Source organism: Copadichromis virginalis, linkage group LG17 (genome assembly GCF_057382275.1).
Source record: "Copadichromis virginalis isolate Kocher_CV1m ecotype Utaka linkage group LG17, C_Virginalis_male_GT1.1, whole genome shotgun sequence".
In the NCBI taxonomy this organism is placed as follows: Eukaryota; Metazoa; Chordata; class Actinopteri; order Cichliformes; family Cichlidae; genus Copadichromis; species Copadichromis virginalis.
The window spans coordinates 35,467,057-35,539,145 of NC_140634.1; the positions used below are offsets into that span (position 1 = coordinate 35,467,057).

The window sequence follows — 72,089 nt, forward strand, 5'->3', positions numbered from 1 at the left end:
CTGTAGTAGTTTTTTGTTTGTTTTGTTTTTTTTAATCAGATGATGCAAAAAATATTGCTGGGACTGTTTTTTGTTTTTGTTTTTTGTAGTAAAGCAAAAAATAAAACATACAAATAAGAACTCATTTAGCCTTTTTTTTCTTTTTTTAGGTATACTGTCAAGCTAGTGCACATTTATTTTATTTTTTTAAAGCCTCATTCAGTTTTTTCTAATTGATCTGCAACTGAAAAAAAATCCGTTGCTGTACAAAATTGCATTCAAGAAGTTTTATCAATTTAATTTTTATGCAGCTTCTGGATGTATATTAGTACATACTGTACAGTCATATAGGTAATAAACCTGTTTAATAATCTAAAGCTACTTGAACAAGCCTTTTATTATGCTCTCTCTAGTAAAATTAATTATTTGTTACACTTAAAGTGCTTGTGAAAAATGTTGCCCATCGTGGATATGGTTATTAGATTGTTGCTAATACATCAGTGTGTAAGTGGTGTTTTACTGCTGGTCCACATGAAGCTCTCAGCTCTCTTGGAGTGCATTTATACTGTTAGATCCATAATTTGCTGAATAAAGACACAATCTTTGTAGTTTTGCCTCTGTGAATCACCGTAGTAGATTTTAAATCAAAGATTGATGTGCAGACTTTAAAGACTTGAATTCAAGGGATTAAGAATAATTTGTATTGACTGTCAACTAATTACAACCTTTTAATACATCAGAGGCTTAGACTAGCATAATTTCATAATGGCTGTTTTCAATTGTTGAATGAAATCCTTTTGCATTTTCTGATCTTGAACCTCACCAAATGTTGCGTTTCTTCCTTTGAATTCTTTAAGGCCTTTACTGCGTCAGGTGGATTGAAATTGTGGCTTAACTTGGGCATTGAAAAATATCCCATTTCTTTGCCATGAGAAACTGGGACTACTTCTGCTTCCACCAGCAGTCAAATCATTAATAAACACTAGTGACCCGATTTCACTGGCAGACATACATGCCCATGGCATAATAATGCCCCGCACAATGTTAGCTGTTGTGTTTTTCTTAACCATAGAAATAATTTCCACATCAATAATTGCCGTGTGTAAGTGGGGTGGACTGGAAGCTGCCTCTTCTGCCAGTGCAAAGAATTTTAACTAATGTATTATCCCTGAGATGTCTTAATATAAGAAACAGAAGATTGTGCAGACTGTCCTGTATTTATAAAGCAAAAGATTTTCATTAATCCACAACAAAGGTCCTTTTTTGGAAGCTTTCTGTCATTTAATTGTTTACTTTGGTGTACTACAAACGGCCACAAATGAAACCTACAAAAATACAGATGAAATTTCAAAATCCATTTTCCACATGCCGTCAGATTTGGCAAACCTGTCCAGTAGGCCAGCTTGGAATCGATTCGGGGGCCAGGGGCCAATTGGGCCTTATGTTTGATATACCTGTCCTAAGCAGTTAATTTAAATATACAAATTAAAGCTTAAAGTCTGCACTTCACTCACGCCTTAACTGATTTAAAATACATTGTGGTGATATACAAAGGAAAAAACGACAAAAACTGCTTCGCCTTCTAACAAATTATGGCCCCAACAGTTAAAAATCAAGCGCACTTATGTACTCGTCCTTAATGTGTCACAATTCTCTATCCTAAGCTACCTGTTTTAGCTTCTGTCTCTTTTAAAGTCCCACACTGTATCTCCTCTCCTTGGTGGAGTTAAACATGGGACTTAAAAATAACATAAAAGTAACGCTCAAGATAAATAAATGTAATAAAAGTTATATAATTACCTATGAAACGTACTAAAGTACTATTTACAAAAAGTTAAATTACAGTCGGAGTCCCTAGCAGTTAAGCTAACTAGTGGATACAAGTTTTGCATCTGTTCTGATTAAGGCAGCCACTTTCCACAGGGAGGCGCTGTTGCTCCACATACACACACATCCGAACACCCTCCGCCGTGACAACACCCGGCGTAGCCGAGTGTCCACCTGCTTTGCTCAGCTCCGGTCGTTTCTCCTCTCGGGTAGGCATCTGTATTCAGCATACAAACAGTTTTTTATTACTGTGTTCAAATGGTGAATGCGGCCGATTAGAAGACTGTCAATTAACGCTAAATCACTTCGAAGACATGGGTTTGGCGCTTCTCTCCAACAGCTCAGATAAAAAGTCTGCTAATGCCAATCCTTGTCCATCTCTACCATTAACTCCATTCTCCTTTTTTTTCCACAGCGAGTGGGCAGACAATTTCTATCTTAAGTGTTTTATTTGTTCATATGCTAATAGTGCGATGAAGTTAGCTCACAGAGAGGGGGGCATGTAAACTGCTTTGTGTGGGCTGGAGTTGAACCTGCACCGTCACGCTTGTGGAGTTTTGCTCTGTGGGTTCTTTTTTCCTAAGTGCATCTTAAAAGGCCAAAGCGAGGCACGTCTTCGATGCAAATTTAGCAGAAAAACTGTTGAAATATGCATTTTACTTAAGCCAATACAGTTTCTGATATTTCAGGCTCCTGACATTCAGAGAGGTAAAGCAGTTTTATGGGGATTAAATGAGCTAGTAATGGCCCTGTGATATAGAAGGCCACCTTCAAGCCGCTGTTGAAAGACATCTCCCATCTTCATAAACAATTGGAGCTAATGCAGTCGCACAGCAGAGTCTGACTCCATCCCTCGCTCCTCTCTTTTGTCTGTCTGTCTTCACCAGATACTAATTGCGCGGGGAGGTAAACACGGCAGTCAAGTGGAGAGGACGGCGAGTCAAGCGTGAATATCAATCTCCCCACATCAGTGTCATCAGATGACTTTGACTGAGTTGAAGGCAGGCCTCATTAGAGATGTGGTTCAGGCAGGGGTGCTGCGGGTGGCAATAACATCCAGGCGTAGGGCTCTGATGTTCTGGAAGTCTGCAGAGCTCACCAGGTAACAGGCCTGCGGATGTATAATCCAAGCTCCACTCCCCAAACCCAGCCCTCACAGAAGTGTCAACAGGGTTCAGGGAGGAAATGTCACATTCCCCACATAGGCGTGCTCCTCTGCATGAAGGCGTGAGGAACAGCACAAGTTCGTAGGTGTAAATGTGCATCCCGTAGTCATGCAGCCGATTGTTATGAGCTTGTGCCACCAGCTTTATTTATTTTTTTCTTTTGCCCTTTTTTCCTGGCTCCATGTCAGCAAGTGACAGCAAGAATTGCCTGCGTTGCACACAGGTGTCAGACCTGGCAACTAACTTTTCCCACCCTGCCGCCAAGATTTTCTTGGGGAGGGGGGGTAGAATATGGCGCCTGGCATTTTTGACTTCTTTCACCAGATCAAGAAGGAAGAATGTCAAGCAGATGCATCTTGTATCTGAGCTGGTGTCGCACGTTCTCTGTCAGCAAACCCACAGCAGAGATGTTGTTATTTGGCATTTGCCTTTTTATGGCTTTGAAGATATTTTTATTGTTTTTTGTTCATGAAGTTAAGGTAAAGCAAGCAGAGGAAAAAGAAAAAAACAACGGCTAATTGATAATTGGCTAATCATATCAGATTTTACCCCTTGGCTGTAAAGCTTTAAGTCTGCACTTCACTCACACTTTAATTGTTTTAAAAAAAGCCGATGAGGCATTGTGATCACCCAGGTGTGCGGCGCGGATACAAAGAGCAGTGAACACGGTAACTGGAGAAAGAGGCAACGTAGGATTTTCAAATTCATACCGTAGGCCCATCTGCAAAAATTTTGGATGACTTAAAATCCCGGTGACCATGATCTCAAGGTTAAGGTCAAAGGTCAAGCTTTCTGAAAATCTTGTGAACATGATAACTTGGGAAAGATGTTACCTGGGATTTTCAGATTGGCATCTACTAAAAACTAGGGGTGGGGGAAAAAATCGATACTGCGTAGTATCGTGATATTTTATTTGCTAATAATGTATCGATACAGGGACAGCAGAAATTGATATTTTGTTACAAAAAAAGTTTTTGTGGACTGGAACATGCTCTGACTTCAGAGGATGTTGATCCTTTTTCTGAGCAAGAATCCTGACATTCCTTCACTGTCCAAATGTGTTTAACTTTTTTTTGGCAGCAATAAACATGACAGTTTACTTATTTTAATTTAAGACATGTTTTATTTTAATTAACTTTAAAACTTTTTTATTTAATGTAAAATTATATTTTGTTTTAATTTACTTTCAAATTCTTCAGTTGCTGAATGGGCTGCATAGTTTTCATAAATTTCATAGTTCAGAATAGCTATAATTGTACCAGATGGTTGCATTCAGTTAAGTTGGACTAGACTGTAATACAAACCGTTCAGTTTGTCAACAATAAAACTGACTGAAATGAGAGAAAGACTGAGTGTGAGACTTTGATATTAGATAAAATGAATACTGATAAAGTTTACCTTTATGTACAGAATCTGAATATTGCAAAATATTTTAAAAAATTGCAATAATATCGTATCGTGCGTTAAGTATTGTGATAATATCGTATCGTGGGATGTATGGTGATTCCCACCTCTACTAAAAACCTCTGACAAGTTCAAACCTCAGTGACCTTGACCTCAAAGTCCTAGGTGATTTTCAGAAAACTTGACCTGTGACCTTGATTGTGACCTCAAGAAGGAAGTCAACGAGGACTTACAAATTAGCTGCATCTGCTAGAATGCTGAGGGGTATCACTGGCAGCCATGAGTATTTTTATAACAGTAAAGAACATAACACAGAGGCCCCTGATCAACTTGATCTGTGAGGAGTTGTTGTTTGTTTGTTGTTTATATTTTATATTCTAAACGATGGGAGAAATGGTGAATGTTTGCCTATAAAGTAAAAGCTGCTGAAACCAACATAGTTCATTTGGCACCACTGGCACAAGCACAATGGAATGATCTAGTTTAGCAAAGGTGAGGCACGGCAGACACATAGAAGCTACAGCTGCTAATGTTAGGACACCGGTCAATCAGTGCAGCCATGCCTTCCATGCCAGAATCCAGGTGTTGAGGTATTAAAAAAGAATTCAACTTACTCAGAGTTGTTATGAAAACGTAAACTATCTATAGATGCCCATACTGTTTTTGCCCCAGGATGCTAACATACTTTTCAGTTCTGTGAATTCAAGACATGGGGGTACATAACATGGGAGTCTATGGAGATTGAGTCTGTACTTTATCATTAATTCTTCTCCAAAGAAAGTTCACTATAATGAAAACAAAAACAATCCTGCATTATCATGAGCTCTGTGGGGAATTTGAACCACGGGGACAGTGCTGCATTACTCACTGCTAACTACCAGATGTGGCGTGTTAAAGCATGTGTGATGAGGTTAGATGCTACTTAGTAAAAGGAGAAGCACAGCCATGACTACTGTGACTCCTCTAAAAACTAAGCAAAGATGAAGTCCAGTGTAAATTCTACTAGTTAAGCTTTTTTGAAATTGATATTTGGTGACTTAAAAATCCTTTTTCCTTTCATACAAATGAAACAAAAAACCTCTAATATTTGTTATGTGTAGCTAACATTTGTTATGTGTATGTACAGTCAGCTGGTTGTTGTTTGGGACGTTTCAAACGTGTTGCAGTCGCAGATGTTCCCCCTAGTGAATAAAGTGCAATGTCAACACTCTTAACATTGTGTAGGGTGTTTTGCCCATTTCTTATTTGCTTTTCAGGTTTTCATTTAACAGCAGTTATGAATGCTGATAAAAATGGCTAATATCAGGCAATACCATCAGTCTGCCAAGAAATTGGTTAGGTTCCAGCCAGCATGCCACATGTCACACAGTTCTTTGAGTGCAGTTTTTGAAGAGTAGCTGATTAATTTTCAGCAAAAGTAGTAATAATTGTATTTTTGCATGAAATTTTAATTTCGAGTTTAATAGCTTTTGTTCATTTTCATCACATTTGTGTAGCTGTGAAACTAAGCAGGAGTGACTTTCTTTTGAGATGTTTTCATGTCACTCTGACCGCTTCCTAAAATGTTATAGCGTTTATGCACTGCCCAACATAGTGCTCCCATCACAAGCTGATTTCCAATCCTCTGCTGGGATTTTAGTTTCCAAATCTTCATTCCATGCGTATTTACCCTTTAAAGGAATCTTTGATAATATTCCTTTTCTTAAACGGCGCTTTGTGATTGTTCTTTAAACAGAAGATGTTTAATAAGTGCTCTGGTCTGCTCTTAAATACCTGGCAAAATGGATATGTCAGCACGGGCATGCTTCAGTGTTGGCTCAAAATGACATTCGATTCAAAAGTCACGCTTTAAAGTTCTTTTGAATCACATTGCCAGACATGCCGGAGAGGTTAAAAATCTTGGGTTTTACTGTGAATTTGTGGCAAAAATATTTCTCCAACCAGCACAAAAGCCTCAAAAATGCAGATGAGAATCATCTTGTTTGTGACTGAAAGTTCAGAGGTGTGTGAGGTGACTCGTAAAGGAAACACTATGAACTGTGCCCCGATCCTCCTGCATTAAACATTGCGCAAACTATCCACTTTCCATTTTGGAACACACACAAATATTATCCTCCACCGCTCCCTCCCTGCTTCTTTCCTTCTCTCTCTCTCGGTCTCTCTCAGCAGGCCCCTGATAGGCCCAGTCTCCAGTGGCTATGTTCAAAACACTGGGCCAGAATAGCACGGGCCCTAGGTAGATAAATATTTATGGGGTGCGTTTACTTCTTACCACAGAGGACAAGTAGAAATAGTGTTTCCAAGGTGAGCAAAACAAACAACTTCAAAGGAATTTAAATGCAGTTCATGTAAATTTTCTCCCACAGTCACATGTTTCTGCAAAGATTATCGTTATATTGTTAATGAAGGATTTTGCGCCTGATGCCAGATGACCTGATTATTGTCTGTTTGCTGGAGCTGGAGCCCAGAGGCACTGGCGAAGATGAAGCTAATGAAAGCATGCACACACAAACATGCGCCGTACATTCCTAGCCATAAGGTTATGTCATTAAGTCATGGCTTCTGGGCAGCAGTCAAACCAGCAGCTGCATTATTCATTGATCAGAGTGGACTGTGATCAGAAACAACAGTGCTAATGGATGAGATGAAAGAGATGCTCAGCACGGAATAAACCAAAGAGAGTAAAAAAAAAGAAAAGAAGAAAAAAATCAACGATCCTCTGGGATGTCATTTATTTACTGCTAATCTGTAAAATGCTATGCAGGCTTTTCACTGAGGCTGCAGCTTAACACCTGAGATCTAATAGCTACGGTTAAATCTGGGGGATAATATCTCTCTGGAATCCCGTTCAATAATTCAGCTCGCAGACGGCTGCTCGTCACATGTGCCCCCATCAAACGCAGTCAGGCGATCGTCTAATTATCTGCTAATGTCATGATTCAGCTGGCTCCGGAAACGTGCCGATGATGGCGCGCGTCTGGGGCGGGCTGGCTGGTTGGTGAGTTGCGGGGGAGGGAAGGTGGGAGGTGGGGGATCAGCAGGCCTCGGAGCACAGCCCTTTGATGTGAAAGATAATTACTTGTGTAGTTAAGATAATTAGCACAAGTCCAGAATAAAAGTAAATAGGCTAACTGTCGCTTCCACTCTAGCCTGAATGAACTCAAGCTGCGAGGCAAACAGCGTGTGATTTTCCTCACAGCTGAAAGTGAAATAAGATTCGGAACGAGCACTCGGACTTTGTGCGGTGTGTATTGTGTGCATTTGCATTTTGGATGCGTGCTTTGAAACTGCATAAAAGTTGTAGAAGGTGATGTTATTTAGAGTCACCTCAGCTGGGGCAGAATCTGTAAATTCAACAAATTGATTGTTGGCCATTATTGGCACATCTGATGGTTATATGGGGAATAGGGTTGCAGGGTGGGTCATGCATTATCCGTGTTTTAACATTTGAGGGATAAACAACAAAAAAAGAAGACGCCATGTCAGGATTAGGATCGAGAACAGTTTTCAGATCATCCAATCCATTGAAATTCTATGCCCTCCAGGCTCCTGAGCTACTTTATCAATGCTGTTACTCCTTTATGACACTTGCTCATCGCAAAGCAGCTTTTCCCTAATCTATCAGTGGAGCCTTTGCACCCAGGATTTATGTGCATATGTTTTTTCAACCGTATTCCTACCCTGTGTGCGAACTTTGAGATGATTAAAAAAAAAGTTGCCTTTTTTTCTCCTCTGCTCCCAAACAGAAAAATTGATTGGGAATCAACAAGGGAATCGACTATGAATCTGACCTTTAAGTCGACTCGATAATCTCACTGGTATCAATACACGAGCTGCATCACAGGCTCTGCTCTTTTTGGGTGTTGTTCCTTAGCTTTCCATCCTATGCAAAGTATGGACAGCAACGCTGAGTTTTTGTCTGTGAAATTTTCATCCATTTTTAGGGAGTAAAACAAAAGCGGTATTGATTTATGGGCCAATATTCACACGACCTTCTCGGCTGCGATTTTGTGCCTGCTGCATATGAAGCAGTACGTGCTGAAGGTATTGTAAAATTCAGAGTCGAAGCCCGCTGCTGGACGAGCTACGTGCTGTAGCCATTTGTAAATTACCAGCAGGCAGGATTACAGTGTTAGTGTCACTGCTCGTGCTGTGGATGAGGTAAAGCCTGTTATACTTTCCTGCTGTCAAAACATTACTTTCTGCTAAAATTAGGCTGCTACCTACTCAGCTCTATTGATGCTTTTAAAGGAGCCAGTTGACTATTGTCGCCACTGTATTAAGAGTCTAAATAGAGCATTTGGTTTTCTTTATCCATCAGAAGAAATGTTAAGGTCACAAACTTTGTTTCACAGAGTGTTACAAACCCTTTAGAAACAAGAACCCTTACAAGGTGATGCAGGATCTTGGATGTGCCTGCACACATTTAAGCAGGTTCATCCTGGCTCTTATGGAAAACAGAGCCCCCCACTGCTGGGATCACCATCCTGCCACATTCCAAGGACACTGTTGTGATAGACAGGGCTTAATGTGTATCTTGCCAGAATTGGATTTGATCCTGGGGACTCTGCCACGAGGCCCCCCTATGTTAGATTTACTCCCCACTCTCACCCCCAACACACTTCTATCTCCCCCCTCTCTTTTTCCGTGTCAAACAAACAGAAGCAGAATTGCCTCTTCTGGAGCTCCCGCCTGTTCGATTGCTGCATTGTGACAAGATCATGTACGGATCTGTGTCGCCGAGTGCTTTGTGTGTTTTTCCCAACAATGGAGGAGAAGGGGAGGATTTGTGTGTGGAAACAGGCAAGCAAGAAAACAAAGAGCAGGTGTGACTCTGTGAGCTTGTTTTGACGCCTGCGTATATATTTTATGTACAGGTGTGTGTTGTAGAATATGTGCCTCCCTGTACTCGTTTGCATGCCTGTTTACACTTGGGGACAAGAGTGGGGGGAATCGTAGATGCACCTGCTGCCACAAAGCTGTAATTTCCCTCGCAGAATTTAGCCGAATAATCGTGCTTTCCCTGCTGGCGCATCGTGCTTCAAAGCACCGATGAAATGGAAAAAAGCGTCGATTTGGGGCGTGATTGTCGGAAACGCCACACCTTCCCACTCTGTCTAGGGTGAGTTGGCATGGCAACTGGTTGCATAACCAGCCAAAAACTTTTCCCTACTCTTTATACCTAAAGGCCTAATCATATCCATAAAAGGCAGCACGTATGTGAAATAAAGCCATGCTTGAGTCTGAGGCATCTGAACTGTCTCCACATTCACATTAGCTGTCAGCATATGTGTAAATAATCTACATTTTATACCAAGCTATCATTAATCCAGAAGACGGCGAGAATAAAGATACCTCGGGCTTGTTGTCACTGTGATACCGCTTAGATACACAATAGTAGCATCAGTTCATGAGTCTCCATGTTGTGAAGCTGTGAGCAAACCAGCGGGGCCCCATTCTCCCCGGCTTTTAGATAGCTGACTCTTGTCTCCCGCAGATCTGTGGTGGTAACATCCTTATCTGCAGCAAAAAGCCTGCCATCCAGGTTTATCCATTTGGCTGAAGACTGACATTACTGCAATAGTGTCCCTTCTTATCTGTTTCTGAGGCTGAGGAAGAAAATGCAGAACAAGACAGACTACTATTTCATCTGGGGGAAAAAAAGAAAAGAAACAATGGTTTCATGTGTAGGCACTGCTGAAGCGCCATCTTTTATCCATTCTCATGTATGAAGGCACAGTGTGATGAGCTGTTTTTAATCTGTGTTTGCGTCCTAGCATAGCAAACACACACACACATACATACATACATTGATTGGTCTTTTGGAATTTCCATGTAAACAATGTAACTAGAAAGTTCTAGGAGCCTGGATGTTTTTTAAATACCTGCAATTTGGCACAAAAAAAGGTCAAACTAGGTATAGCCCCACATTTCTCTGCATTAGCCTAAAGCTCATATTAAGGGAGGCAAAATCCAATCACCACCTCCTCGCGGTGCCTCCTGGATAACCAACCAATGGTGATGGTCTTCGATGTCAGGCGGTGTGACAAGTTGATCAAAGCTTCAAATTGTCGCATCAAATGGCAATGGAATGTCAAAATTCGGGAAATGCTAGGGCGTCCCCCACAGGCGTCGCCCAAACGACATGGGAAATCAGCGAGGGCTACCCACTCATTGACGGAGTGGGCTAAAGAGACGAGTCCATCTTCGTTTTGGAACAATCAATATCGGAACCATGACTGGAAGAAGTCGTGAATTGACTGCTGCCCTGAAGACCCGCTGCATCGACATTGCCTGTGTCCAAGAGACAAAATGGAGCAGAGCAAAAGCCAAGGAAACTGGTGAAGGGTACAAGCTTTATTACAATGGAGAAACAAAAATCCAAAATGGTGTGGGTATCGCGATTGCTGCAAAACTCAAAGGCAGCGTCGTGACCGTCAACCGATTGTGTGATCGTCTCATGTCTCATTGAAATAGACTCTGGAAAGACAACTCTGCGAGTGGTCTGCTGCTACGCCCCACAAGTGCGGTGCTCAGATGAGTCCAAAGATGAATTTTGGGTACAACTTAAAGATCATCTTTGCTCAGTCCGGCCAGAAGAATGCTTGGTCATAGGCGGTGACCTGAATGGTCATGTGGGACCAGAAGAGATGGTTATGAACAACACCATGGTGGACAAGGACACGGTATGCGAAACGAAGAAGGCTGCAGAATCCTGGATTTTGCCAAAGCCCACAACCTCATCGTAGCGAACACCTACTTCAAAAAGCGGCTATCTCACCTGATAACTTACGCCAGTGGAGGACGGTTCACACAGATTGATTATTGAAAATCTACAAAACGGTGGTCTACCCAGTAGCCCTATATGGCTCCGCATGTTTTCCCGCATTGACCACACATGAACAGGCCCTAAACACCATGGAGATGCACATGCTCAGATGGAGCCTGGGAATTACAAGACGGGACCGTGTTACAATCAAAGACATACAGAAGCGACTAGGTGTAGCTCCAATTAAGGAAAATATACTCGAGTCCCGTCTGAGGTGGTATGGACACGTAATTCGAAGCTATGAGAACTCTGTAGCAAAAACGGCTATGGTGATCGACCCAGAAGGATGCCAGCCTCGAGGCAGACCACAGAAACGGTGGATGGACAAAATTAAGGAAGACATTAAGACTGTCAACGCATCACCTGAGGACGCCTTGGACAGAACCAAATGGAGAAACCTTTGCGGAAGAGCGGACCCTGTATCAGCGAGAACAACGGCAGGATGAAGAAGAAGCCTAAAGCTCATATTAAAACTGAACCTGGCATTCTTTGAAGAATTTGGTTGGACTTTGTTTTTTATTACTCACCAAGATCTTGTTTTCTTTTTTCTATGTTATTACATTAAATCTGCTGCTACTGTGTATATTAGCTTTTAAGATATTATTATTTTGAATTATTTAACTAAGAAAATAATTGGATTGTTCATAACACTACACAGTGTGGTCTAAGGACCAAGGTTGACTTAGACCACAGCCACGCAGGCCTAGAGCCTGGTCAACAACTATCTAGCAACTAGCTGTGAGAGAAAAAATGTCTGATTGGTGAGTCTTACTGGCATTTGCTACATGCAAACAGCAATTTGCTAACAACCAAAGCAATCAAAAGGAGGTTCTTGGTGCAGCATCCCCCTTGTGACTGATTTCACCAAACAACCTCCAGCAACCACTTACCAACTAGTTTGAGAATACAAACCTTTCCCTAGAAACCAACGGTTGTTAGCGGTTGCTGAGTGTTCTCTAGGTTTGTGTGATGCAAATACACCTGTTGGAACATGCTAATAGTAAGTTGTGTTTCTTCCTTTAGCTGGAACAGTTTTTTTGCACTTTTTACTGAATCATCATCAGAGACTTGTTTGTACAATTGAGGAAACGCAATGATATAAAATTTTTGAACAATATTATCACTTTTCGTATTATGATTTGTAATGCAACGGGCCTAGTTAATGGCTACTAAGAACTTTGACCCAAAAGTATTATTGAGACAATCTAACAGTAGACAAAAAAAAATTGGTTTTCTTTTTTAATAAAAGCTACTGCAGGACTTGGGCCATGAAAATCAGAAAACAACTCTGCATTCTACATGGAAGGCATTTAGAGAGGGCTACGCTGTGAGGTTTTATACTTTGGATAGGCTATAAGTTGAATGTCCACTGGTTTTCAATCCTCAGGGTGCCGCTTCAGGGGAATGCAGTGCTCAGGTCAGAGATTGTTAAAAAATAAAGGATGGTCTGTCGGACACGTTAGAGAAGGACCAGCGATGTGCTTTCTTTCATGCTCTGCTTGTTGTTTTTTTATCACTGGATCTGGCACCGTTCTCCTGTCAAATAAGCGCACTAAGTTATCTTGCTAGATGGTAACAATAAAGCCACTGCGGTTTCTTTTCCCACAGATTGCTGGATTAAGTCAAAGTGATTCATTCTCTTTTTGTAGCCCTCTTCAGCTCTTTTATTGTACCCCTCCTCCAGCCAATCCTTTTGCAGAGTGTACTACCTGTTTTTCCTGTAGGGACCTGTTAACGCCACTAGATATTTCCCCGTTGCACCTGACTCCTTAAGTGTTTGTGTACTACTGTGTTTTAACACTCCCAGCAGCCCACACTCATACTGTTAAATGATTAATACTTAATATAAGGACCTACCAACTTTCTCAGTCAACACGTTCCCCACCTCTTCCTCCCTGTCCACGTTCCTTGCTTGCCACCCTCCTTCGTGGCTATTGATTGTAGAACAAAGGGGAGGGACTTGGGCTGACCCCCGCATTACAAGTGTGCAGAGTATAATTACCTGCAGTGCTTTGTCCTCACTCTTTACTCACATCCTTTCACCAGCCCTCTCTCCACAAGCCAAACAGATGATGCGGGGGGGCTGGGTTAAATGAAACATGCCAGGTTTTTAATGGAGTTTATTTACTTTGTTGTGTTTACATATTAATGTCAGTTATGATTCCATCTGCATACTGGGCCGCTGTGTCTATACATCTGTGGTGGAGGCTTAATCCTACTCTATATAATGCATTAGGAGCTGAAAGTGAAGCCCTTGTCACTAGAACCCACATGTGAAACAGGTTGTACTCTCCAGCAAGGAAGTTGTTTGGGCGTAAGATTTTGTCTTTAAAAAACCCCAAAAATAATAAAGGCTCATTAAACTGTTGCAAGTAATTTACACAGAAAGGAATAAAAGAACTTTTGGCTTAGAGGTATCTTTGCCTGAGCATTTAAAGCATTTTGTGTTGTATGAATTGGCTTGGAAGGTTTTTAAGGTAGCGTGGAGGAGGATGCTATTGGGCTTAACATCAATGTCCAGTTGCTTAGCTGAAGGAAGGCCATCTCACTGAGGTAATAAGAATATATGATCACAGCCTGCAATTTCAGATTGATTTACCAAAGCGTCAAAATGGATTTTGTGTACTTTCAGACATTTGTGAGGTATTTGCACTACACTATTTTTCTTTTTCATGGAGCACATAATTGCAATTTGTCCGCTCTGATGTCTGATTCAGATTCTCCGAAGGGAAACTTTTGATTTGATATTACAGTCATTCGCAGCAACTCGCTCTACAGGGGGTGGCTCTTTAGTTGTTAGAGGGTGCTTGGAAACATTGCAGAACTGCCCTGCAATAGAGGATTTAGAATTTCATTCAGCAAATCCAAATATTTTCAGGAGAAAACTAAACTCAAATAGAACATTCCAAATATATGTGCTGTAGACAGTGCTGAGAGTACTGATAACAAAAGACAAACTCTGTAACGGCACTGTTTTAGGTTTTTAAGAAAAGATATTGACATGACAAAGCTTCATCCTGGACTCCTCCACTGTGCCCCTTCCTAAAAAAAATGTAACTGATGATTCCCCAATTAAGTGGAATGTTTGCTATGGTAATCCCTCCTCACCACCTACTTGGTGAGGAGGCTGTTGGAGAGGGAATAGGCGGGCATTTGCATCCACACTGATCATTAGTTTATGGAAATGTTAAAATACAGGCTTAGCAAATGACTTGAGCTTAATTATTACTCTTGGTGTTTGTTTCGCTCAATTACTCTGTGCTGCGTGTTAAATGTATTTCAGAAATGGAACTATCCGAATCACGGCGGTGGTATCACACATACAGACCAGGAAGCACTGACAGTATGAAAAGGTCTGTCAGCAGATCCCAGATGTTCATTTCTGCTACACACTGTTCCTCTACTAACACGGACGCTACCGCAGATTTTACACTGGAAAATCCAAAGTCTGAACATTTTGTTCTATGCCAGCTCTCAGGGCAGAGGTCATTTGGGTGATGTGTACTATGACAAGCCACTGTTCGTGCAGGTCAAACATTCCAGGCTCAGAGGCTGTACAGATATTTAATAATGAAAATACAAGACCGTATTTGGAGATACATTCAGATTTGCCCTGTATACAAAAAAAAAGAGTTTAAGTCAATAGAAGCAGTACATGTTTAACGAGACACTGAACCGGAGAGTTAAAGGCACATGATTGGACCTGCATGTACGTCAGTGCTTACAAGACTACACAAAGGACTTCAGTGTTTCACAGTAAGTTTGCTGTTCATCACTCTATCTATTAACTTATATCTTATGTACATTAGTGTACTGCTTAGGCAAGCTTGATTAATTAGGTAAGTGATGAACAGCTATTGCAAGGGCACAAAACTGAATTTTTAGCTGCATCAGTAGTTGGTAGATTCATTAATTCGCCAGACACTTTAATTAGTCTACCAGCTAAATTGCATTTTAAGAGAGTGGTTGTTTACCTGCCAAAGTGTGAAAATAGAGTATATAAACAGCCCCGGAGAAGCTTAACAGCGTATGTCTGGTAATGGCTCCCACACTATAGCTATCGAAAGCTGCAATTCTTGTTTCCTTATAACATAAGTTGATCGTGTTGCTTTATGTGTGTGATGGCATTTATTTAAGTCTAACATTAATTTGAGGTAGAATGTCAGAGCTGAGATGTGTTGACTGTATGACTAATGTCTGAATCTTTTTTTAATACCAGGAATGTCTGCAGTTACTTGACCTGAGAAATATGAGTTTAGTCTCAAAAGACAGACCCAGTGTTAGCTGGAAGTTTTTGAGTTGCTCCAGCAGGAACATGCAGAGGCGTTCGGAGGTGCTCAGCTGTATGTGTGTGCTCGAGAGCTGTGGGCTGCATGTGCTCCACATAGCTGGAGAAAGTGCTCAAAGCATTGCGTGCAATCTTCCTTAATACCCCTGCTAGTGGACAAGATTTTGTGCACTTTGTTCAAGAAATTTTTGATTCTTCAACTGCTTTTTGAGAATAACTGAATAGAAAACGTGGCCCTTATCAGCAAGGAAGTAGATCATGCTTTTGCCTGCCATGTCGATGTACAGTGCAAGAGTCTTGACCACTTTTATCTTTCAGCAAAGCCTAAAGTCTCTTGCGCAAGTTTTCTTATCATTTCTTTAAATATTGTTCTCAAAGGTTGTTCAAAGCTTCTCTTTGGATTTTGGCTTTCTTTTATTTTTTTCTCTGATCCCACACTGCTTTAGTGATGTTCAGGTCCAAGCTCTAGGGAGGTCAATCCCAGACTGTTAGTGTTCCACTGTGTGTTTTTAATGATTTGGCAGTGTGCTTAGGGTCATTGTCATGCTGAAAATAGCGCAGAGAACTATTGCACAACTTAAAAAAAGTACAAGAAAGTCTTGCACCTTGGAAGCAAAATATTTAGCAGCAAACGAGGGTTGGCTGAAGACTTTTACAGAGTGCTGTACAAATCCTAGAACATATTGCTTGAAGAGGCATGAGTTGGCCCTCTTCTTTATGGCATCTCCAGGACAGATGAGCCTGTAATGATATTCATCAGTAAAGACCTGTCTCTGCTCAAGAAGGTAATGAATAACTCACCATGGATATAAAGTACATTTCCATTTCAATAACTGTCAACGGTGATTTCGGGGGAAATATCCAACTGCAGTTTTTTTCAGACAGGTAATGCAAAGTCACAGTTCGGTAATCACAGCGAAGTTGATTTAAAATGTGATGAAACATTGCAACATGAGAAACCATTATAATATTAATAGATTTACATTCAAATGTAGATGATCAAGCTGGACAAAAACGAGTAAAAGCCAAATGTTCACCTGAAATATTTAAAATCCTTAAAGGGATTGTGGAGAAAGATCACACAATTGCTTGTGTACAGAAAATCCAAGCTTTTTTTCTTGTGTTTGAGTTTAGAAGAGACTGTGTGGACTGTTTCGCTAACATCGTCCAGAAAATGCAAGACAAGCACCATGAGCACACCATTGTCAGGCAGATGGCATGTTTGGACCCAGCAAACATGTCCTCAGACCCAGACTTGTGCCAGGAAAGAATGAAATGACTTGTGGAGCTCTCTGCAATCTGTCAGGAGGTGTTTCTGCTGGTACTCATGTTTTCAGAAGTCTCGCCGAGAATGTACATTGCACTTACCTGAAGGCTATTCATTGTCACACACAATACAGCAGTGACAGGATTCTCATCCTAGTAAATGCTTTCATTACATTTGATGGATTGTCTCAGTAGAAAAAAGCTGAATCATTTTCTTTTTTCCCCCATTGATTTGGAAAGCATGGGCTTTCTGCAGGAATCTTCTGCTCCCGTCGGGCAACCAAACAAAGGTTTGCGAACGGACACGTGGAGATTTATGCATATGCATCGGGACACAGCTGTAGCTCCGTGTTTGATGTGTCTGTGGAAGAGCTCTCAAAGTAACTTGACAAAGGAGCCTATAGCAGCTCCATCTTCAGAAAGTCCTCCGTCTGTTCTACAACTGCGTCAGGAAAAAAAGACAGAGCAATGCACAGAAAAAAAGAAATTGCTTTGAGCCATCTTGAGATTCTCAGAAATGGGCCTGGGGGGTGACCTGAAAACACAAAACCGGAAGAGGTGGCTGAATGTAAATCACACCCTTATGGCCCTGCTAATCAACAGGCCCAGCAGATGGGAGATGTTACAGTCATATCCAGGGGTGGCTTTGTTAGCCTTTTGTTAGCTTCAGTGTTCAACTCTTTCTGGCTTTATCTGACGATCTACTGTCGGTTGGCTCTTCTAAAATATCTGTCTAAAAAGTTTGGACCTCATCTTCCAAACAAACTTTGATTTGTGATACAAGCCATCAGGCCCAGAGTCTGGTGGTTAGTATCATATGACTGTTTATGTAAATATGTGAGTTAAATTTAGTGGGAACTATGTGTAGTAAATCTTTTTACTGGGATTGTTTTCAGAGGTTGAAGCTCCAGCCACAATTACAGTATATAGAACAGTTTTATCATAAGACCAGCATGTCTCGGTCTTCATCAGGTTCATTGAGAATTAAATTGCATTATATACAGGACTTTCATTAACATAAAGGGGGAAAAAATCCTAATAGGAAAGATTTGAATAAACCCATCATGTGTGTGCAGTTTACCTGTCCACCAATCCACCCAGTCTAATTCCACAGTTGTCTACATCCAGTAAATTTACCAATGGACCAGTGTAACACCAGCATGGATTGGCTGGGCATGTCGTCATCTGATACAAGGCCTACTAGGGAGTGTCTAGTGGTAACCCTAAGTAAGTTAGGCACCTAAACAAGAAGAGTATACAATTTATTTTTTTCTCCTCCCATTATACAGACATCCACTATAAAGGACAACGAACTGCTTAATGAAGAATTTGTCAAACAAATAAATTTGTCGTAAATTATTGAAAATTGGTTTAAAGCCATAAAAAGAGGAAACAGGCAAAATATATACTATAAAAAGTAGCGATGTTTCTGTTCCTGGCTAGTCTAAAAGTAAGAAAGACTCAGATATTAAGTTACATTTGAGAACCGTTTAGTGGAAAATGTCAAAAACTAATAACAAAGGCTTTTTAAACCATTTATCACATTCTTCAGTAAATCATAGTAAACCGTGGCACTTCACTCTGTGGCACCTCACATCTTGTGTATTAAAATTCCTCGTTATGCTCTAGACAGACAAAGACGAAAAACACTTCAAAAGATATATGATGTTACGTATGATAGGAAAACCCGCTACTACAAAGATGTTCAGGTATTACTTCACAAATTACCATCAGAAAAACTTGCGACTGAAAAGTGTGGTGCTGTTCGCAATTTCACAACAACCACTTCAGTAGAAGTTAAAACCTAAAATAACAAAACAATAAATTATCCATCCATTTTCTTCCGCTTAACTGAAGTTGGGCAGCAGCAGCAGGGAAACCTAGACCTGCCGCTCGTCACAGCTTCAGCTTATCTGGGGAATCATCGAGCCTTTTCCTGTCCACCCGACAGATGTAATCTGTCCCAGTCTACACCGGGGCCTGCTCCCGATAAGACATACATGGCCGGAAAACCTTGCCCAGGAGATGAAAGCCTGAACCATCTCCTTTCGGAGGAGTGGCGGCTCTAGTCTGAGCCCCTCCCGAAGGACTGAACTCCTCACCCTGTCGCTAAGAGAGAACCCATCCGCTTTTTGGAGAAAGTTCATTTGAGCCTGCAGTGTCTGTGATCTCATCTAATAATGTTAACAAAAAGATGGGGCCTACATTAAAGGCGTTTCTCAACAATGATGCACCACCCACCACCTGGTGGCATAACATGTAGGACACAATAATTTGCCAACATTGGGCTTAATTTAAAATTTTAACAGTGACAACAGCGACGAATTGTTGGCTAGTGGGCTAGTCGCACATATCCCTAATAAAAATGCATGGATTTAGAACTGTTTGTCAGCAGTTTTTTTTTGTTTTTGTTTGTTTGTTTTAGCTTTGGTTAATCCCGAAGTCGATGTGATATCCAAGTCCATGTATGGATACATTTTCCTGCTTTATTAATTTGGATGATTCAGTTGGAAATACCACTATGACAATGCGATGAAGAAATATGTAAATAAACCTGACAAACCTACACCTGCCTACAGTATATTTCCATTAAACCTTGTCTTTGCAGTGAAATTAACAGAAAGTGGCTCAAGACAGAGTTCAGGAGTTCAGGAGCAGAGCAGCTATGGAAACATCATCCGGCTCAAAAGGTAAGATTGAGGCCTTTACAGTAAAATAACACAATTAAACTTTTACTTCCATCATATGATGCTTGTTTTTTTAGTTTCAAGATTCAAAACTTGTTGCAAACTGTTGGCAGTCGGCTTTGATATCCAGTCCAACAAACACGTCTGCCGTGTCACACACTTTTGAAAAGCCACCGCTCGCCATGTTTTGAAACTCTGCAAACCCGTGAAACTCATCACAGCCAGGGACAGCTTTATTGTTCAGTGTGCAATTCTATAAATGCCACTTACAAAAAAAATGAGGAAAAACACCAACAATTCATTTAGCGGGCTCTCCAAAGCAATCACAATTACAGAATTGTTTTCCTTCCCTTATCAGCGCTTCTCACAAACAACAGCATGGGATTTAGCACAGTGGTTAGCACTACATAATGCCATACACGTCACCGGTGATGAAATATATTTGGAAATATAATTAGAGCCGTGTGATATTAAGACCACAGTCCTGTTATTGAGCCGCGTCACCCAATTTTAACAAATTATGTCTCGGTTGTCTCGGAGCCTGAAACCTTTGTTCCTTCTCCCTCCTGCTTCATACTTCATGTTAGTGTGTGTATTTAGTGGAAACACCAGGAGGCTCCAACAGTTTCTACTCTCTTTTTTCCACATTGATTATTGTTTTGCAATCATGAAAGCAACAATATGAATGCTCATGAGCATCTCAAGATTGCAGCCTGAAATTACTTCTTTTTCAATTCATTAACACCTATTCATGGCTTATTAATTAATATAGGGCACTAAGTATTCCCCACCACAGCAGAGGGGCACATTTTTCCCTTGGAGTGATTTTAATCTTATGATATTAGCATCTCACTTTACTCATGGGCCTGTTTGCCCCACTTAGCCTCGCTGCTGCTCCCAAATAGGCCAGTCCAGTCTAGACCAGGGCAGGAACCCTGTGTGTGTGTGCAGGTGCAGCTGGTGAATCCATCCAGCTGCTATTTGTCACGCACTGGCTCACTCCCAACCCTTTTAGCACCAACCACCAACACGATGCCGCATATATGCCTTGTCGAGATGCCGTTGCATGTCTGTGTGTGGCGAGGGCGCAGGCCCAAGTGTAATGGGTTGATAAATCACCCACTAGCTGCAAATTAATGAACAGCATATGAGAGCGAGTGCAAATACACCGCCAAAACGAAACAGTCGCACCAGATTGCTTTATCTATGGAATAACCCCCACCTCCAACCAAGGAAAATGAAAAAAATCAATTAAAGCACCGATATACACCTCATGCTGCTACAGTGCTCGTGTTGCTAAGGAGAACTGAGCAAAGCATGTATTTTTTGTTTATTTGCATTAGAAGAAGGGGAGGGTCTGCTGAAGGTCAGCGTAAATGGAGAAAAGGATGGGGGGAAAAAACTTTGTGTTTGCCTAGAAAACAACTTAAATCAACAAGCTGGAGTGGATAGAAATTGGATAAAACCTTCAGGGCTGCCCCTCAAGAGTATGAATTCCATATTCATTATGCTTGAATGTTGTAATTTCAAGCCCTTACCACCTTTAAAAACAGAAAAAAAAGGAGAAAAGTTAGAGTGGTGCTGTTTCTCATTTTTCAGCAGAGGACACCTTCAGTGTGACAGCAGTGCGTATGTGTTGAGATGGGAAGGGACAGGCGAGCGGAGGAGGGACGGCCAAGAATAAAGCGAAAAGAGTTAGGTGGTCAAGTCGCCACCTGTGATCCGCAGTAAAACTAAACCCTCTCATTCCCCATCCTCTCCTCCTTCGCCTCATCCCTTTGTTTTTTCTGTTTTTTTTTAAAGGTCCTCAGAGGATATTGCCGCCATATTCTTTCAGTGGTAAAACGTCCCGAGGCACAAAGCTATTTCAGATGCTTTACCGGCGGGCCTGCGGTGATAGAAAAGGCGTAATTTGTTTTGACTTTGCCTCTCACACAAACCAATCTCCCAGTGTTATTTAAGTCCCAGCTCTTCTCTCGCTCTCAGCAGCATGTGACGGCAAACAACAAATCTCAGGTTGCCATGGATCTCTGCTATTTATAGATTGTTTGCGTGTCTTTGTGTGGGTTTGTTTCTTGTAAGCGTGTGTGCGTGTGTTTAATTGTTGGAAGTTGTGTACGTGTTTGCATACACGCCTTTTTTTTGTTCCCCCCTCTCTTGTTTGTTTCCGTCGCGCAGTCGAAATACTGTCAAAGCCAAACTATTGCAGTGCGGATTCAGTCACAATGCATTGTCGCCAGACAGGAAAAAAAATATCTCTCTAACTTTGAATTAGAGTTTAAAAAAAAAAAGAGTATTCATGCTGTATTCCCAGTGCAGTCATATCTGGGCTGGTGTTATCTGAGGATACAGAGAAGAGGAAAGTGAGCCTAGATGTAGCGACAAGAAGCCTAAAAAAGAAAAAAAAAGAAAAACACCTGATATTCCTGAAATAGAGCGCTTCATTATGCCGGAGCAGAGAAGGATCCAGCCCCTGCCTGTTGATAATCAATTCCCTCTGGTGACTTCTGAACTGCAGTCTAAAGCCACGATGCAGGAAAACAGAGGATAAAAGAACATCCTCCAACTTTCCGGAGTGAGCTGCAGTCACAGCTCGCTTTGCATAAACAGATGTCAGATTTTTAGTTTGGTTGTTTTTCGTTGCCTCCCTTCTTCTCCTTTAACTGTACTTGACGGCCTCGACTAGAAGAGCCTTTTCTTGTCGAGAAGTAATTCCGTATCCACCCTAAAACAAACAGCCAAAAAAGACATTTGATTTGATACCACTTCCCACATTACCGCATCCCTGTCACACTCGCTTTTTTCCCTGCCACCAAGAACAACTTTCATCAGTTTCCCCTGTATCATGTAAAACAGTGGTTCCTATTTTTTGTATTTAACATATCCCTATAGCGGTATCAGATGCACTTGGGTGCCCACTTATCCATCACCTACCACACTTCAAGTATGTTAAAAATAAATTTTCAAAAATGTTAAAACAATTGTAATCTTTTATCAAGAACTTTTAGAACACACTCCATATTAGGCATGTCACCAGAACCGATACTTACATTTTCTTAAACTACCGCAGGTGTTGCAAGCAATGCATGGAAACTTTATGAAACTTAAAGCATGCAGCCAGGACAGCACATCAAGGCACAGAAGCCAGGAGGGGATCAGTCAACATGACTTTGACAGGGACTTCTCCACTATATCAGCAGATGACTGCCCCTCCCTATACCTGCTTCTGTCAGAGGTTTCTTCCTGTTAAAAGTGAGTTTGTTCTCTGTGTTACTGTGGAGTCTTTAGCTTCCAATGTAAAGTGCCTTCAGGTGACTGCTGTTGTGAAAAATTGAATTGATTTATATGTTTAAGTCTTGGTTCTATTTTCTGAACCAAAACCTAGTTTTTTATGCAGTAGATATATATTTTACTTGGTCATTTTCGACTCCATTGATTAAAATAGGCACCTTTTCTGAAAAGTTTTGATGATGTAGGGGCATGCTGGGAAATATATTACTTATACTTTCTGACCTGGCTCCTTCTTTCTTGCAAGGTTCAATCTGTTCTGGGCTTGTGGGGCCTAGCTTAAGAAGATAACATGAATTTGTAGCATAGGCTTATTCAAATGTGTCCATGCTCCCAGTCTCAGACTGCAGTTGCTGTCCATGGTGCTGATCAAAAGCTGGATACTTTCGATATTACTGATTTCTGCTGTGTGCTATTTTTGCATTTACAGTGTTTGTGTGTGTGTGTGTGTGTGTGTGTGTGTGTGTGCGCGTGTGTGTGTGTGTGTGTGTGTGTGTGTGTGTGTGTGTGTGTGTGTGTGAGAGAGAGAGATGCTGCTGGTACACCGTGGCAATAACGGCCCAAAGAGTTGTCTGCCCCGGAGCCTATCACAGAGTTGTTGCGCCTGTGCTTCCTAATGAGGCTTCTTCAAAACAGATCATCGCAGCGAGCGCGTCATCACACTGATGCCAAAGAACACCTTTTGTGTGATGCCTGCAGCTTCTGTCAACATGCCAGTATTTGATGTCCTAATCAGAGAGTGCACTGAAAAAAACATGAAGTAAAACAAATTCATCAGTTTGCGATTGTAGCTTTGGTTTGAAATCGCACGCATTTGCAAATTTGTGATTTGCCGCCCCATCTCAGCGTGTATTCTGGGATATGAGGTGCCACAGAGAAAAAAGGGAGGTGATGATGTACATAGAACCCATCATATATCCAGGGCTCTAATTATGTCCATGCCCCTCCCCCTGTGTCTTAGATGGAGGAAGTGGAGGATCAGCACTTTCCATCCCTCCTACCTGCTCTATGTTCTTTTTCTCCTTTGCCACAGCAGGGCTCGTGTTATTAACCTTCTGTCTGCTCAAGCACATAGGACGCTATGGTCCTTTCTCTCTTGCTGGAAGTTAATTTTAGACAGTTGAGCTTCCTTTTGAAAATTTCCATGTCTCTCCTGCAGCATTCCCTGCCAGGATCCAGATCAGGAGATGAGGCAAATGGAAGAGGAACACATCAAAAGAGACAGATTGACTGGACAGTGTGAAACGGTTCTTGTTACATTCAAGTTGATAGTAAAGAAGAAATATGAAGAGAAGAGGAAGATGGAGTGTTGAGAGGACAGATTGAGGAAAAATTAAATGGCCTTCTTGATGAAGAGCAAGTTTGACATTGAGTGCTTGCACGTCCATGCATGTATGCACGTTTGACTGAAAGCGTGCTGCACAACACCAAGGGGCTGGGGGTCTACTTAGATTTGATGGCTAGAGTCCTTCACTCCCACGGCCTGCTCTCTGTCCTCTTATTGCGGCACTCTGTCAGCCTCGTCGTTAGAGCCGCTAAGCACCTCTCAAGGTGGTTATTGTACCTCTCATTAGCGCAGTGTGCCGACTACGCAGCGACTGTGGACGAGAGCCAGGCAGAGACGGGAATACTCATTAGATGTGAATCATGCGTGAACACAGAGGACCCTCCCTGCTGATAAACTGACAGTTTCCCCTATACGACAGGCTCAGATACCACCCCTGTGATGACCAGCAACTGGAACTCATGGTGTAGCACATATAAAAGCTGAATTCATGCTCTATTCTTTAAGGGGATGTGAAAATGATTGCTGCGTTTTAAAGTGTTGCTGTGTAGCTTTTAATTGCAGCCACAACGAGATACACAGTACTTAAATACTTCTAATCTGGCAGTTATGAGAATAGGAATGCCACATAAGTGGATTGTGAATGTGTCTGCTGATTCTCTGACCAAATGTCAATTTTTCTGTCTGCAAACCTTCTCTGCATTTCCTGTCAATAGTTTGGTATTTCAGTCTGTTAGCAGTGCGGCCTCTCTGTTGGTCACTGTATTGGCCTTCTGCTTGTAATCTTTGGAATACTTCTAAACTTAAATGACCACACTGGTGCGTTTGCATGTTTTATCCAGATTTGAAACATGCAGTAAACAGTGTTTTCTTTACAGTCGCAGTATTAAATGTGAATACGTTTGTTCTGCTGTTGGTTCTGTGATTTTCATGCTGAGGACTGGGCTTTGTGCTCCATGTGGTTCCAGTATTTTTCTGTTTCCACATTAACCCACAGAGTGATACGGTGGTTAGCACCTCAAAACAAGAAAGACCTGGGTTTGAATCCAAGATGGGGCTTATCTGAGCGGGCTCTCTCCAGGTACTCTGGCTTGCTGCATACAGATGATAAAATTATTAGCACTAAACATGGCAGCTTTCTTTAGAAAATTTTTCTAAATACTAGTTTTGTGTGGTCATTTTGTCTCCGTGTGCAAAGTAAATAACGCAAACATCCAAAATAAAATTAGGATGTTTAGAAAACCTTTTTTTTTTTTTTTTTTTTCAAATTCCTCATTCTGTTTAACAGCGATTTAATAAATGCTTAAATGAAATGTTCATGGGGGGCTAATAATTTTACTTTCATCTGTATATGTTATATTATAAATTGATTGGAAGTTCTTTGTCTCTATGTGTGCCGTAGCTCCCACTTCATGACAGCTGTGATAGGCTCCTGCTTCTCTTGCTGGAATGGGCAAAATTAATAAATATGATAATAATAATATTTATTATTATTCATAAATACAAATTGATGGGTATTAACACCTTATTACAAAGCTTCACATTCTGTTCCCACTTGGGGTCTGAAGCCGACCCAATCATTCCTGCTGAAAACAGAGTACTTTGTTTATGCGTGTTTGGTTTAGCGCGAGGTAAATGGAAGTCACGGTTGTACTTGTGTAGTTAGAACATTGTGCATTGTGAGAACGCAGCAAAGAAAATGAAAGTGGCAACATGACACAGCTGTAATAAGATGTTTTCTTCAAAACTTTCCGCCATTGTTGCGTCGATTCAAAACTGCTCTCTCTCTCTGTTCACCTCATCGATATGTTAATTGCTTGTTTTGGGGACATGACAATGATTTCATGCGATCCTGGGCTCCCAGGGAACATTGCAACATTGTTAAAAGTGTATTAGAAGCCTTAAACCGATTACCTCTTGGTTTGGACTATTTTAAGTTGAGAAATTTCAAGACATCGCTTTAGTCTTTGATGCTTCTAAATGACAGCGATCTGTTAAAAGAAAAAAGGAATTTCTCAGTTCAAACATTAAAAAATGATCCACATGCACATATTGCATGTCTGTGGGGATGTGACTTCCTCATCCACAGGACACTTTTGGCTGGTTTGATGAAGATGTAAACAAAACACATTCAGTGCAGCGGTTATCTTTCTCACCAGACCTCCACTCATTTGAACACGAGTTGCTTTATTAGTGTTTTTGTATGATCAACAAAGCAAAATCCTTTCTTCCTTTCATACACACTCCTTCTCCAAATCTCTCTCTCTCTCTCTCTCTCTCTCTCTCTCTCTCTCTCTCTCTCTCACTCACTCACTCACACACACACACACACACGCACACACACACACACACACACACACACAGTGAGTTTAGCCATTTTTACAGGAAACAACAGAATCCATCACATGTTCCATGAAATTGCCCTTGACTAAGACGCTTACATCTCACTTCCTCCTGCACTCTTATCAGTCTGGATGGGAATGTTGGTGAAAGACAAGATGCTAAAGAGTTGATTTTTAGAGAGTGCTACAGTATCATAGCCTTTCAAATGCAAGTTGACACATCTGTTTCTGTACTAAGCAATGCTGAAATAGCTGTTGTGATCCGGTACTCCATTAGGGAAATCTGCCCTGTTAATTTACAGTCTGGCCTTTTTCAGTGAGCTGATTAAGCCCAGATACTTATGTCAGACCTAAAAGACTTAAATTAGTGTTTCATATTTGTGAAAATTAGAAATTTTCTGTGTCAAACTTGATGTGCTTTTTTTTCATAATTCTGTGGTGAAAAATATAGAAGATTTGAACATTGGTAATTGTGCGTTGAATTTTGGGATGATACTGGAGAATGAGCTGCTTGCCCTCAAACTGCTGATTAAAAAAACCCATCTTGGACACAAAGGCGGTCAGTCAAAAAAGGTGGAACGGAAAGGTCTAGTCGTGAGGACTCGGGAGATATTTGTTTCATAAACCAGTTCAAAAGAGTTCAACAAAAATTTCAACTGTACCTACTTGAAAACGATACAAAAAGAGAACCTCAAATTCTGAAACTGAGAAATAATACAGTTTCCCAACAGAAGGATTAAAGTATCCATTGCAGTTTCTCTGGACATCCCAGAAAATTTATCTTACAGGGAGTGCAGAATTATTAGGCAAGTTGTATTTTTGAGGAATAATTTTATTATTGAACAACAACCATGTTCTCAATGAACCCAAAAAACTCATTAATATCAAAGCTGAATGTTTTTGGAAGTAGTTTTCAGTTTGTTTTTAGTTTTAGCTATTTTAGGGGGATATCTGTGTGTGCAGGTGACTATTACTGTGCATAATTATTAGGCAACTTAACAAAAAACAAATATATACCCATTTCAATTATTTATTTTTACCAGTGAAACCAATATAACATCTCCACATTCACAAATATACATTTCTGACATTCAAAAACAAAACAAAAACAAATCAGCGACCAATATAGCCACCTTTCTTTGCAAGGACACTCAAAAGCCTGCCATCCATGGATTCTGTCAGTGTTTTGATCTGTTCACCATCAACATTGCGTGCAGCAGCAACCACAGCCTCCCAGACACTGTTCAGAGAGGTGTACTGTTTTCCCTCCTTGTAAATCTCACATTTGATGATGGACCACAGGTTCTCAATGGGGTTCAGATCAGGTGAACAAGGTGGCCATGTCATTAGTTTTTCTTCTTTTATACCCTTTCTTGCCAGCCACGCTGTGGAGTACTTGGACGCGTGTGATGGAGCATTGTCCTGCATGAAAATCATGTTTTTCTTGAAGGATGCAGACTTCTTCCTGTACCACTGCTTGAAGAAGGTGTCTTCCAGAAACTGGCAGTAGGACTGGGAGTTGAGCTTGACTCCATCCTCAACCCGAAAAGGCCCCACAAGCTCATCTTTGATGATACCAGCCCAAACCAGTACTCCACCTCCACCTTGCTGGCGTCTGAGTCGGACTGGAGCTCTCTGCCCTTTACCAATCCAGCCACGGGCCCATCCATCTGGCCCATCAAGACTCACTCTCATTTCATCAGTCCATAAAACCTTAGAAAAACCAGTCTTGAGATATTTCTTGGCCCAGTCTTGACGTTTCAGCTTGTGTATCTTGTTCAGTGGTGGTCGTCTTTCAGCCTTTCTTACCTTGGCCATGTCTCTGAGTATTGCACACCTTGTGCTTTTGGGCACTCCAGTGATGTTGCAGCTCTGAAATATGGCCAAACTGGTGGCAAGTGGCATCTTGGCAGCTGCATGCTTGACTTTTCTCAGTTCATGGGCAGTTATTTTGCGCCTTGGTTTTTCCACACGCTTCTTGCGACCCTGTTGACTATTTTGAATGAAACGCTTGATTGTTCGATGATCACGCTTCAGAAGCTTTGCAATTTTGAGACTGCTGCATCCCTCTGCAAGATATCTCACTATTTTTGACTTTTCTGAGCCTGTCAAGTCCTTCTTTTGACCCATTTTGCCAAAGGAAAGGAAGTTGCCTAATAATTATGCACACCTGATATAGGGTGTTGATGTCATTAGACCACACCCCTTCTCATTACAGAGATTCACATCACCTAATATGCTTAATTGGTAGTAGGCTTTCGAGCCTATACAGCTTGGAGTAAGACAACATGCATGAAGAGGATGATGTGGACAAAATACTCATTTGCCTAACAATTCTGCACTCCCTGTATAGTGGATTTTCTGGGATTTCAACTCCTGGGAGAGTTTGGCATTGTGTTAACACACTCCTAGTTTAAAGAAGTTTAAAAAAAACACCATCTGTGCAGATGGGCAGCTTGGACACATCATCAGTGAAGATCCCAGGGTTATCAGGTGTTTTAGGTCTTTGATCTTCAGACACCCTCACCTGGGTGACCCAACCAGAGTCGATCAGGTCCCGGCTTGAGTCCAAGTAGCGTTCTACACCATGGTTCCCCTCTCTTTTGATCCACAGCTACCTGGAAGCTCTCTCTGCAGCTTTGATGTTTTTGGCTTTCATGCAACCCTCTGGTACCAAGTGTGCAGCGTAGAAACTGCCCGGGAACACCCTGCAGCCTAACTCAGTGGGTTCACAGTGGGCCGTCCACTCATTCCCCCTGCAGATCTCAACAAGCTCCTGGTATTTTGCCTTCTTTCTTATTCATGGGCTTCCTGAAACCAGTCTTCCAAGAGCATTGTGAGTCCCAAGAGCAACACTTGCTTGGGAGAGACAGATGATAAAAACAAGACTGATCTAAGTGTTGCTGTGGTGATATACTCCAAAAACTTTTGTTGGTTCCCCAGGTCCACTTGTAGCTTCCAATCACCAGCCAAGGCTAGTAAGCCTGTTCAGCACTTGAGCTGATATGGAGGTTTGGACCCTGCCTCGATAAAGGCATCACCCAGCTGTGATCTCATCTGGTGCTTGGCCTGTTGGATCCCTGTGCAGATGACGTTAGCTACTGCATTCAAGACCAGGTTGTAGGGACGTGTAGCCGTGTGTACTGTGGTAGATTAGGGCTGCGGCTCCAAGGAACTTCTTGGCTGTAATAATGGACATGCTAGGGTTTCTGCAAGACCTACAAACTGCAGATACCTCTCCTTTTATAGAGGTGCTCACACTTCCTGTTGATCAGTTAATCAAGTGCATTTGATTAGCAATATATTTCTGCTACCTCTTAATTCCTATGGCAACAGTAAGGGTGAACTTCCTGTAGAAACTTTCTTTTTCACGTATGGCATGGCTTCATCTGTTTTAGGTAAGAAAAACATGACTTTTGTGACCACATGACATGTTAAGGTGAATAAGTGTAGTTTGTTTTTTATCTTCACTTCAAAGTAGAAGTTATGTGCCGGATGGCTTTCAAGATCTGTTTTTGTTTTGCACCACAGAAACCTGGACAGCCTGAAGCTACCCAAACATGAAATACAAAATGAAATTGAACTCCTTTTGTGTGCTGTTTCTTTCTTTCCTTTTTTAAGCTCTGACTTAGCAGTCCTGTAATCACACTTTTATTGTTTACCCTGTTTCTTTTGTTTTGTTTTTTACCCCCCCCCTCCGGAAAACACCACTTAGAGGCATTTCTCTGCACATGTACAGGGAGACAGCAGAGTTTCGGTAGGTTTGAACATTTTCATGCAGATAATAAGTGTGGTTTTGTTTCCCTTGTTGCTTAAGCATTGTTGCTATGGTTTCAGCCCTGACTTGTGTTTTAAAATATATGGCAGCGAGCAATGCAGCAAAGCTTGCGATTAGCCAACAGATCTTTCTTGTAGCTGGCAGTAGTTCGCACAAAGTGGATGTTCTTTTTCCTCATTGTTTGATGCTTATTTTCTTATTATGTGTACTTGTTTTGGGGAAAATAATCAAAATCGGGACACTGCAAATGTGAGTGCACATCCAGAGGCGAGCGGGCATGTGGGCAGCAGACACACATAGTGGATTATAGCTGTCCCCAGGGGCTGAGTAAGGAGATGAATACACACAACTGGAGCAAAGGATACTGAGCTCTCCCTTTGTCCCATACCAGTGAAGAGTACAGTAGACAAAGGTTCACTATAGAATCTTATACACCCCGAGGTGCTGTCAGCTCCCGATGGGCAGATTGATGGGTTGTCATAGGAACATACTCTGTTGAATGTATGTGTGTGTAAATTGCTATGGGAGAAAAAGAGAGGCAGAAAGAGAGAATGTTAACCACTCAATAGAGTAAGTGAGCCCTTCATGGTTAAATACAACTTTTTTTTTCTTCTCGCCTTTCAAAGCGATCAATATCCCATTTGTGGGTTTTAGGGCCTGTGTGTTCCCCAGGCTTTGGGCTCCTCGGCCCCACACTGCATCAATAAATTACATTTGGTTTCTGTGTCCAATTGCTCTCATAGCTTTAGCAACCATAACAGAGGATTTCTCTATTTCTTGTACTCCAAAGGCATTGATGCCAACTCAATAGCATCCTCTTGTTGAGATTTAATTCAAACAACGCGTTATTTCATCAGCTGTAAAAGTAAAGAAAATATCTCCATGTATAGTGATGCATCAGTATACCAGAAACCACTGTAAGGCAAAAGAAACCAATGTATGAATCCAGAATTATGACAGATTGATAATTCAACAAAAAATTTAACATTGTTAGTACACTTTGCTATCAGACAGGGCAGCTGGATGTTTTACTAAAACTGAAGCATTTCAGACCAGAAACAAGCTAGCATACCAGTCAAACCAACTCATATTCAGATATTTTGGCGTGATTTTCAGATACACCATGTATGTGTCCCCACATACACAGTATAACAGTTCTTGGGAACCTTCAAATCAAATTCAAATTCAAATTTTATTTGTCACACACACACAACCATACACAGTATGACATGGGGGTGAAATGCTTGTAGCTGTACAATGCCCGACCATTAAATGACAGAAGAAAAAGCTTTACAAGTTTTACAATATTTACAATTTACAGTTTACTACAGAATTTACAAATTAACTTAGGAATTTACAGTAAAGAATGTGCAAATAGCAGAAGAGATTATAAAGATTATAAATTATAGGAATTATAGGATTATAGGAAATGTGTGGTGGTGCGTGTGGTGACGTGTGTGAGAGTCCAGTCTTATAGTGACGTGTTTGGGAGAGTCCAGTCCTACACCTGGTTCAGGGCCCGAATAGCCTGGGGGAAGAAGCTCCTCCTCATTCTCTCTGTTTTGGCCTTAAGGGAGCGGAAGTGCTTCCCAGACCTCAACAGTGAGAAGAGTCCATTGTTGGGATGGGAGAGGTCCATCATAATCTTCCTAGCTTTGGACTTGCACCGCTTGGTGTAGATGGACAGCAGGTCAGGGAGCTCTGATTGAATGATGCGTTCGGCTGAGCGCACCACTCTTTGCTAATCCCGTCTGTCCTGCTTGGTGCTGTTCCCAAACCAGGTGCAGATGTTTGCCGTCAGGACGCTCTCGATGGTGCAGGAGCAGAAGTTCTTGAGCACCTTCAGTGGCAGATGGAAGTCTCTAAGTCTTCTGAGGAAGAAGAGACGCTGACGGGCTTTCTTAACCAGGGTGTTGATGTGGCAGGACCATGACAGGTCCTGAGTGATGTGGACACCCAGGTATCGGAAACTGTCCACTCTCTCCACTGGCGGGCCACTGATGATGAGGGGTTTGTAATTCCTCGCCTGCTTTGTAGTGAAGTCCACGATTAGCTCCTCAGTCTTGCTGATGTTTAGGAGGAGGTTATTCTCCTGGCACCAGGTCTTTTAGTGCTCTTACTGGGTTGCTTTCACCTTTTGTCCACTTCATCTGTGTGCATCTTTTATCTCCATGATACATTCATTGCAGAGCAGTAGAGAGGTGTGGTGCAATAGGGAGCAGAGGCAAATAGGCAAAAACTTTCAAATTGAACTGAAATGAACCAAAAGCAGATAAAATTAGTTTAAAAAAATTCTTATATTTTTAACACTTTAGATTTTATGGGCAACTGGTTAAAAAAACTGTATAGGTCTTCTTTTCACTACATAAATGCAGGGAGTGATACAGTGATACCTGAATTATGCTTCAGTGGTAAACCGACATCATAACTTACGACGTAAGAATTAACTCCTTTTAACACTACGCGTAACCTTTCACGTAACCTGACGTGCATCTCAAGAGAAATGTAACTACACGTCAGGTCAATGCAGCCCACGATTTGAAGAAAAAGAGCGAACATGTGTAGATTGAGTCCAGGCGGTTCTCATATGTCGTCATTTTCCCGAGGTCGTCATTTAGGAACGTGGTGGGTAGCCGAAAACGTAATATGTTGACAATTTGTCACCTAGCGTAAAATGTTACGCTTTGGGAGTGAGAACGTGTTGTGTGTAACTGATGGCACCACTAAAGCTGCAGCAGTGAATAGACCTGCTTTTACAGTTTGCATGCTGATGCTGGTGCATGACTTTCCAAGGGGTAAATAATATCCCTCTTCGAAGTACATAAAAGCACATGTAAGCAGATGATAACTGGTGTTGAGTGAACCAAAGAAGAATAATTGCCATATCATGCAGCAAATGTGAGGGTGGCTCACCCAGCGGTAAACTGAGTGGGCAAGAAATAAACAGTTTTCCCTGTTCATGGGGAAGTGCGTGTGATTGGTGGTTTATAGTAGTCATGATGCAGAGGGGCTAATGGACTGCAGCCAGCTAGTTTCCGTCTTGAACTTTCACGGATCATCACAGATGTGTACAACTATGTTATGATTACCAGTGGCAGTGACATTACCAGCAGTGCTACACAGACTTCTTACTCTGCATCACTTGATTCATCAGTAAGAAGCTTTAGCAAGTAAGGCAGATGTGTTCTATAAACATTTTCAGTGTCTTAAAGATTATATATCTGAAAAGAAATATATGTTCTTGTGCACTTGTTCTTCTCTGACCTTACACAGGCACACATGTTGTTATTCTGTAACACTCTCAGCTTCAGCAGCAGCAGTCAAGATGTATCAGATATCATTTGGATCAGACGGTGCATCCATTTCTACCATGGCCATTGAGAACAAACAGCTCGTCTCCTTGACAAACACTGGTCCTCCCTGCCACATGCACCCCTATTACCAGAAAGATGCAGCATAGAGCCAGGCCTATTATTTCCAATTTCTCCTGGAGAAAGTTAATCTAATGAGCATTATCGGCAGCTAATGGGAATTATAATTAGTCAGATGCAGCAGATTATCTGCGCATAATTAGCTGTGTCTGTCAGCTCCAATTAGCATGACAGGAATTAGGAGACTTTGGAGTTCATAGCAGGAAGGGAGGAGAGGGGGAGAGTGAAGGAGGAGGGCAAGGAGACGGAGAGATAGTAGAGGTGGGGAAGGAGAGAGGGAGACGAGAACAGCAGGGCGAGGGGAGGTGGGGGTCTTTTTGGGAGAGGCAGGTTTTTGGCTCTGAACTCAGCCATGTGTTAACTAGAGGAAATCTGTACAGAAAGTAGGATGAAAAAATAATAATTTTTGCGTGCATAAAGGAATGGTGTTGATGGGTTTCAGACAGAGAGGGGACTGCGGCAAAGACAAGGAAGACATGGACATGCGGAAGGGCGTTGTGGTAGTTAAAAACTATCCTGTTACGCAGTACGTATCCATCAGCAGCCATGGATGTTGTCAGATTGCCCTTGAGCAACACATTGAACCTCAATCAATAAAAATCTTTCAGGATGACTATGACAGTTAATGAAAATTAAAAATAGTGCAAACTAAACGAATCACTACATGTATAGAGGTTACTTTAGAAAACTGCTCTACAGAACCACTACCACTTAGGGTTAAAGCCGTATCATCACGATCAAATGTTTATTGAATAAAAACACCAAATCCATAACAGCTATGAGCAATATGTTAAAAACGGAATAGCTTTTCATTGACTTTAGCTGATTAAATCACACGCTGTTGTTAATGAAAATATCACAAGGCATGAGGCAGCTTTATTATGCATTAGTCCAGCAGTATTCATATGCCATATGGGACTAAACAGTGATCTTTTTCTAATTTAGGTCCAGCGTAAGAGATGACGGACAGGCCTAATATCCCAAGTCAGTTGTATGTATTTAAAAATTCTTTTTAAATCCAGAGTTCCTCTTCATTTTTCATTTGGAAGAGAGAAAACACTACTAACAGGCCTATATGCTATTTCTGTGAAAAGGATACCTAAGGTAGTCTTTCTATGTTACATATTAACCAATTATAATCTTTACTATATCCTCCATTGTACCTGACAAGGGTTCCTTCATGGCCAGCACTGAAAACAGGGACAGCTACTATGTCTTTCAACCTGCACATTGCATGTAAGAGTGAAATACAAATTTGTCCTCTTCAAAATGCATCTGTTGATTTGTGGAGACCCATGAGCAATTAAACAAGCTGTAAAGCTGCTCTATAGCACTGAACACCTTTTAAAGCGGTGCTTTTACAGCTAATGTGTTACCAGACAGCCATCTACTGAAGTGCATGGGCATTTTATCATTTATTTGTCATTGTGGTCCAGGTGGTTTGATAAATATGTCTAAAGCCATTACTCTTTTTACTCTGTTTTGGTCTCACGTAATCCATAGGAAAATGATCTGGCACTTTAGGAGCTAAATGCTTCAATGTGTTCATCGTCTACTTGCTGACTTACTTATTGGGATTATTAGACCTGCTTACACTTGGAAGTAAAAAACCAAAATCAAGCTCAGAGCCCGTCTGTAACACTGTGTAACTTTAAGACCAGTTTGAATGCCTGCTTTCAAAGCTGCTGGAAACATTCCTCAGAATTCCCCAAAGGTTCAAGACACCAGTTTGAGATGATTCGAGTTTTGTGACATCCTCCTGTGTTCATAAAAGGATGGGCATCGTCAGCAACAATACTCAGGTAGGCTGTGGTGTTTCAACATTGCTCAGTTGGTACTAAAAGGCCTAAAATGTGTCTAGAAATTACACCACGTGCAACAACCTAAACCAAGAAAGCAGTCTGGATTCATGCTTTTTATTTTGTTTATGCCAAATGATGAATATGAAATCTACCATGTGAATGTCCCCAGCAGAAATTAAACTCCAGATCAGACGCTGTTTTTCCGGTCTTCTATTGTCCAATTTTAGCGAGGCAATGTGAACTATAGCCTCAGCTTCCTGCTCATAGGTGATAGGGGTGGCACCAGTGTGGTCTTCTGCTGCTGTAGCCCATCTGCTACAAGGTTTGATGTGTTCATCATTCAGAAATTCTCTTACTGTGTGCATACCTTAGTTGTAACGAGTGGTTTACTATTAGGTTCTTAAAAGCAGGAAGCTCATCTGATCTCTGAACACCAGCAACGCATTTTCACCCAGAGAGATGGTTGTGTGGGGAAATCCCTTAAGATCAGCAGTTTCTGAAGTACTTTTTTACACATTCAGTTTTAACTTCAGCAGGTTGGCTGATTAAATATTTGCGTTAATGAGAAACAAACATAATAAGGTGGCTGATAAGTGTTTTTGACAGTTTTTTTTTTTTTTTTTTTTTTTTTGCCTGTCCCGTTTGGCTCTTTTGCCATCAGAATTGTTGTCTAAAGGCAAAGAAAGATGCCCAACGGATTTACTTTACCAAATTGACCATCCCAGCCTTGCCATAATGGTCCATTTGATTCACCTTTTATTGTTTATTTTATTTTCACTTACTGAATACGGGACAGACTTGACTGGGGGAAAGAAGGGGAGAAAGAAAGAGGGAAAGAGAAACAGCTGAGAAGAGGGACGGGGGAGAAGGGCAAAAAACAAAAACCAACAGAACGGGCAGAGAAAAAAAAAATGCATATATCAATCACCTGGATCACCTGCTGAGAAAAAAAAGAAAACAAGCAGAAGAGAACAAGAGTAATAGAATAAACAGCATCACAATGATATATGGGAATATGACAGTAAATACTAAATATTAAACATTATTGTGCAGCACATAAGATCAACAGAACACAGTGTGCTTTGAGGTAGGAGCCAAAAAGGGTGTAGTTTGTGGGTGTGATCACCCGTGTGTACACCTCTGAGCATGGACGCGCTTGTTTTTTTAAAAGGTTCCTTCATGTAATGATCTGCTAGAGGGTGTGGGGGGGGGCACAGCCCCGTCCTCCAGGGCATGAAGCAGGTATGGAGGAGATCAAAACTCCAGACATCCAGAGGCCCCCAGAACACAAGAGACCAAGGAAGACCAACAGAGGGGCAGCCGCGCCACTGTCCCAGAAAGAGCTGAGGAGAGTCCCAGATGAGGGGTCACTCAGCAGCCGCGGAGCAGAAGCCAGGGGGAGTTGCAGTGACGCGCCCGTGAGCTCCGCCGGCAGCCAGCCGTGCCTGAGTGACCGAGCCCCAGGCCGAGAGGCCGGGGGCACCCCACCTCCGAAGTGGCCCGAGCGAGCCCCAGGCTCCAGGCCCCGATAAGCGGCCGCCAAGGAGTGAGCCGGTGTGTACCTGGACGCCCACCCCCGGACACAAAGAACCACCAACGCACCGATGTCTGAGGGAGTCCGCCACTGGCAGGGGAAGTGGTGGTAGGGGGAGATAGGCCTCCAAACCTTGGAGGGCCTAAGATGTCCCCAGAGAGGTGGCGCCTGACACCCAACCTGACATATAGACACAGAAATACAGGCACACACATATACAAACATCCATTCCCACCCTCATGCTCTCATATGCACTTACTCCACACTCAACCAACGTGGAGACAGACATAAAGAGACGCTGTACACACGATCACACTCTCCAAGCGTACTCTACAAACCGGGTCTAGGTACCCTTGCCCCTGGAGGGGGAACTGCACCCAGACCCAGGTGGTGTTACCCTTTTCCCTGCGGTGGGGGGAGGCAGACCACCCCGACTCCGCAGCAGCAGGGAGGCCCCACACTCCAGACCGCAGTCGGACGGCCAACTCCTCCTCTGTCAAAAGTGTTTTCGACAGTTAACAAGGTGTTTCTATAAAAGAGCAGGTATGCAAAGCAAGCCTGCTGGTTAAAATGGGCTGCAAAGCTGTCGAATTATCTATGGATTTGTCACTTTAAGCAACACTTTTTGCCTTACACAAAGTCCCCCATACAGAACTGTTGACTACAGCATCTATTTGACTGTTTTACTCTGCCTACCTGGGATCCTTTTTGCTTTTGCAGGTACACATTCTGTGACTCACAACAACAACATGAAAAAAAAAACAGCTTGTGACATTAAAAGAACACCAATTTGTCTGGCGTTCCTGCAACTAAACAAACCAATTTGTAATGTTTTTAATCAGCCTCATATTACCAAACCAGCTTCACTAGAAGCCCTCTGGGAACTGTTCTCAATGAACACGTACAGGAAGATACACAGGCAGCTAAATAGCTTTTGATTGAGAAAAGACTGTGTTACATTTGCATAGATTATCTCCATCTATTTGACCAGGCTGTATGTGTCAGTAAAGTGCAGTCTGTAAATAGCTGTATTCAACAGCAGGGAGCGGGCGAAAGCCTGAAACGCACACAGCCTCACCCAACGCGTGTTAAACAACGTAAACAACGGCGCACACAAACACAGTTAAGCTAACACGCCTTGCCTGTAAGCAAACATGCCTGCACACATCCTCACACAGACATGTTTGCGGACATAAAATATGCGAGCAGGCACACCGGAACACAAGGGAGGCACAGGATTTCAACTGGGCAAAGTTAATAAAGTAAAGCCTTAAGCTTTTCTTCGGTTGAGGTTATTGATCAGACACGGCTCATATTTACTGATGGATACACAACACTGTGAACTGTAGGTGATATATGTGCTCGCACAGATAAATACCCCCTACAGCCAGTCCGGCACAACTGAAACCACATCAATGCTTGCACACGAGCTCCTTTAATACACAAACACACACGCTTCTCCAATCGTCGCTCAAGGCTACTTCCCTCCCCATTGACTCATACTGTGTCAGTGTGTTTCCTGTCGTCCCCGTCTGGCTGTGTTGATGTCTTGCTTCTTTGACAGGCGCACTGAAACTGACAGCATGATTTGTACTCCAGCACAAACATGCCTGGCAACATCAATTCCCGTGATATGACTGGGAAGCGCATGGGATTGCCCGTGACTGTGTGTTTTACATTTTTAGGTTAAACTGTAGCACAATGCGCAGCTGGTGAGCCGCTGCGAGTTCAACGCCTCACTCAAGTGCACTTTGTTTAGTGCTGATTATGACTGTCATCCATTCCCCTGTGGATTATATAAGTTCCTGGTACTTTAATGTGGTTTGTGTTTGCCTAGGTAACCACAAATCAAAGTCTTTGCAAAAGTTTTCTCTAATTTTCAGTCCAGAGGTTCTATCTGACCATTTTCAATAAAATGTTTGTGTTGTTTTTCTAAGCGAATTAGCAATAACCTTTGTATCATTAAAGCATTAAAAAGGAATCTAAGTCACGGGATAAATCAGTGTTGTATCTAACATAACAGAGAACTTAGCAAAAAAGCTGTTTAAAGTTGTATCTTAAGGGATTGAGAGTAAAAATGAATCGCTTAATTTGTTCCCATTCTTTAAAAAAATGCCAACTACCACACAGTTTGGCATAAAATTGTATTTTTACAACTGAAAAGGGATTTCCAGAGAGCTATCTCGAAACGGTGTGCAGTGTGTACTTAAAAAAATTTGAGGAAACTGGACAAGTGGAAGACCAAAGAAGTGACAGGTCTAAAAAACTATCTATAGCAGATAAATGATATTTTTAAGTAATATGCTTAAGAAATAGGAAAGAAATCAGCAAAGACATGGCACAGGAACTAAGAGATGAATCTGACCCTCCAGCTGATCCATCTACTGTTCACTGACGCCTAATCAGAAATGGACTCATTGGTCGCTGTCAAGAAGCCATTCTTAAGGAAGGGAAACTGTATCGTTTCTGGGATGCTTAGGACTCAAATTGCACTGCTGGAAATAGTTTATTTTGATGCATATGCTGCTTTTTTGCAAATTTGCATTATAATATTTATTTTCGTTTTTCCTGCAGTATATAAAAATTGGTGTATTTCAAAAATAAAAATATGAAGACACTCAAAATTAATTTCCTGTGGTGGGAAACTATTTTGTGCAACTTTTTTGTATTTACAGTTTTGAGGGATAAGCCTCTTAAATTTCTCTAATTAGAAATATATGTTAAAAAAACAAAAACGATTTTCAATTTTTTGGTAGTTTATTGCACTTTTTTGCAATTTATGTAATTACTATACACTTAATGCATACATATTATTACAATTTGGGCTATAATGGTTGTATTGATGTATATCAACTTGAAATGCTCCCAAAAATGGCTCCACAACATGTAAAAATATAATATAAGCTCTGGCGGACTTGGTTCTATGGTAGGTCTTAAAGGGTTAATACCACTTCTAAAAGTGTCTGATTGAAACATCAATTTTTTAGCATGACAATGATCACACATATCTTCCCAGTGCTTGCTGAAAAATACACAGTGGAACACTATCAGTCTATCAGAGCCTGGAACTTATCATTATTGAAGCAGTGTGGGATCATCTCGACAGAAAATGCAACAAAAGGCAGCCAACATCCAAATAAGAGTTTTCAATGTCTTTGCAGAAGCCTGGAGAACTACTGCTGAAGACAAATTAAAGAAATGAAAAGAAAGCTTGTCTTGGAATGTTGAAGAATAAAGGTGGTGGTTCAAAAAATGTACATTTACCCTTGTTAGAACTGAACAAACTCTGTTTTGACTTATACACTGTATTTCCATGTTTCAATAAATTGCTGCATCTGTCTCCCATTTTTTCAGCAAAGTAAGTAAAGAAATGACTCGAGACTTTTGGGCAGTACTGTATTCTTGTTTAAATTGGTTTTGCGCATCATTGTTGTACAGTAAGCAGTACTCTACTACTGGTTTTGTCTGGCACGCCTGTGTAAGCAGAGATTAGCTCTAGCACTGGACATCAGTACAATGTAATTTCAGTTGATTTTTAACATGCGTTGCATTTAACCTCACAAAGATGGATATTTGTACAAAGAATTATGTTGTGTGATTGAGATTGGAGGTAGAAAAAACTGGAAAAACATTTGATAAAACTGAATGAAAAGAGCATAACAAAGGCTGTGTGCAGGCAGTAAATTCTAAAGAAAAATTAAAGCCCCAATTTTAGTGGCCCAAACAGGGAAAGTAAACTTGGGGAATTCAAAGGGGCAAGCAGGGAGTGGTGAAAGACAGTGTGACAGACAACAAGGAGAAAGACTAAATGTATGCAATGAATTAATCAAACACAGCAAGGAGAGGTAGGAGGTAAATCAAGCTAAATGATAAATGAAATAGGAAACAACACAAGAGATAACTGAAAGTTAACTTAAAAGTATTTACTGAAAATATTTGAGGATGCTCATTTTGTATTAATTAACATTAAAAGATGTATGTGTGCGGTTTTTGCACAGTCTGCAATAATATATTTGAATGTTACATAAGGACTTCAAAGTCTTTTAGCCTTTGTAACAGATTTTCTAAATGAGCCTCCAGACACCATAAGGGGGGAATTTACATCTCCAGTCACAATGTTTGGTCATTTTGATTGGAAGGCAGGAGAAGCCTCGCCGCAAATCGATTCGTGCCTGCGAGGGTGGGCATGGTTCAAGCTGCACTGAGCCTCCCAGAGTTGAGTGTGTGTCTTCTGGGCAAAATCTGTGGATTAAGGGAGGCCTGAACTTGAAACAGGAAAGGACAGAGCAGTCAATAACACACTGATTAATGATAATGGCATTCAAGCCAGGGGGATAATCTTTCTAAGCTCTTTTTATCTAAAGACCGATTGACTGAAAACATGGAGGACAGAAAGAAAATGCACCAATTCCCAAGCAAACCAGGGGCTTCCAAAGAGGGTAAATGTTTGTTTGTGTCTTCAGTTTTTATAAGAGGGATTAAAAATGCATCAGCTGTCATTGCAAGCCACAATTATGAGTTGGCTAAAAACGATGTGGATTTTGTGCTCAAGTTATTTGCGTGCCTTAGATTTTTTTTAGCTTGGATATTTTTTTTCTCTTTGGGGAATATTTAAACGAAAACAATCATTGTATTGCCTTTTTTTGCCAGCAGAAATTCTTGGAACTTTCCGGATGTGAATATATGCTTGATGCCTTCACACAGCACTTCGGGATACCATTTATTTTGATAAGCGCCAATATTTTCTTCCACCGAGTGTCCGTATTACCCCACAAATGCATCATCTATCTGTGCATCCATCAGTGCAATCTTCTGTCACCTTGCTACAAGATATGATCATAAAAGCCTCACTCATTATAATAACAAATACCCTCCTCCTGTTTTACCCCCTTTATCAAATGCTTATTGACAGGGATGAAATGGAAATGATTGCTTATCCTGGTATTTAGTGTCAATCTGGCATATCTGAGCCTTGAAGGCTCAGAAATTTGTGGTCCTCGTGGTCAGGCCTTTTCCACTCACCTATGGTGGTGCCTAATTTATGCAGCATCATGAATGCAATTATTCTGTATGTCCACAGCTCTGAAGAGCCTCGGGGACGCTGACAGTCTCAAGAAGGATTGGTTGCCACTCGTAGTGTTTATCTGAGGAGCTTGTCATCAGTGTGTGGATTGGAGATGGATGTTCTGCTTTCAATTTGGTGGAAGAGGACTGCTGAGCTTTCTGAACTTAGGGGCCCTGTGGGTTGGGATGCTGCCTTCCATCCCTTTATCCGTTATCCTATACTTCTTCAATTTCCACCCTTTTTTGTGCCATTTCTCTGATCTCAGAAGGGAGGCAGTTCATCCCTTCATCCTTGTCTCTTCACCTCTCCTGCCCTCCGCTTCATCTCTCTATCCCCACCTTCATTTCTTCCTCTCACCTTCCTCTCAGTCTCTCATTCAAGGGGCCAAGCACCGACTCTCTTGGCCCCTTGCTTCCCGTTCGATTGGCCCAATAGTTTATTCACTTCACCCAGACACAAAAGACATCAAGCTGACTGATCAGCGGGCAGGAGCCAGGGCACGACTGATCAATGAGGCCTTGGGCAGAGAGGAGGAGGAGGAGTTAGGAGGATGGATGGAGGAGAGAGGCCAGCGGGGGAGAAGGTGGGAGGGAGGAGTGGACAGGTAGGCTGACAGACGCACAATCAGCGGGCCAATCGATGGGAACTTTTGCTGAGCTCAGATAAGAGTGTGCTGCTCGTTCAGGACATACAAACAGATCCTCGCTGACAGGAGCTTTTGTTTCCTCATTCTCATGAGCTTTATGCTTCTCTAGGTGACACAAGTACAAAACCCCCACAAAACTGAAGGAAAAATTTGGTGCAGTACATAAAACAGAAAGATAGCATCTGATAGATTTGTTTATTTAAGCCCTGTCTCTTCCAAATCCTGTACTCTGCTCTACAGATGTACAAAAAAACATAACAGAAAATGTGCTAATGTGGTGTGATGAATGCCCTCTCCATAATCAAGTTGTGTGTGTGTGTGTGTGTGTGTGTTTGTGTGTGTGTGTGTGTATTTGGGAGGGAGCATTGATTGGACTCCATTCATGCCTTTGTTTGTCTGTCCATCACAGTAATAGTGCAGGCATTGGTTTAATATATAGGAAAACAGTGCAAACACCTGAGTGTTTGCTATTGTCTTTTTTTTACTACTTTCAAATGCAAATGCATTTGTTAGGAGAGTTTTTCAAGTAACTGTGCCTTGAAATAAACCTTGTAATTTCATTTGCATTACAGATGGGTATTGCAGCGAGGCACCTTTTGCTGCTGGAATGAAATCAAAGACAAAGCAGTGGTCCAGCTCGCCATCGCCTGAGTGGCCGCCGTTGCCTTCCGCACGGCCGGCCCCCGGACCGCCATCGCCTGAGTGGCCGCCGTTGCCGTCCGCACGGCCGTTGCCCCCCGAACTGTGTCCACGTCACCGCCGTTGCCGTCCGCACGGTCGGCCCCCCGAACTGTGTCCACGTCGCTGCCGTTGCCGTCCGCACGGCCGTTGCCCCCCGAACTGTGTCCACGTCGCCGCCGTTGCCGTCCGCACGGTCGGCCCCCTGAACTGTTTGGACTCCTGTGCTGTCGGCCCCCTGGCCGGCCCCCTGAACTGTTTTGGACTCCTGTGCTGTCGGCCCCCTGGACTCTTCTGTTTTGGGCTCTGTTTTTTCCTGTGTTCTGGTGTGCTTCGTTTCTTTTGGTTTTGGGCTCGTTTTTTGTTTTAGTCTTTTGGCCTTCTGGTGCTCCGGTTTTGTTTTGCTTCGTGCCCCCCTTCCTGGGCCCCCGCCGCCCGCCCTGGTCGGGTTGTTTTCTGTTTTTTCTGGCTGTTTTGTTTCTTGTTGGGCTGTCTGGAGCCAGCCTTTGAGGGGGGGGGGGGGGGGGGGGGGGTACTGTCATGATCCTGGGTCCTTTTGACCCAGCGTTTTGTGTTTTCTCTTCGCGATTTTGGTTCTGTTCTCTAATTGGTGTTTACCCTGTTCCCCCCGTGTGTTCCTGTTTTATTGTGAAGGTCTGCGTCTTATGTGAGTGTTTTCAGTTTGCCTCCCTGGTCTCGTCATGTTAATCACTCCCAGCTGTGTGTAATCTCCCTGTGTTCTGAGTGTATTTAAGTTGTATTTTCTGTCTTAGTAATCGCTGGTTCGTCTGTGTTGTTTCCCCTCGGTCTCCCTGCGTCTCTTCTTGTGTATTTCCCCGGACCTCCCTGCATCCTCGTTTCTGGTTTGTGTTATTAGCTTATCCAGTTTAGGTTTCCGGTTTCTTGTTTTTCCACCAGTGCTGTTTTGTGCCCACCATTGTAAATAAATATTCACCTGCACCAGAGCTGCCGCCTTTTGGGTCCTTTTCTACAACTCCACACGGCTTGCCCCGCAAACCGTGACAGAACGAACCAGCCACCATGGACCCAGCGGCAGTCAATCCGTCCGAGGAGCTCCAGGAAGACATCGGCTACAATGTGGAGATCCTCCTCGGGCTGTGGCTGGAGAATCCTCCGTACGAGCTTCGCCGCGCCGTGGAAGGTCGGCTACAACGTCTCTTTTCCGGCCTGCCATGGCTACTGAATTCACTTCCTCCGACCATACAGGCTTTTCTCCGGCACACACCTCACCTTCTCTCAGCCACTCCTGCCTCGCTGCCCGACTCGCCGGATGTGATCTTGCCCGGCCCGTCGGAGCCGTCTGCGGGGAGGAAACGCCGATCGCGCCGCAAGCGCGCCACCCCACAGCCGGACGTTCGGGCTTCTAAATCGCCGGCTGTGGTGAGTGAGGACTCTTTTTCATTTTCAGACTGCATGACTGTTCATTCAGGGGCTGCGTTTTGTGTGGCGGAAGTCAACGCGAGCTGCTTATCGCCTGTGCAGCTACCGGCAGCTCAGTTAGCTCCCCCGCAGCCACTCTCAGCTCGGTTAGCTCCCCCGCAGCCACTCTCAGCTCGGTTAGCTCCCCCGCAGCCAGTGCTACTCTCAGCTCAGTCTCCTGTGCCCCCTTCAGCTCCTGTGCCCCCTTCAGCTCCTGTGCCCCCTTCAGCTCAGTCTCCAGTGCCACCCTCAGTTCAGTCTCCAGTGCCACCCTCAGTTCAGTCTCCAGTGCCACCCTCAGTTCAGTCTCCAGTGCCACCCTCAGTTCAGTCTCCAGTGCCGCCTGTAGCGCAGGCCCCAGTAGCTCCAGTGCCGCCTGTAGCGCAGGCCCCAGTAGCTCCAGTGCCTGGTGCTCCGGTTTTGTTTTGCTTCGTGCCCTCCTTCCTGGGCCCCCGCCGCCCGCCCTGGTCGGGTTGTTTTCTGTTTTTTCTGGCTGTTTTGTTTCTTGTTGGGCTGTCTGGAGCCAGCCTTTGAGGGGGGGGGGGGGTAAGAGGGGGGGGGGGGTACTGTCATGATCCTGGGTCCTTTTGACCCAGCGTTTTGTGTTTTCTCTTCGCGATTTTGGTTCTGTTCTCTAATTGGTGTTTACCCTGTTCCCCCCGTGTGTTCCTGTTTTATTGTGAAGGTCTGCGTCTTATGTGAGTGTTTTCAGTTTGCCTCCCTGGTCTCGTCATGTTAATCACTCCCAGCTGTGTCTCCCACCTGTATGTAATCTCCCTGTGTTCTGAGTGTATTTAAGTTGTATTTTCTGTCTTAGTAATCGCTGGTTCGTCTGTGTTGTTTCCCCTCAGTCTCCCTGCGTCTCTTCTTGTGTATTTCCCCGGACCTCCCTGCATCCTCGTTTCTGGTTTGTGTTATTAGCTTATCCAGTTTAGGTTTCCGGTTTCTTGTTTTTCCACCAGTGCTGTTTTGTGCCCACCATTGTAAATAAATATTCACCTGCACCAGAGCTGCCGCCTTTTGGGTCCTTTTCTACAACTCCACACGGCTTGCCCCGCAAACCGTGACAGTGGTAGTAAAAACCTAAGCACTGAAAATCAACAGCGAAACTGTTCCTTATAGTATCACTAAAATCAAATAAAGTTAAACCTTTTGATATTAGCAGTGACATAAAGTGATTGTGTAACGTGAGGAGAGCTGCTAGAATTTCACTGAATTGTTAAACACCTAATTACAATCTGGTGACTCAAATTCTGTGTCCTAAACCCATTTATTGTGTCAGTGAACCAAAGTCTTACATTAGTTTATTTAGTAGGAAAAACTAATGTTGTGTCATGAAAAGTTTTCCTTATTCCTCGTTGTCAGCATATTAGACATGTTACCCTCCGATCATGAGTTGGCTAAATAGCAACAAAAGCCGTTTGCCAGCTAAGTCTCCAAAAATCCCACTGATAAACCGCTTGATTATATTCTCACATCATGTGAGAGTTTATCTACTACGTGATGTTTGATCCGCTTAAAGAAAGTTTCACTAACAGCAGCTAAGAGCGACAAAAACAGCAACGCTTATCAACAGAAAAGTTCAGCACATACTCAACAGCTCTCCTGACTGTGCTGTCTACCAACAGAAGACGTGGCTGCCAGCTGAGGTAGGCAGTGGACTGACAGTCTACACTCACAACAGACGAACGGCAGCCAGTGTTTTTTGTCCTACAGCAGCTACTGTAGCTAGGATTACGCACTTGATTTGGGATGGGTAAGAAACAGTCAGTACAGTTGACTGTAATCTGCCATCCAATGAGTGATACGATTTTACACACTTTACCTTTAAGCAAGCATTGCCTCATTTTCAGAATGTTTTAAAATTATAATCAAATATGAGTGCAGAACGAAAACTTTTAAGCAACTGTGACCATTACAGCCTGGCCTATTTAGAAATCAAATATTGAAAAAATCTGAATTTAATAAATGTTTACATTTTATTTAGAAGGCTTAAAAAAACCTTTATATCTCATGAACTGTTTTTTGTTGGCTTTTACTTATATAACATGCGTGTTTAATTTCTAGTTAATTATTTATACCTCTTTTGCTTGAGAAAATGAAAATAGTCTCATGAGACTTGCACCTACCACATAACAACTTACAACAATTTCTTTTTCAACCATCACGGATCTCCAAACTTTAGTGTTAGAGCTTCATTTGGCTCTTTTGACCAACTCTTTGCCCATTAAGACTTAATTTTTATTTTTTTTTATCAATGCTTTAAGTAATTCCTGGATTTCTTCACTTATAAAAGTGAAATTTTTCGAAGTGCACTGCCTGTACCTCCAAGTCCTCACCTTGTCGATGTAAAAAGTCAGATGTTTACAGCTGGCCACTTCCTTGTGCCTCCATCAATGCTCCAGTTCCACAGCCCAAAAACAGGACACCTAAATGTGAAGTTGCTGAGGAAATGTAGAATTTAACTGTATGCAGGCAGATTTGTTTGCCTCAAACACTAATACCTCATTCGTGTGCTCGACCTGCAGCTGGTCCTTAGCCAAAATTACAGCAAATGCTTTTTTCTTCTACTATTTTTAAAGCTGTTAGATGTTACCTGGAAAATAGATTCATTTATGCAAACTGACCTGTTGACAGCAGATTCATTTGCAAAAAAAAAAGCTATTCAGTTTTGAAGTAGTCCTACACATGCGAATATTTTTTGGTAAATGTTGCCTTTTTAGTGTATATAAACTAATTTAAAAATTAAAGTATAATCATACAATATAATCTTACCAAAAACATGTATCACTGTAATAAAAATTGCATAATCATATACGGGACACTGCAGGGATTTGCTTGTTAAAAGATTCAATATAGGGTCAAGTATGTTTTGTTGCTTCCATAGTGATACGAAATGCCTTTTTGACAGTAAAGGCTGCTGGGAATGAGGTACATGGGACACACAACAATGTGAGCATGCCTCAGACGAGCTGGGTTACAAATGTTGCAGTAAATCACTTTGGCCATATACAGACGCCAGGCTGTGAAAAATAACTTCTATCAGTCACTGTTTTTAATTTTGTAGATTTACAAGTTGACTGTTTTCTTTTTGATGCAGTGTGTGTAATGAATTCCCAGCAGTGTTGTCACTTGTACCACTGAAAATGTTGTTTGGTTTTGATAAAGCTGGTTTGATGTGATTGTTTGATTTTGCCAGGAGCGACTGAGGGTGTGTGAATGCAGTTTGGAAAGTGGTTTATGGTTTTGAGAAATTAAAACAAAAAAGCAAAAATAAACCCAGATGAACCACAGAGAATTATCACCAGACTCTGCTGCCCGAGCTTTATAATCATCATAATTTCATATTGTCTTTCATTTGTTTTGGTTTTACTGTTTTGGTTCACGCGGCTCTCTCATCAGCCCCGTTTTCATTCAGTGCAAAGATGCTGATAAACTCATTTTACACTTTTTACCCAGTGCTAAATGTCAGATAGACAGAATTAGTGGCTGGCTGGTGAGGAAAGATTTGTGTTTTTTTGAGGCTGGCGTGTCAGGTATTTCTGCCAGATTTGGTGGAGATTGAAGCCTGAAGTAGATTGAAAACTGAACTAGAGTTTGTCAGCTGTCCAGAAACACTTGAAACTCCAAATTATTGCTCATGTTGCTGTGTGTGATCAGTAAATGCTGCTGGCTAACATAGTTCCTGTTTATAACACCACGCTATGCACTTTCTGAGGGGTTCACAGCTTGTGCCAATGCAACAAGATGGCCAGAAATGTAACTGATGCTGAGTTCTATATAAAGTTGTTTATCAACAGTGAACAATCTCTCTGCTGCTGGGTAATGGACTGTGCAGATAGAGAAAGGCAGCAGATTAAAGAGAGATATCTCCAGCACTGTCATATTTTTGTTTTTGATCACTAGGACTTTAACCCTCCCTTCCTCTTATACATCACTCATGGGCTCTGAGTCACATATACACAGTCATTTTGGGAGCTGATCAGTAATTGTGCTGAACAGTTATGATGAAATACTCAGTTATTTTAACTATGAGAAATGGCTCCTCAGATGCAAATAATAAAAAGCACGTGCTGCCCTACATATGTGAATACTTTATATAAAGAAGCATCCTCACATCATGCAGCGTGTTCAACCTTGAGTAACCTTGTTATTATTCCAGGAAAAGTACATCTGGGATTATTTTTAAAGAGCTGCTTTTTTTTTATTGGTAAAATGATTGCTTGCTCTGCCCAACTTTCATTATAAAGGCAGGTAGAAATGGATAAAAGCAACGTCAGAGCTTCTCCATGTTATACTGGCATAACCTGGACAGTTTGTCGGGCGAGCTTGCCTGTTCACCTTCACTGTGTGGTGAAATCCACCCACAAGTTGGATAGAAAGTGGCTTCGAGCCCAGTCAGTGAAAGGCACAGTGCGTCAAGGGGCTTGCGAGCTGATCGATACCGAGCTAATTGGAAAATAGCGGCAGGAAATGTGATAATGTGGCTGTTCACTCTGCTCTTACTCTAACTGCACTCGTCATCCTCTCTCGCCATCTTTTCCCGCTCTCCAGGGTCAGGTCTGGGTTCTTCAATCTAGTGGGCTTCTAATAAGGCTGGAGCCACTGGTCGGCCGAACCGTGATGTCTGTGGATGTAGGAGGGCCGCCGCATGCTTACGAGTATTTTCACGTCCATGCACGAGATGAGAACGCAGCAAGAGAACTGAGTAAATTCATGCTCAATGTGTCAGCGCCTGCTGTTTAACGTATCACTGACTATATTTATTTTCTTTTAACTTAACTGGAACTGCCTTGTTTATTTTATAGTTAACTTTCTTTTTTCGATGTGAAGATAATGATAAAATGGTGCAATGATAAGCACAGTTTAATGCAAGCTGTCAAAAATGCATAAAAGTTTATTAGTCCCACTGATCTGCACAATCTGCATGTTTTTCTCCCTTACAACACAGATGAGTCCTCCTCTTCCTTTGCGTGTCACAGTTCTTTGCATTTTTTGGTTCCTGCTAGTCCGTCACTTTATTGTCTCCCCAAGAAAGGTTGTTGTGTGATTTTGTTTTTCCTACTTTCATTGTGCTTTATTAACTTCTGTTTTTTCTGCTTTTGGAGCCTTTTTCAATGATATTGTTTTCTTAAGTTTGACCTCTCCCGGCCACCGTACAATAACCACTGAGTTGAGAGCTCATCTTGTTTCAGAAACCATTACGTAGTTACAATACAAAAAACAGTCAGGTTTTACTTTAGACTGTTAAATGTAATTGTAATTTCATCATATACTCCTTGTTATATAATAAGAACTTTTGTTGTATTGAGTTTTTTGATTCCTGGTAGATCAACTGACAACAGTTGAACCCAGTACCAGCCCATATTACCATCTGCATCCAGTTAGGAAATCTCATACAGCCATACTGTTTAAGGAGTTTGCACCTGCAAGCTACCTTGCAACCCACCTCTACCCCGGGTCCTCCCGGTTGAGTCATTGTCTGACTCAATCGATGCCATATCTATTGCCACTGATGCCTGTGCTATTCAGTAGTGGGGGTCTTGCTGTGGCTCTTCCTGCTTCAGGCTTTCCAGGACATCCTAGACATGCTGCCAAATGAAGCCTATACGTAAGCTCAATAAAAAAGATCTGTAATCACTCATCCGCCTGCTTCCTGGGTGTTCAGGTGCTAGTCTGTTCTTCACATCACTTACATTTTCTGATGCTGTCAAACTCAGTCCTGACATAATTTCTCTTGTCTAGTCATTTTCTTGCCAGACTTCATTTGATCTTTCACACTTTCAATCGTGCAACCCTCATCCTCCCCATCTCCTCCTCACCCTGGTCACTCAGAGCCTCATCCAAGCCTCTGTCTTCATCTTCATTAACACTAGCATCGAGACTTCAGGGCGTCCTGTCCTAATCCTGTTGAAATTCTGTTCTGCTATGTTGGGTCATTGAAATCTAATCACCGAGCAGCTTGAAATGAATTCTGTATATCCATAAATCATGTGCAGTTTTTCCAAATGATCTCTCCCTATTGAAATATAAGGTGCAGCTCCAGATGGAAATAATAATCTTCTTTTGACTAAAGTGGTCCTGACTAAAACTAAACTTTGAACAGAAATTCCCAATCTGTAGTAAGTGCACCTAAGAACTTTTAGTGCACCTAAGAACTAAAGCTGAGTCAAAGATGTTCTGGCTATCGGTGCTGATATTGTAAGTGTTGAAGTGAGCAGGTGCATAAGAAAAAGGGGTTAAATCAAGTTGAAAATACGTAGGAGAGGAATGCGAGATGGAGGACTTAGAAAAGGATGAGGGTGACTGGAAGTATTGTGAAGGAAGGGGAAGAAAAGAAAGGGTCTCTTGTCCATTTCAGACTCAGGGGAACTGTGTATGTCACCAGAATGCGTTGTACTGCCAGACATGAGTGACAGTGATGGGCACGGTGGGCCTGGTATCCCGCGTCTACCACTCCTCCCAATTCCCCCAGCCAGGCCTTTCTATCCCCGTGACAAGATGAGGAGACGTCGTGTCAGCTCATGTGCGACAGTCTTACTCTCACTCATTCACTCACTCGTTCTTTGCCTCTTAAGCCAACCTTTTTGCTCAAGTTTTATGTATCTTTCTTCCCATTTTTACACCTTATTTCCCTCTCCTCTCTCTCTTTCCCCCCATCGCTCTTGTCTTTTTGCTTACTGATTTGCTCTTTGTCGCCTCTCCTCTGTTTCATCCCCCCCCCCCCTTCCTGTCCTTCCTTTCATACGGTGCTCTTTCTTCAGTCCTTGGAATGGCAGCTCTGAAGTGGCTGGCACAAAAATAGAGCAGGTGGTCAACACCTGCCTGGTTTCCCAGATTATGGACCATCTCTTTGATAAGCCACCATTTGTCTGCATCAAAGACACCGTATTAGGACATGCTTCAGAAAGGCAGAGGACACCCCGCAGAGTACTGCTGTCACCTTTCCTTTTCACTGTCTACACCTTGGATTTCAGCATTAACTCTGGGTCATGACAGCTCTAGAGGTTCTCAGGTGGCACCTTTTTGTTGAATCTATGTGTAAAGGTAAAATGAAGGGGTTTTAGGCTTGGTGGTGAGTAGGTTGGGTGATATGATGAATAATACCAACAACTGGTCACTTAATAAGATATTTACAACAAGGAAAACACAGATAAAGAAACTAAGTAACATTTTTTTCTTGTTCCTGGGTAATATTTGCCTATTCCTGACAGCCAAGTCTTCAAAGGTAGAGATAATTCATATTATTATTTTCAAACTTTGCTTTTGTGACTGTTAAGTTAATTTTTTCCGATAATCTTATTTCCAAACATTCATCTTAAGTGATATATTAATTGGAAAAAAAAAGAAATGTCTCTACCTTTGTTATTAAAAAAATAAAGTTAGAAGCATTCTGTAACAAATTAATAGGCATTTTATTAGGGGAAATATCTATTTGATCCCTTTGATTTGGTGTTATGTGGAGTAGCTGTTGTCAGATGTTCTCTACAGTCGATCGCCAGGTTTTGACATATCTAAGAAGGGAATTTCAACCTGCCATTTTTGCAAGTCATCTCCAAATTAAAGGTTCCACGAATGTTACTTGGATACACAACATTTCAGCTATTTTTACTAGTTTTCTGTTGGATTAGGGCTAGCTCAATCCCTGATCTCAATGCGCTTTTTTTGAGCCCCTCCTTTGCACTTGGTCATTGTTTTCATTGCCAGGAGACTCGCCCACAGTACACTTTCAATGCTATGGTTGTATGAAGGAGGCTCTCATCCAAGATTTTTCTATCTGTATCTTTCCTCATTGCAGTCAAACCAGAAAAAAACATCCATCCATCTGGTGGTAAAGGGTGACATGTCGACTCTAAGTCTGGAACAATTGCTGCCCTAAGTGGAGGAGTTTAAGTATCTCAGGGTCTTGTTCACAAATAAGGGGAGAGTGGAGTGTGAGATTGACAAACAGATTGGGGTCGTGTCCGTAGTGATGTGGACGCTGTACTGGCCTGACCTGTTCTGGCAAAGAGAGAGCATAAAACCGCTGATTTATCTACATTCCTACCGTAACCTATGGATATGATCTCTGCGTAGTGACCGGAAGAATGAGGCAGAGGATACAAGCAAAGGAAATTTGTTTTCCTCCAAAGTGTGACTGGGCTCTACCTCAGAGATGAGTGAGTACCTTTGTTATTCGAGAGGGATTCAGAGTAGAGCTGTTGTTGGTCTGCACTGAAAACAGCCACTTGAGGTGGTTTAGGCATCTGACTAGGATACTTACCGGACGGCTCCTGGGCAGAGTGTTTTGGGCATGTTGTACTAGGAGGAGGCTCCAGGGCAGACCCAGGACTTGCTGGAGAGTATTAATTGATTTGGGAATGACTCAGTGTTCCCCCTGATGAGCTTAAAGAGGTGGCCGTGTGAGTCTGGCATCTCTGCTTAGACTCACACCCCTCTAACCCAAAAGACCCACCCAGCAAACATAATTCTTCCACCAGCATTCTTTCACACTCCACATACGAAGAGCGGCCTGAGTTCAGTTTCAGTTTCAGGTTCATGTAATCACATTAAATACTCTCATCCGAATCGTGCAGATGTTCTCTGCCAAACTTCAGAAAGGCCTGAACAAGGACCTTCCTGAAGCATTGCAAGCACTAGAAGATTTCAAACCTTTATGATGTAACATATAGCCCATGGCTTTCTTGGTGACTGTATTCCCGGCTGCTTTGAGGTCATTAGAAAGCTCCTCCCATTTATTTTATTATGTAGCTTTTACTCTCACTAATGTTGCACAAAACAACAAAAACTATTTTGCACGTCATCCCAGACTGAGTATGACTGGCAGTGATTTTTGTCTTTCTTCCAGTAATCACACCAACACTGATTATTTTCTCAACATTTTCTCACCAAGCTGCTTACTGATGTTCTCTTTCCAGTCATGTGCAGGGCAGCTTTCTTGTCCCTGATGTCCTGAGACAAATATTTGGTCTTTCAAATGGTGGTGAGGTTGGAGATACAGACAGCTTAGGTGATCAGGCATACCATTCGTTAAAGTGGTATGCCTTTCTGAAGCATGTCCTAAAAAGATGTCTTTGTGGTTGCTAGCTTTTTTACATGTTAATCTTTAAGTTGCTGCCAATTAAACTATTGTTGCATAGTATAACTGATGCAAATTCTTGCTGGTCTGTAGGGACTTAATTAGTTATTACACTCATTAAAAAGACTGTTATTTTGTGACTTTTACAGAATGCTTTTTAAGCTCAAATTGCCATTGAATGGGTTTTTGTCATTTTTGTGGTTCACCAGAGGAAGCTAATAATATTTCAGTGGGGGCGGTACCACCCTATGCCCTACCGTCAGGATAAGCCCCTCGTCTAGTCAATACATTGCTCACATTCTTTTGCAAAGGCTCGCCAAAGTATCTTTAATCACCTGGAACAATTGTAAAAAAAAAAAAAAAAAAAGATGTTAGATGCTTGTCTAAAACAAAGCTCTGTGTCGGTCATCTTTACTGTTGCAGTATTAGAAAGCGGGGCAAAAAGCGTGCTGCTGTAAGCCCTGTCTTCACAGCACATAAGCAGAGCAGCAGCAGCAGCTCTGATACTCTGCGTGTGTCCACAGAGAAGGATTTCAGACAGAGCTGCAGGTCATCCATGACTTGGAAGTACAAATAAATTGCTTTATGTGTTGACAGGCCATAATCCTTTTCCTGCCTAAAACACCTTGCCTACCTGGTCTTTCTTCAGGAGTCCGCTGCGTTTTGCTTACCTCGTAGATCATACCATGCATTGCAGTCAAACCAGTGGGGTGGGGGGATCTTTTGTGAAAGATCTGCTCTTGGTCCAAAACTGATGGAAATAGTTGAGCAAGTTTCAAAATCTGTTTTACACTTTGGCTTTCTATTTGGGGGATTTAAAGAATTGGGAACCAGCCTCTTTTACCAGGACAGTAATGGCAAGGAGAGGTTTTTTGGACCTATAGTTCAAGTCACAAGCACTTTGTTTTAAGTACAGACATTAAAGCAGGAGAAGATTGCAGAATAGTCTAGTGGCAGGGCATCAGAAAAATAACTGGGTGATTAATAAAATGAAGAAACTCATATAAACTCATATCCTGTGTCTAGTAGTGAAGAAGGGGCATTTGCGGTTAACAGATGGCTTATTTTTCTTTTTCTGTACAACACACCTTCTGCATCTGGGTATCAACGTTTGTTGACATGTTTAATTACCAAGAATACACACTTAAGAAAGTTCTTGACAGTTTTCCATCAGGGAGAACTGCATTGAGCTTCACGTTTCCCTTTTTTAATCACGGCGGAGCTCTTATCAAGTGGGCCGCGCTTTAAAGCAGTCTCTCGTTTTCTCCTTTAACTATCTTAGCTTCAGCAACACCATTTATTTTGCCGTGAAGACAAGCCAATCTTGTTTTGTGTGTGTGTTCTCTTCCTCAAAAGCTGCCTGGCTTACCTGTATCTCCAGCTTCATCTACCTCCTGATGAAACCCATACTGGCCCTTCTGCTGATAAGGTAAGCCAGGCAACGAGATATATCCATCATTCACCTACTTAACACGCGCACACACAGGTGCACACATGCTTACCTATGAGGGTGTGTGTGTGTGTGTGTGTGTGTGTGTGTGGGGGGGGGGGGGGTTATAACAAGATTAGGATTAGAAATGTGAGTGAAATCACACCCTCTGCTGCCACACAAGTAATCAAATGGCCTCAAACAAAAGAGCAGTTCATTTACTGCCACTTATTCTTGCTTGGTGGCTTCACAGAATAGCAGTCTCATTATTCTATTAACCACCCAACCTCCCCCCACCACACCCACACACATACACAAACACACACAGAAATGCACAAAAGCTCATAAATTGTGTTGTGGGACTGCTGCCAAAGCGGAGCCCGGGTTCAGCTTGGTAGTTAATCATCTCCTATAGCATGTAATTCGTGTAAACAATGTTTGTTTGTGCACCAAGAGAGCCCCCCCTCCCCCCTAGGCTCTAGTTAGCTATGATGTGGCGCTGTACCTGAGAATAGTACTTTGTGTGCAAAAGGGTCAAAGGTCACAAGGTGTTGGTAATTGAGTCCCTGTGCCAAACAGAAATGAGCATGGAAACTAACTCGCTGGCCTGGAAGCGGTTGCGATCACGGTGCTCCTTGGGGGTGAAGTGATGCTGAGAGTGAATGTTAACAGGAATTAGAAGGGGAGGGCTGAGTACTGTGTTGGCAAGTGTTTATGTAGTCTGTTGCTCATTTGTATGTGGGCAGCATTGGTCCGTCTCGGCTAACAAAATGTGTAAAGAAGCAGACCTTTTGACCGATGGGCTTCTTGTCAATACTGCCACGATAAACCTTCCGAGACCTCTGAATGATGCGTTTCCCTTCTGCGTCCCCTGCTTGGTTACCACGGTCACTGTGTACACAAGGTCATTCAGTTTGTGATCAATAGTTTGTATTGAGCCTACGCTCACCATAACAACCCCCCCTCCCGTTTCTGAAATGGCCGTTAAATCGATGGGAACAAATGAAATTAAGCTCCTGGGCGGCCCGGAGGAGCAAATGATCTTCCTGTGATTAATAACACACTGTAAACGCATCTGTGCCGGGCATATTACATCAGAGAGTGTTTCGTTGCCTCGGCCCGTTTCCTCAGGGTAAGACTAAGAGAATAAAGCTGTGGTAATGGTGTTTACCTGGAGGAAGCACCGTTGAATAGAACACTGAAACAAGAACAAACGGTTTTTGTTTGTACAGATGTACCCATGCTACTTCTAGAAATTGTGATTCTGAAGTTTAGTTTAGTTTAGAAGTACCAGAAATCCTGTGATATCACAAAAAGTTGGGGTGTTGGCTACTTTGTTTATTTATTTTTGTTTGTTAATGCTTTTAAAAATAACTTTTTGTCATCTTAATTAACTGAAGACATTAAGTGAAGACACCACAAGAGTACTTTGAGGTTTGTCCAGTTGCGTTTTAGCTTCATACAAGGTAGGATTAGAAAATGAAGTTACAAATAAAGTTTAAAAAAAGAGTTGCCCTATGTACTGATCCTGATCTATGAAACAAGTATACCTACTCTAGTTTGATATAACAGATATAAAGGTACAATACAGTGTAAATTGAAGTACAGCAGGAAATATCCCAACCAACATACAATCTCTCGCACTTTAATGGCTCGTATTTCTCTTACACTGTACATTCTACAATTTTAGCAAAAACACTTCCTTAGAATCAATGATGAACTGATTAGATTTTGGCGGTGAAAGGTCACTACTGCCTGACATTTGTCTCATTCTTGAGAACAATATATAAGAGAAAAGCCTTTGAGGAACTTTCATACATCTAACTTAAATGTCAAGCATGGCTATGCTATATCACACCAACCACAATGGTACCGGAATAATTTTTTTTAATAATATTGATTTTATGTCGTTTCACAATACCGTGATATATAGTGATGCCATGCATTTATGTTCCCTAGAGTGCATAACAATGAAACAAGCCCAAATATGTCTGAGAGTGAGAGCAGCGTGTCGGGCCAGACCTCCAACAAAGCATTATACTGTGTAAAATGTGGAAGAACACTGTTCCTGCTGATGGCTCAGTCAAATAGAATAAAAGTCGGTTACCAGCATTCTTGTGACTAGGAAAAAATGGTGGTTGTCTGGAAGTTGCATTTAATTTTTTTGGTGAAGGACATGCCAAATGTGAAAATCAGTAAAAACTTTATATTACCCAGATTTGTTATGGCCTAGTATATTGTCTTCACAACAGTATGCTAGGTCTTAGAGGGACACGAGTACCTGTGCTGGCTAAGCATTTCGCCTTGACCTTCATTGTTAGCGCCAAAAGTCAAAGTTGACCTTGAAATTTTTTTTAAGAAACTTTATTGAATAATATATCATATGAAAAGGCATGGAGAGAGCTGTACAACACATGTTTCATTTTTTCAACATGGCAATCTACAACTTTACTATGACGCCAAAACATTTTATAAAATCACACACTGCACGAATACATCTTAAAATCTCAAGTTTTTACAGCTTATCCATGCCAGAGACAGCCGATTTTGCTCCAGTCAAATGGGTGTAGAAAATAGCATACACCAGTTTACCATGTAATGCTTCAAGTTCATAGGTCAAAAGTCAGACATCAGCATGTTGTAATAAAAACATCATAAAAAATTAAAGTTTTTAGTATAGCCCCTACCCTTAAGTACTCTTGTTGGTAATTTATTACAGTTCATCATCGCATTATGGCAAAAAATGTATGTAATTGAGAAGCTGACCCCGTTTAATCACAAACTGATAGCAGACTGACTCCATCCTGACGCACCAAAGTCACTTTGAAGACAGCCAGTGACTTATGAGTTGTCACTGACTTTGAAGCAACCACTGCAACAAACCTGTTTCACCAGTTAATCCCCCCCACCGAACTGGGCATCGCTGGAGCACTTGCAAGCTTCGCTCCATATGACAAGGGAGACCAAACAGTGGACAGACGGAAACAGACGGATTTACGCTACCAATTAAAAAGCTCAAAGCAAGATACAGCATCCCAGATAGAAAATATTTTAAGTTCAGTTTTATTATATAACAATATTGTGCAGACTCCTAAATGTTAAGTGACTTTAGTTCTTGTTATTGAAATGAACACTGTAAGTTTGGCTGAGCATCATCAATGACAGTAGCACACTGGAAAAGAATGATAGGAAATGCCCTTTATTGTGTTTGCAGCTTACAGGCAGCAGTATTTATTAGAGCAATCAGCTCCAATAAAAGGTTCTTTTATTACTGCATATTTTTAAGTCACTGTCTTGATTTACCCACTTCTTAATGTCAACGTGGACTGAACAATTAAAAAATTCAGGAACATTTCATACTTATGCTTAACAGGATAAAACTGATCATGTGTTTACATTCCATATCCAAGTCCGGATTGTCATGGATCTAAATTGCAATGAGCAAAGTAGCATTTACATCTAATATTTTAGATATAACTAAAATACTCATTGAATCTGTTTGAACGCAGCAAAAAACAAATTAAGGATTACCAGCCTTATCATTAGGCTAACTCTAGTGTACAACTCTGCTGCTACTGATAATACTTTCATCAGTCTCGCTTGTTATTCTTCACACAACTTCCCCAGGTCCAGCACTTGCTGTGTCCTCAGCAGTTGGCGTGCAATGATAATATAGCTTTGATGCTGAGGCATATTTGTGCCAACCGTGAGAATTTCCTGCCAAGGCTGAATCAGGCAAAGTCTAGTCGAGCTTAATTTTTTGAGCTTTTTGGGAAATATGCCTGGTGTGAGATTTGTGGCTTTAAGTTTTCCATCATAAAGCTTGCTTTTCTATGCTTTTTTTTTTAAAAAAAAAAATAGTGCTTACAAAACAAGAACTGGACAGAGTATTAGCTGTCCTGTCTTTGGAGAAGGACTTGAGGTATTCGAACATGAAGCCAACTCATGTTCCTACAGCGAAGATTTCAAAGATACTGGTTTCAAGAAATATGTGAGGCGCAAGCAAAGTTTGATGTGGAGGACAGCAGCAAACCTAATACAGCATGTGAATATCGACTGATGAATGCATACTTTTCTGTGACTTGTCATTACAGGATATAACATGAAGATCATTGCACTACCATCTTGAAACCCATGTGCTACAGGTGTTACAGTAGATTGCGGTGCTTATAGAAGACACATATACAGTAAGGCCATTTAGGGTACCCGCGTGGGAAAAACCCCCTGAAAATCCTCCTAAAAATGTGCAACAAATACTATACATAAAACATAAAAGTCAGTTTCTTTTCTATATGGTTAAATGGAGATGCCTTGTCTCTGATTCTGCCTTCAGTGAACCATAAAACTTCACTAATCAATCTGCTCGGCTCATCCACTGAATGTCCAGTTTTTAAATAGCACCATTATTATCTTCATTAAATCAGGAAGATGTTTTTCATGTATTTTCACAATCAAATCGATTCTGGCACCGGCTGCAGAGAGAGAGAGTGAGAGAGAGAAAAGGCAGGTTCTCAGGGTTTGGTCATCCCATATGGACGCGGGGCCACAGCAGTGCATTGGCTGTACCCGCTACCCCATGTGTAGTTTGTTTTGCTTTTCTTTCAGACACACTGTTGAACCTCTCTCTTTCTGCAGCTTGCACAGATGGGGTGTGCTCTTTTATTCATAAGGGCTACACTAACTTTGATCTGGCTTTGCATTTGCAGCATGTGTCAGAACGAGGTGGCGGGAGGGGAAAAGAGCGGGGCGGCTGAAGAGCAGAGGTAGCTTGTCCTACTGGCCACACATCCTAACTGCTCCCTGTGCCTCTTTTCTATGCTCCTCAGTTCCTCTGGGCCAGTGTGCGTTCTATTATGCATGCGTGTCAAAACCAGTACATCTATGTGCTGGCAACAGATACAGAGTGGACACAACCCTCACCAAAGCAGTGTGTGTCTGTGTGTGTTTGAGGGGGTTGTTCATGAATGAAAAGCAAACACATAGGATTGATTGGGCTTACTTTAACAGTAGGGACAAAAGCCAACTTGAAGCAACAGGATTTTGAATTCCTAAATGTTCATAATTACCACACTAAACCTTGCCCCCCTTTGTTACAGTTGTTGTGGTCATTTGGCATTGTGGTGCGCCTTTCAAGCTGACAGTGGCAGTTACATCAAAGAAATCCATGGTGACTTTTTGTATTTCTTTCATTTAAGACAACAGGCAGAGCGGTGCTTCTCATTTCCAGTCAGCTTCCTTTGCTTTTACAGATTCAAATAACAGCCTTGAGAGAGAACTGTGAGCTTATTGACATCTACATTTTCAGCTTACTTCTATTTTACTTTTTCTTTCATGTCGTCATCTGATTCATGAAAGACGAGATATCTTAAAGTGATTTGATAACTACTCAAAGCATAGCCAGGGTTGCGCATTTCTGAAATATAAAATGGTAAATGGCCTGCATTTGTATAGTGCTTTTCTAGTCCATAGGACCCCAAAGCGCTTTACACTACATTCAGTCATTCACACACAGGCGATAGCAAGCTACATTGTAGCCACAGCTGCCCTGGGGCGCACTGACAGAGGCAAGGCTGCCGGACACAGGCACCACCGGGCCCTCTGACCACCACCAGTAGGAAAACACGGGGTTAGTATCTTGCCCAAGAATATTTGGCATGCAGCCAGGATGCAGCCTGGGATCAAACCACCGACCTTCTGATTAGTGGCTGACCTGCTCTGCCACCTGAGCTACAGCCACATAACTGCTGCTTGGTGTCATATAGCTTTAAGTGCTGAAGGAAAACTGGAATAACACAGACTGTATGTCACAGGTGGACATCAGGGCTGGACTGGGACAAAAAATCAGCCTGGGCATTTTCACTAGAGACCAGCCCACCAGGTATTATAGGAAAAACCATAAAGCCTTTGAATGAAAACAAACGCTGTTGTCACAGTGATGTACAGTCTAATAAACTTGTATGTATCAGTCTAATAAACTTAAACCTACACCATCCTCCCCATTCTGGTATTCTAAACAGTACCCGAAAGTAGACTGCTTGGTCGAGTTAACCTCCTGAACTATCTACAACACATGGTGAAAACCTGAAATTAAGACAGAGGAGACTAGAGGTGAGACATGATCATTACTGATTACTGATGACAGATTTAGATATATTTTCATAAACCATTCATTTGCCACATCAATAAACAGCATGGCAGGGCAAAATATTTTTTCTAACATGGCAACCTTTAAAAAGTGAAAGGAGATAGAAAGACAGGTGAGAAAGAATAAAAATTGACTTTTTGATGGCATTTTACACACAGTACTGGTACAGTATCTAGAAAATGTGGGAAAATACTGGCATCATATACAGTACATAGCTACTTCTGAAGAAATTATGATGGGGCCCTAAAAAAATTAGTATGTAATGGATTTCTATACATTTTACATCAGATGAAAACGTTTGTTGTAAGATTCAGATAATTATTTGTTAAAAGCGAGACATTTTAAATGAGAATAAGAAAGAAAAGTATTTCCTTGTGCCCCCCTTTCCCTGTTAATGCTCTACCTGGCCCCCTGGCAAAACTTTGCTAGACCCGCCCCTGCACAGTTACCAGCTGTCAGCTACCTAAAAAAGGATCCTGGGGTTATTTGTCTCTCAGAAACAGTTCATAACTTCCCTTCAACTCATTCATGTCACCTAAAAGGTAAACCTGTTTCTCCATCACCTGTTCAGCTCTGATGATTCAGTAAGGACATCTCCTGGTTTCATCTTCATGTTTCCCTCTCATCACATAACCAAACCGATATCATGACCAGCAGCTTTACAGCTGTGGCTCCAGCAAACATCAGCTGATACTAGAAATTAATATTAAATAAATTCTAACAACAGCTGATCAAGCTTAAACGTGCTGCTGTTGTTTAGCGCGACATCCGCTGATTTCCTCTTTCTGGCGCAAAGTGGGCGATAAACAAACAAGAGAGAAAAACCGATCAGCTGATCATTGATCAGTTTCATGATTGAAGTAGAAACAGGAGAGGAGAGAATGAGAGAAGAAGAGGCAGCTGTGCAGCGTAAACACAGAATAACTCCAGCTTTTGACTTTTTGCTGTTGTCAGATCTAGTTTTTATCAGCTTCGTCTCATCTCCAGGGCCAGACACTATATCCCGTATAATGACTTAGAAAAGCTCATTCATGCTTTTGTAACGTCAAGACTAGATTACTGTAACTCACTCTATTCTGGTCTCCATGCTACCCTTCTACATAGATTACAGACAGTTCAGAATGCTGCGGCACGTATTCTAACTAAAACCAAGAAGTTTGACCATATTACTCCGGTTCTTGCTGAGCTGCATTGGCTGCCTATCAAATACCGTATTCAATTTAAAATTTTGCTGCTTACTTTTAAAATTATCAATAATACTGCACCAACCTATCTTAAGGAACTTTTAAACCCTTATGTCCCTGCCAGGGCTTTAAGGTCATCCTCGCAGTTATTGTTAGTTCAGCCCAGATCTCGGTTGAAATCTAGAGGCGATCGATCGTTTGCCTTTGCTGCACCTGAGTTATGGAACAGCCTCCCGATTGGCATTCGGGAGTCTGATTCTATTTTTTCTTTTAAAGCACGCCTTAAAACTTATCTTTTTGAACTTGCCTTTTCTACCCGTTAAATGCTGACTGTTAACTGCGACCTATTGCATTAACTTTTTACTATTCCTTCATTCTTGGTGTTCTCTATCATGCGGCACTGGGTCCGCTATAATCTATGTGCTGCAGTCCATTTTATTAGTGGCTTTCTACTGTGAACATTGTCTGCTGTTCTTATTATATTTGATATTAATGCTCTTAACTGTATTATTTTATTGTTTTTCTGTAAAGCACTTTGGTATGCCTAGGCTTTTAATGTGCTCTATAAATAAAGGTTGTTGTTGTTGTTGTTTGTGTCTTTTTCACTGTAGCTGAAGTCCGGGACAAACTGTGTTCCTTTTCAGCTCAATACGAAACGCGAAATATTTTCTCTGAACACGAGACGATTCCGTTTTTTACGGGACGGTTGGAAACTCTACTAACTAACCTTATAAATAAAATAAGATAAAACAAGTTCAACATCGATAACATCATAGCACCCGCCCAGCAGTATATAAACTCTGTCATGCTAGCTAGTATGCAGTACGAGTTATTGTAACTGACTGTAAAAAGTGAGCATAACGAAAATAAACTCCACCTAAACTTGGTTTATATCTGACCCAGATAGACTGCAGGTCATAACTTCTTACCTGAAGTTCAGTTCACCGCCTCGGGTCTCTGCTCCTCCTGCCTTTCCGTCATCCACCTGCCAGCGTGTTGCATCTGCTGGCCTCCACCACTTGCTAATGTTACTGAATCTGTGGAAGCTCCGCAATAGCCACCACCAAACAATTGAGTTATTTTTACACACCTCCCAGCATCTGGCCAATCCACCACCTTTCAGTGTTTATACCATTACGGAAAAAAACGGAAAAAAACCCCCCATCGGCCCATAAAAACGAAAAATCACCATCGGGCATGATGGCCAGTCCAGCTATGGTGGACATAATGTTGAGCTCTGGAAGGTGAGATGAATCTCTTTTAATGGCCAGCAGGTGGCATCACTTCTGGTTACAATGACACTTCTGATTAAAAAAAAAAGAAACCAACTGCTCCATACTTCAGAAAACATTCTCAGAGTAATTTTATGATCCCAATTGCTAATTCACATCTGCTTCAATAGAGCATGATGCTCATTAAGGTAAATGATTGTCCCTTTTCTAATAAAATAACTAATAAATCAAAGTATGCTTCAGGGTCTGGATACATTGTGATGGGCAAGTCCTTAGTTTTTCAGTCAGATTCACCCCTCATCTGGTTATGAAATAAAATGGCGATGGGCAACTAATGCCAAACTGGAGGCGTTAAAACAAATCAGTGCATGACATCACAGGATAGTGGATAGATAGTGGGTAGTGAACACAGGCTACATGGATTATCTCTGTTTCAGGACAGAGACAGTTATTCCTAATATTAGAATATCATTCTAAGATATTCTACATTTATGCTCTGTTGTTTGTACATTGAATCCATATGTATCCACGTTACTTGAGAAATGATGTGAATCTCATGTTTCAGCAAAATCCCAAAGTTGCTCTATTGGCTTGAGCTCTGGGGACTGTGGAAGCCATTTAAGTAGAGTGAACTCATGCCATGTCCGAAGAACCAGATTGAGATTATCTGACATTTGTGATATTGTGTGTTATCCTGCCTGAAGCAGCCATCAGAAGATGGGTACTCTGTGGTCATAAAGGGATGGACATACAATAACATGGTCAGCAACGATAACTAGGTAGTCTGTGGTGTATAAACAATACTCCAGATTCTGACCCTACGTTCTGAAGGATGATTCAGAAAGATTTATCTGAGCAGGCAATGTTTTTCAAATCTTTTGTTGTCCAATTCTAGTGCGGTTTTGTGAATTGTAGCCTCCTAGATCACAGAAATAGGACATGGTTTGGTCTTTTGCTGCTGTATCCAGTCTGCTTCAGCGTTCAATGTGTTGTGCATTGAAAAATGCTCTTCTGCATATGTTGGTTAAAACAACTGGTTATTTGAGTCATTGTTGCCTTTCTGTCATCTTAAAGCAGTCTAGCTATTCTCCTCTTAAATTTGGCATTAACGAGGCATTTTCACCCAGTGAACTGCTGCTCAAGGGCTAGTTTCTATTTTTTTTTTTACCATTCTTTGTGAACTCTAGAGATGGCTATATGGGAAAATCCCAGTAGATCAGCAGATTCTGAAATACTCAGACCAACTCATCTGCAACCAATAAACATGCCATATTTAGAATCACTTAGGATCGCCTTCCTAATTCTAATTCCCAGTTTGAACCTACATGCTTAAGTGCATTAAGTTGTTGCCATGGGCGATGGGCTGATAGATATTTGTGTCAATAACCAATTAAATAAGTGTACCTAATGAAGCTGTCATTGAGTGTAATATAGCATACAGGACCAAAGCTAAGGTAATCAAATTCTAATGCAGTGGATTTTTCAATACTAAATATTTTTTTCTTATAACTTGTAGGCAGCTCACATTTGTGGCTTATGGTAAAGCAGAGAAACCATTTCTTGCTCCTTTGCTCACAAAGTTTTTGGTTTTTGGAAAGGTGAACACTGTCGTGGTCTTCTGTCATTTGACCCAGGGTTTAGAGTTTTCTTGTGTTTTTCTCATTTTGTATTATGATTTATGTTTAAGTCCACTTTGTTAGTCTTGAGTTTATTCTATAGTGCCAATATTGTTCTGTTTAGCTTTTGTTTATTAGATTCCCTCTCGTGTGTTTGCCCTCTGTGTCTCTTTCTGTGTGTCTGTGTTTGTATTTGTGAGTTTTGTGTCTTGCTTCCCTCTTCATGTTTCATTCTGTTCCCCCCTGCCTGTCATGTTTATCCATGTTTCCCCAGTCATGTCTCGGCGTGTCTGTCTGCATTTCTGTGTTCCGGTTACTTCCTGTTTTACTTTGGTGGTCTCCTGTCTGTGTGCACCAGGTTTTGTTTTCCTTCTCTTACTTTGAAGGTACCTCGTCTCATGTGTTATGTTTAGCTTTCCGTCCTCTATCTCGTTGAGTGTAATTTGCCCCAGCTGTGTTCCCCATGTGTTTCCTGTTCCCTCGTCAATCCCTGTGTATTTAAGCCCTTTGTTTTCTTCTGTCCAGTGCTGCGATCTCCCTCATACCTGGCTGTGTGTTCTGGTCCTAGTTTAGTTTCTGTATTGACTTGTGCCAGCAATAAAGCGGAGTTTTTTTGAGTTCACATGTTGCCTCTGAAAGTCTGCATTTGGTCCTATCTGCCTGCTCCACACACAGTTACATGACAAACACTCCAGATTCTTTGGGCGATGAGTGGTAGAACACCTTCGGATGCTATTTTTTGAGTTGACTGAAAGGAAAGGCATGACCTGAAAGAGAGGAACTCCACCACCAGTTCTGGCTTTCTCAGCAAAATCACCCAGCAACCCAGGTACACCATGCACCTGCATATGTTGGCAACAGTGTTAGCTGCTCTTGTTGTAGACGCCACATAGATTTAACGCAGAGGGCTAAATTAAGCTTTGTTCACTTTATTTTCAGTTCTGTTTCAGGTGAATAGGCATGGCAGTGTTATGTGAATATGCCCTCAAAGTGTGAAAATTGGATTATGTGTTTAAAAGTACCAATTATTTCTGCAATTATTTACAATACCCTCTGTGTGTCTGCCTACCTGTGGTAGGGCCTTGAGAGAAAAATGGTTTTCTTCTCTGCTCTGAGCACAAGCCCATTTATTAAGGTGTGTTTATCATTCATTGTGACCCGGGTTAAGTGTCCTGAGAATTATATTTAAGGCTGTGGGTCCCAGTTGGCAATTAAGTACAATTCATTACAGCAGACACACAGCCCTACAGGGGAAAAGGTAAGAGCCGTGGCAAAACACTACGGCATGCACAGGAGAGAGAAATAGACGAGAAAGGAGGGGGGGCGTCAGGTTGATTTTGGTTTTTTTTTAAAGCAAAGAAAAACAGGAGGGGCATGTGTCGGAGGGAGTGAATGTGAGAAAAAAGTGAAGATTGTTTGTGTGGAAGAGGTGTGTATCCTGGAGAGGGAACAGAATTAAAATAACCAAGAACAAGATTCTTGGCAGAAAGACTGGGATTGCCAGGAGAAGCAGAGTTGTATTTACCAGACAGCTTGACTGCACCCTCACCTGATGGTGTGGTCTGTGAGGGTTGGGGCTCCTCACAGAGAGAATTTCATGCCTTTCATTTGTTGCATTTTGATGTGGAGGGTGTAAGATGTTCTGGTATTTTCTTGCCCTGCAGAGTGGCGCCCCAGTGCTGGCACTCTTTTGAAGATAAGGCTCCCAGCTGTGAAGGGTGGACTCTTCAAAAAGTTTTTTTTTGTTTATATATCAAGTGCACCGAAAGCTCTTGAACTAACTCAATTACTCATTTATGCTGTCACTTATGGCAAAACAAATACAGAGGAAGTTGGCTCTAATCTGGGCGCTTGCATTGTTTGCCATTTGGTACTATAGATTCATTCATTCAACAGTTTTTAATTTTGGCCTTTATCTTCAAGGTAACCCTCTGATCTGCCCCTGTCATTGATTTATAACGCTGCTGTTAAAAATCTACAATTGCTTGACGTAAGCTCACAGAGGCAGATTTACTGAGCATTTAGAATATAATGTGACAGGCTTTCTGGCACTGTGCACGTTATTTGTTATGGCTGCCTGGAAGCACACTTCCTGTCATTTAAGATGCGCTTTGCACATTTAGTAGATTATCCAGTGTGCCGTGCTGATTGCAGGAAGTGCACTGATAGTTATTGTGTTAGAAGTGATCAGTTCATTTGAATTGAGCCAACATTGTACAAACTCTGCATAGGTAACAAATATTTACATCCATATATACTCTTATTCATATAGTATACAGTACTGTGCAAAAGTCTTGAGCCACCCATGTTTCTTTATATTTGGTTAGATAGGAAACGGGTGCAAAGATTTATTGAAATGTACAATCATACATAAAACCACAGTATAAAAGGCAAAGACAGAGTTTATACAGTCTTAACAAGCTTGAAAGCAAAGACCTGGGGTGACCAACTTTATTCTTTAATAAGCCGTGAACTCTTTTAGCCAACCTTTCTTGTCATTTCTTTAAGTAGTCTTCAGGAATAGTCCTCCAGGCTTCTTGAAACACATTCAAAGGTCTTCTTTAAATATTGGCTGCCTTTTGTTCCACTTGCTCTCTGCTTGAATAATGTTGAAATTTGGGCTCCTGGGAGAACGATCCATGACTGAAAGTGTTCCATTGTGTGTGTTTTTTCTATTCAGGTATGCCTTTACTGTTTGGGATCATTGTCATGAAATCAGACGCTTCACATGTCGTATTGCTTGGTGGGTAAAAATCTGAAGGTACTTTTCTGTGTTCATAATTCTATCAACTTTGACAAGATCTCCACTGCCACTGGCTGAAAGTCTCCACCCTATTTTACAGATGGCTGTAGATGTAGACACTCGCTGTTGCGCCTCTCTCTCTACCTCATCTGTACATATTGATTTCAACCAAATTTCAAATTTAGATTCATGAGACATGTTGCCACTCATTTTATGAGTGTGTTTTGCATTCAGGTGGCATCCCTCAGCCTTTTCTCTCAGTTTACCTTCTTTAAAATACGCTTCTTAACAGCCACTGAGACCATTTATGCTGCAGATCATGCCTTTTTTTTTTTTTTAAACTAATAGCACTTTGAGAATCTTGCTGGAGTAACAATATTAATGTATTTATGCAAACTGTGTCTTACTTGGATTAAACTGAAGAACAAAATGATATGCTTTTGCTAACTTGTGTGTTACATGTAGACACAATACTGATTTATCCCTGGAGTTAAGTGTCTTTTATATGCCTGCGTGATTCATAGGTCAGTGTTAAGAGACTTAACAAAGACTGGACTGCAACTGAGTGAACAAACAGCCAAGAAACACTTTGAAAGCCTAGACAACACATCAAGTCTGGCCTAGTTGGAAGCATAATATTAAGAAATAAGGGGTGGCTTAGAGTTTTGCACATGACTGTATATTTTTCACAAGCTGGTAATTACAGAGCCAAGTCTGAACATTTCCTGTTGGAATGTGCACTCACTGTTTTTCACCTGTTGAAATAACTTTGACAGCTCAGCTCTGAAGTTTTCATAAGGGAGATCATTTTATGGTCGGGGAAAAAAGCTAATTTTATAAAATCAGTGAAAACATCTGATCAAAATGAAAAAAGTAATAAAGTCTGCAAAACAAGGTGTAGAAGTTATATACCAAATTCTTGCTTCTCATGACTTGTATGCAATGGCAGCTGAATTGGATAGTCACAGCTGCTGCTGCTGAAGGGGAGTTATTATGCTCTTTCCCAGCTCATTATTTTTATTCTTAGACTCTAGTCGTGTGGCTCTTTGCAGTTCAAAACAATCTTGTACAGAGCCTTTGTGCAACCCTTCAGTTCATCCATTATCTGAGACAAGCCACTTTAATGTCCTTCCCCCTCCTGTTAAGCCAACTTTCTTCTAATTGGCTGGTCCCAGTAAACAGAAGGTTTAAAAAGCAGGTGGGCGGGGCTAGCCATGTTTAATGTCAGCACTGACCACTGTCACAGTACACATATGACAGAAAAAAAAAAGCTCTTATGTACTATTCCCACATTCGCTTTTGGAATACACATAACATGAATGCCACCATGTGTTTGGGGTACTCTTCATTTTGCTCACAGTAAAATCAATATAATTGAGCTCCCTGTGGAATCTGAATTGCACTGTAACTCGAGGATTTCACTGCAGCATTTCTGCCCAAAAGTAAACAAAGCATTAAAATGAAGAAAAATCTTAATTCAATATGAGCCTTGTTCATCTGTTTATTTCACAAACTTTTAGTCAATTATTTGAACGCTCCATTGATCTCACTGTAAACTGACTTCAGCGTGTTCATTCTTTGTCATAAAGAGAGGGTTGTTTTTTTTTTTTTCACTCACAACTGCTGTTCTTGTAAAACTTATTTACTGAGCTTCCCTCTTCAGATTTTTCAAAGGCTCTTTTGAGTAAATATGAAAGGGAAATGTTTCGATAGCTGCATGCATCACCGAGACAAACTCATATCTTACCATACAGTTCACAAATGCTCTGTTGTTTGCACTTTAAATACCAATTTTGCAGTCCTACCACCCCTTCAACCTCACCCTTTCTCCCTCCATTATTCTCTTCACCTTCCTTCAGGCCCTCTTTGCCATAATTATTCATTCATTCAGCTTTCTCATTGCATGTACGTTGGCTAAGAGGTGCAGTAATCTTTTTTTTTTTTTTTTTCCTAGGATTTTTCTGTAATCCAAAAGAGCACATACCAGGTCTGACTGTGGGTCTTTTCATATTGAGGCTAAAGAGGCTGTGCTTCTGGAGGCTTAGTAGTCTTATTGTGAATGGCTTTTTGCATTTGCTCATTTTCTGCTGTTGCCATAAATGCTGCACACATGCTTAACAAAAAGCTGACAGTGTTCAAACAGCATTCCTGTTTTTTATTTTATTTTATTTTGTTACAGGTTAATGGTGAAAAGAGGTTTTCGGCTTAAAGTGCGCTCCTGATATTACAGCGTAATAATTGATTTTTACTTTTGTTGTTTAGCTGGTAAGTATTCAGTTAATAAGATTAGGAACAACAGCGCTAACAGCTCTGTGAGCACTTAAAAACAGAGGCGCTCTGAGCTAAAGGCTAGGTACTGTATACTGTTTATCACATCCCGCGCTGTATTTTAGTGGGATTGCATGCCAGCATTGATAATTAGCATTAAACACAAAGTACAAGTGAGGACAAGCTCCCACCCCGCGTACAAGATCTATGTCAGTGATGCTGGAGATCTCCTGCCTTCCCGACTTTTATGCTTGCAGGTTGTTTATCTGCTGCTGCTCTGACTCTGGGGCAAACACTTTTTTCTGCCTCCTTCTGCTTCTCTCTGACACAGCTAGCCTCTCCAGCACAGCCCCATAAAGGCTGGCTCTTTCCCTTTTTGTCTCCTCTTTTAGAAACAGCTAGTTCAATGCCTCTTCTTGCTTTCCTTACCTCCCCTCTCTCGAGGTGGGTAAGGTGAGTAAGTAGAGAGTAAAATTGTTTTCACTATATAAAGAGAAAGAGAACAGAAAGCTGTATATTTAAAAAGTGTTTACAGGACTATATTTTTAATAGCAATATGATTTATTTTTTAAAAATAATTCCAACAAAGATTTTAAGGAATGAGCAATCTTATCCACGGAACTGGATGATTATTTAAATTTTAATTTCAATAGCACAGAAATGTTCCATTTTTTTTATAAACATAGTAATAATTTCAAAGTGCGTGTCTGTCAGTCACATACTGTAAAACAGACAGAAAATAAGTAGGCTATATATGTGTGTGTGTGTGTGTGTGTGTGTGTGTGTGTATATATAGATATAGATATATATATATATATATATATATATATATATATATATATATATATATATATATATATATATATATATATATATATATATATATATATACACTTTATTTTTTTTAAAAACTAATAACATTAGGTTTGTTAGTGCTATTATATAATGTATGTAATGCAATGCATATTGCATTATTTCACTTAAAACTGTGCAGGCCAAATGGATTTACATGTCATGAACTTATAATGAAAAACTGGAACCTCCTACAAGAAATGCAAGTAGATTTTGAACTGTAAAATATTTCATGGATTCAATTCAACTTTTGCTTGCTTTTGTTTCCTGAAGATCCTCATGGAAACGCACTGCTAAAAGAAAAAAGCTGCTGCATACCATAGTCAGTCTATTGCTGAGTGTCACTGATGGCATTAATGTTTGGGCAGAAACTGTCAAATCACTGTTGTACTCACTGTCTTCCCAGTCATGTACTTGCCTGCAAAAGGCTCACGTGGCAGAGAAAACTTGGATAACCTGTGTGGTTTTTCTGCCTTTTAAATAGAAACAGAGTAGTTAGTGCACCTTTAACAGTGTTTCCAGTTGTCAGATATGTCTTAAGTTTGTTGTTTACCTCTGTGCAAAGTGAGGATGGCTATTATTAGTCAGTGTTGTTGATTCTGCAGTTCTGTATTCACCTCTCCAGGCTCCGCTTGCTGCTCCCGCAGCTGCCACACATCACTTCAGGAATCTGATGAACTGTACCAACCTCAGATTAACCTCCAGCCCTGTCTTTCTTTTTCTGCAATCCCAGACCGTCACTGGAGGTGAGTCATTCACTCACACGCTTGGCACATGGGAACTAATGCGCACACACCACCTATGCC

General features: G+C 41.6%; 1 long non-coding RNA gene across 1 annotated transcript; it reads left to right on the forward strand.

Moving 5' to 3' along the window:
* Positions 1-1,937: 1,937 nt before the first annotated feature.
* LOC146689831 (uncharacterized) lies at positions 1,938-24,924 on the forward strand. Its single transcript, XR_014915981.1, has 5 exons — positions 1,938-2,015; positions 2,694-2,908; positions 19,368-19,449; positions 22,517-22,698; positions 23,894-24,924. It is a non-coding gene; the product is annotated as an uncharacterized LOC146689831 (long non-coding RNA).
* Positions 24,925-72,089: the final 47,165 nt, after the last annotated feature.